The following is a 72089-nucleotide window of genomic DNA, read 5'->3' as shown; positions in this document are numbered from 1 at the left end:
TTTTATTTAAGAACTCATACAAAATATTCCAGATAAATGAATTTTAATCCTTGTCTTCTTCCTCTTGTTCATCCTGGTTAATCTGGAAGTAACACAATTCATAACTCTCTTTGCTGTTAGCAACTGCGTGTAACCAATCATGTAGATGATTCTTCTTCAAATGTTGTTTGGTGAAATATTTCAAATACCTTTTGGAGAGAGGCAGCACAGAGGTTACAGTGATCTTGCTTTTGCTTTCTCAATGGTGACTACTCTTCCACCAAGATGTCCAGCTTTCCCGTGTACCTTGATTCTCTCTTTGAGAAACTGCTTAAAATTGGCAGCTTCCCTGATTCCATCTTCTATATGGGGGTGCAGTCCAGGGTGAACTTCAGAACCTGCTTCTTTTTTGCCCCCTTCACCATGAGCTTTTTCAAGGCAGCAGCAGAGGCAGACAGGCTCTTTAGTCTTCTTACCTCAATGTGCAATACATGTTCATTAGAAGTAAGGAGTAGATAATCTACTAACTGTCTCGTCTCTATCCTTAACACAGTTTCTGCCTCAAGAACCAGAATGCTCAGATTTAAATACCATTGCTAATACTTACTGGTTGTATGGCTTCAGGTAAATTGCTACCTCATTCACTCTAAGCCTCAGCTTTTAGATCTATAAAATGAGGGCTTGGAATACTGTCAGCTTCATAGAGCAGGTGGAGGAATTAGGTTAAAGAATGCATGGGAAGGGACTGGGATTGTAGCTTAGTGATAGAGTGCTTGCCTGGCATGCATGAGGCCCTTGGTTCGAAAAACAACAGTAGAAACAACAGTAAAAATAGACATTCAATAAATCATAAAAAATAAAGTAGAAAAAATTTTAAAAAAAGAATGCATGGGAAACCCTGGTCATAATTCCTGAACCTCAGCTAATGTTCAGAATTGGCTACCATGCTGTGGAAGACCCTGTGGAGTGTGTATGGCTGCTGCTGCTTGCACCTGCTGCTCGCATGGCTGCCTATACAGAGGGGCTGAAATGGTCCCTTTGACCACTCTGGACTTCGCAGTCTTGACCAACATGTTTTGCTGCCAGAATGACTCATTTCTGCCTGATTTTTCTTTTTGGTCCTAAACCTGAAGGCCCCAAAGGTGATCTGGAGATCACTACTCCTGGCTCTGGTCCAGCTGCTCCAGAAGAAAGGGAGCCAAGCAACTGCTATGAGCAGGGCTAGGATCTATATAACTCTGACCCTGGACAGCCCCGTGTCTACAGGCCAGAGAGTTGGCAGGCCAATAAATCGAGTTCTCCTAGAAGCCCCCCAAATCTGATCTTTATACATTTCTCCCCTCTGATCCCCAGCCCCACATTATTCAGTAAGCACTGACCCTGGTCTGGACTGAAGATTTAAGATGTTCATTCCTGAAAGAGGGCATTGTGTGGAATGGTGTTTAAGGAAGGTTTTCTATTATGATTATTTTTCTTTCTTTTTTTTTTTTTATTTTTTTGGGTCCAGTTGTGGGGCCTGAACTCTGGGTCTGGGTGCTGTCCTTCAGCTCTTCAGCTCAAGGCTAGCACTCTACCACTTGAGCCACAGTGCCACTTCTGGCTTTTTTCTTTTTGCTTATGTGGTGCTGAGGAATCGAACCCAGGACCTCATGCATACAAGGCAAGTGCTCTATCACTGAGCCACCTTCCCAGTCCCTATGATTATTTTTCTGATACCAATTCTTTACACAATTAGATTCTATTTGATCTTAAATTCATTTTTAAATAGAAAACGAATATAAATTCACATGGCTGAAAGCTCAAACTCACTAGAATGATTTTTTATTATTTTTATTTATTTATTTTTACTTAGAGGATTTTTATTTCTTTAATTTTTTTCTTTATCCTTATTGTAAAAGTGATGAACATTGTTACCCCTTCCCTCATTTTCTCCTGCTTACCCCTTCCTACTCCTTATCCCCCACAAGTTGTATAGTTCATTCCCAACATAGTGTCAAGTGAGTATCATTGTTTCATTAGTTCATTCTTTTTCCTGCTGTTTCTGTTTTAGTTTTCTGTACTCTTTGTCTTGTATATAAGCTTATCCAATCAGAGGAAGGGAAAGGGAAAGGAAATAACTGCATAGCCAGCAATCTCACTCCTGGGCATTTATTCAAATGAACACAAACAAGGCCATACTAAAGCTACCCGCACAACCATGTTCATTGCAGCATTATTTGCCATAGCTAAGATATGGAACCAACCCAGATGCCCCTCAGTAGATGAATGGATCAAGAAAATGTGGTATATATACACATGGAATTCTGTGCTTTCATCAGAAAGAATGGCATTGCCCCATTTGTAAAGAAATGGAAAGACTTGGGAAAAAATATATTAAGCAAAGTAAGCCAGACCCAAAGAAAAAAAGTAGGTTGCATGGTTTCCCTCATTTGTAATAACTAGAATATGTCTGTGATATTCTTAACAGGGACTCTCAATAGCCCAATTGCTAAGTGCATAGGACCATATATAATGAAGTGTATCAACTTAAAGAATGTTTTTTAAAGCTCCCTTCCAACACTCTCATACATATAGTCTCTCTCTCCCCTGCCTCTGGGAGATGCCTGCACCACAGAAAAATGTCTGCCAAGTATACAATTTATGCAAAATTGTATGTGATAACCCTCTTGAATACATAGATATATCATGCAGATAGCCCTGCTCACTTTGAATGGAGCTTTCTTTCATTTTAACATTTGACCACAGACCAAAAGAGACACAAAAATATTCAAAATACCATTTGCTATCTATGACTCATTCTTCCCAAGGTAATACAATTCTATTATTTCAGTAAAGGTCATTATTTTAAAACCAAAGGAAAACTTTGGTTTCAATAGAAATTTGGTAATATCTGTGCTCAGTAGGCACTTAGTAAGTGCTAGCTATCGTTACAACCTGTTGAGATAGTTGCTGGAACTATCAGCTGCTGCTCTAAGAAGAAGCTTCAATCAGTCAACTGTTGCTCTAGGTCGATGGTGGAGCGGAATGTTTGGCAAAATCCCAGACAGGATATAGCACCTGTTTCCTGGATCTTCTGTATAATCATTCCCTTCCTGTTTATCCTATATCACTGAGACTCAAAGACTGATACTTGTGTCTGAATTTAATGCCTCTCTTTAAAGCTTTTGGGACTAGACCTCCCTCAAAGCACAGACAGTATCAAGTTCCTTTCTTTCTTTCGGCATTAAGGCCTCTGCTACATTTTCTACTTCTTCCCCAACCGTCTGTTTCCTGGATCTGGGAATAGGCTTCAGGTTGACCAGGCCCACATGGATCTGGTGCCACCCTCATGTACCGAACTGGCCCTGATCTGCTGGGTCTGTACATCTGAGCTACTTCCAAAGTCGTGCAATCTCTGTTATAAGATTCTGGTTTTCTTTTTTTTTGGGGGGGGGTCTGGTCATGGGGCTTGAACTCTGGGCCTGGGTGCTGTCCCTCAGCTCTTCAGCTCAAGGCTAGTGCTCTCCCACATGAGCCACAGCACTACTTCCGGCTTTTTTCTTTTTTGCTTATGTGGTGCTGAGGAATCGAACCCAGGGCCTCAGGCATGCAAGGCAAGCGCTCTACCACTGAGCCACCTTCCCAGCCCTATATACTGGTTTTCTTAATGTACTAGCCAATGATAATCAAAGCCAATTATTAGTTAATGATGGTGTGAGTTGAATGAAACACACAGTCTTCATGTTGTAGAAGTAAATCTCTCAGAGTACAATGGAAAAATATGTATTGCAATCCCTGAAGACATTGCTATCTTTTCTCCCAATTTATTTTGAATGCAAATTACTGCATCACATTTTAATTGTTAACAAAAGATCTATCACTATGCTACTATTTCCAGTGTTTTTATGAAAATGTCTCAAATCTGCATAAAGGTTGAAAGTACAATGAACTCCCATGTAACATCCAGTTAGATTCAGCTACTGAACTTTTGCTGTAATTTAAAATGAGCCACCAACCTCATGGCAACTTCCAGTATCTCCTCTGTTAGTGCTGCTTATGACAGCAAAGTCACAGAAAGAATCAAGCACACAGTAGTCAAGGAATTTAGTTAGAGGATAATCGTGCACGCATTAAAATGATGTCCTCATGCCTTTTTACTAATCTTGAAAAATGCATATAGAAGTTTGTTAAATAAATAAAGTGAAAGGCAAATCATAAGATTTCAACCATAAAATATCAATAATTAACAGGATTCTGCCTGGGAGAGCAAAAATAATTTTTACCTTTTTATGTCTTTTATTTTTATCTTTTTTAGCAGAAACAACAACAACAAAAAGCTATTAACATTTTGGTTTTAAAATTCTAGAGCAGTGATTTGCTCATACATACTCCCTAGGAAGTTCATTCCCATGATGCTTTGCCATTTCACAACCTCATGGCTAATACCATGGCTGAGATCAGAGCAGCAGTCTGCAGCAGCTTGAGTGTGGAGAGCTCTGCACTCAGGACTGATTGACTAAGAAATTGAAGGTTGCACAGTCTTTACCAGAAACTTCAGAGGGAGCTCCTACCTGTGTCAATCTAAGATTGCATTCATGAACATTTTCCAGCTCCTAGTGGCCCTGGAAATTGTCCTGAATTCCAACTTGTACCTCCTCTGAACTGCTCAGAATTACTACTCCCTCACCCCTCACCCTTGCAAGACCTACATGAGTTGTAACAGCTCACTTATAATCTTGAGAAGCTCTGCCCAACCTCAGTATCTGATACCAGAAAAAGACAAGGTGTCCCTCCCACCTCCCACCTCCTTGTGTGCTCACCCTCAGGTGAGGAGGATCACCACTAGAAGTTGAAACAGACATGTTGGTTAAATCATACCCTTTTCTTAGAACTTCTTTTAAATGTCTCTAGGACATTCTGTGGCTTGTTGAGTTTCTTAGGTGTATACTGAGTGAAAAGTGCTTGAGGAAGGTGTGGCAGGCCACCAGGTAGGAGCTCAGCATTTCTGACCTGCCTTTGACCACGTGCCATGTTCCTCAGAGACTTGTGAATGACATGGATTCTGTTGTGCTAACACTGGAGCTGAATGTCAGCAGCTTTTCCTCTTTGGGCCTGTGGCCTTGTCTGTAAAATATGATCTCTAGGCTTAAGAACCTGTCAGATCCCTTCACCGTGTGAGTGGGCCGAAGCATCCTAGCCTGAGTTAGGGATGCAGGGATGAGGGAAGAGAACGTTTCTAGATGGTCCAAGCACAGTTACCTCTTGTGTGCTGGTTCCCTGTGTCTCCTGGGTGCAAGCGTATCTCATTGCTGAAATAGTTCAAGTTTCCCATTGCAAGAATGGCACGGGGTGTCTTTCCCATGATACACTGTTCTGTACACACAACTGCTTAAGAAACAGCCTTGGGGATCTGGTGCTCTGTCAGCTGTCAGCTTGTGCGCTTTCTCCTTGACTCCTAAGGCTCATCAACTTCAAGGCAACTCAGTCCCTAGTCACAGGCTTGTTTTGTTTGAGTGGCAGGCAAGTTCAGCATTATTGAATCTTCTTCAAAAATAGAAAATGGACATCAGATTTAAGTCGCCCCACATCTTCCGTGTCTCAGCTGCTTTCCCAGCAACTTCACAAATGAGCAGATGTAAAACTGAACAGTACATTGGGATGCCATTTAGAATGAGCAGATTTACACAAAGATCAGTCATATTTAATCTATTTTGAAACATTGGGGTGGTTGCAGCATTTGAGAGCATGTTGGGTGGGAAGGAGTATATTCTGTGACAAAATAGGAATCATTACTCCAGTAGTATTGTGGAAACCAACCTAGTGACCTGCCCCGCAGAGGCTGTGACTAATGTGAATTGAATTTGAAAAGGCATCATTTTGCAAAACAAAAATAGAAGGCAGGAAAATAAAAATAAAATTGATAAACATTTGCAGAAGGCTTTTTCCCCCCAAATGCTTAATGCAATTTTTCTTTACTGAAATCCAGGGCATGAAGATTCAGAATCTCAACTATTCAGGATTAGCTAGCTATAGTTCATTTTCAACATAGTGTCTAGTGAGTATCACGGCTGCATTTGTTCAATATGCAAATTGTGGCAGGGATAGGAGGGAAACACTGGGAGAAAGTGAGGGGGGGGAGTAACATTGTTCTAAAAGAAATATACTGTTTATCTGACTCATATAACTGTAACCCCTCTGTGTATCACCTTTACAATAACAATATTTAAAACTTAAAAAAAAGAATTAACATCTAGCTCATTCCTGTAACTCTATCTACTTAAAAAGCTGAGATAAAGAGATCCATGATCAGAGACCAACCTAGGCAGAAAAAAAAGTTGCTAGACTCCGCCTCCAAACTAACCAGCAAAAGCAGGACTGGAGGCATGACTCAAGTGGCAGAGCATTAGCCTAACAAACATAAGGCCCTAAGTCCAAATCCCAGTACCACAAAAAAGAATGCAATATCTTAAACTTGAATATAACTAATTTCTGACAGATCAATGAAAAACATTGTTTTCTACTTTAATAAAAAGCAAAATGAAAATGTAATATTAGCACTTTTATTTCAATCTGCTTGTCTGATGGCTTATGGATAGGGACTCACCCTTCAGACCTGGTAAAAACTTGAGGAACCTGGAAGGGGCCAGCCCAATATCATAGACAAAGCTGTGTTCCTAACTGATGCTTTAAAACTGTCTTCCACACTCTGATTCTCCAGAGTCACTGGAAATCAGAGGACGCTTTGCTATGGAAAGTTCTGTTCTTGGAACTATGCCCATGCTTTTCATATGGGGAAAACTGTTTACATCTATGCTTAATAACTCCCAGCACACATCATAAAACTTCCATGAGTTGAGCACTTTAGTCCACCCTCCCACCAATAAATTAATTAATGAAAAACAACCAAGGAGGTTTCTTTCCCATGGTAAGTTGAGAGGAGAGCAATTAGAAGAGCTTGGAATTCCTGGGGCAAGATGGAAGTTTAAACCCTGCTCAAAATCCATGGATGCTCAGGTTTCTTATGGGAAATTGAAAAGGTTTTTCATCTAGCTGGCACACATATGTCTTAAACTTTAAACCATTTCTAGATTGTTTATGATGCCCAGTACAATGTAAATGCTGTTGAAAGAGGCATTGGTGACTGTCTTGGTTAACTCCATTTTATCCTTCTCTGCTATTTTAATGTGTCATTTTCCTCTGAGTCTCTCTCTTTCTTGTAACCACTTTGAGTTCCAGGAAGGACAAAACTGATAAATAGCATAGCTATGATAAGGGGCTGAAACTGTCCTTAAAGAACAACAGAGCCTTGCAAGACAGACCACCCTCTAAAATGAGGACAATTAGCTTACAGTGATGAGGCTGCACCTTGGGGCAGGAATAAGCATGTCATAAGAGCCAGATTGCTTGGGCTGGGAAGGTGGCTCAGTGGTAGAATGATTGCCTTGCATGCTTGAAGCAGTGGGTTCCATTCCTCGGCACCACATAAGCAGAAAAATGCTGGAAGTGGTACTGTGGCTCAAGTGGTAGAGTGCTAGCCTTGAGCTGAAGGGCTGAGGGACAGCGCCCAGGCCCAGAGTTCAGGCCCCACGACTAACACACACACACACACAAAAAAGAACCAGATTGCTTCCCTAAAGTGATCACAGTGACAACTTCTTCCTGGAGCCCCATCTTCTCAGGAAGCCATCACCATGCTCCATCAGAGAATAGGAGAGAGGCCAGGAAGGGCAAGAGTTCAGGGACTATCCGTCTTGCTGTCAGCTCTTCCAGGCAGACTTTTTCCTCCTTTTGCTATGCAATAAACTCTTTTGTTTTGTGGGATTTGTTTATTTTTCTTTCTTTTCTGCTCCTAGCTTTATTTCTATTCTGTTACTGAGAACAAGGACCCACCTGTTGGGACTTGAAAACATCAAAAAAGAAATTTAAGTTACAAATGTTAATGAAAATGAAGAGAACCTACAACCATGGACCTTTAGACAGTCCCTCCTTCCATACAGGCCTCTGATGCTGCAGGGAGCCTTACATCAACCCTTTCAGCAGGAAGTAGCCAGAAAAACCACCACACCCCTTCTCCTAATAGCAGTTAGGGCGGCCATTGAGAAGGGACTTGATGGAAAAAGTCTAGTCAGTGGCCTGACAGCAGTTGTGACACTCTTCCCCAGTGCCTGGAGGCTCACCTGTCCTAACCCAATCAGCCTTCTTAGAAGCTGTGGGAGGCTCCTGATTAGTTACTCCAGCCTCCTGATTAGTTAATTGTCCATTTCCAATGGACCAATAGGCTTTTTGCCTGTGGGTGGGCCCAATACTAGTTCAAACTAACCAGTAGATCTTGGGGATAGAACTCTGACTTGGGAAAGATGGAATAAAAGGAAATACCCTGAGCTGCCAAAATGGATTAAAGATTTCTGGGTCCTGCTGTCTACCCTCTTTTGCTGTGGAGGGGGTAGGAAGAACAGGAATTCAAACCAGTTTCAAACTGTCTTTGGATCCATTCTGTGGAGACTGTGAGGATGATCTGTTTCATCTTGTGTAGAGGAGTAGATGAAGGGCTACTTATTCTCAATAAAAGTCTGGGGGTTGGGGAGGGGAAACAGCATCTCTCTCTCTCTCTCTCTCTCTCTCTCTCTCTCTCTCTCTCTCTCTCTCTCTCTCTCTCTCTCTCTCTTCTACCTTTTAAGATATAAACAGTGATAAGTGATCTGTGGTAGACAGGGCTTGGGCTCCAGAGTCAGACCTTGTTAGTGTCCTGACTGGCAAGTTGTGTCACATTGGTCAGATTATTTAACCTCCCTGAACCTTGGTTTGTTCACACATAGATACTTATCTGGCAGAATTGTTCTTTAGAATAAATGAGACAAAGTACATATATACTAAAGGACTAACCTCATATGTATATCCTTACAAAGTCTATTTTGGGGTCTGTTAGAGACTTTCCACAAGTCACGCTGTAGTGACTCCTTTGCTCTCAGCCTCATCTGATTCCAAGATAGGTTGCTACAGCAGACTCTGAGACCAGCCCTGTGTGGCTATTGTGAGCTTCACACAGATATCACGTGACAGTGACCTACCTCTTCTTTTTTTTTTTCCTGGTCCTGGGGCTTGAACTCAGGGCGTTGTCCCTGAGGCTCATTGTGCTCAACCACTTGAGTCACAGCACCACTTCTGGCTTTTTCTGAGTACTTTATTAGAGATAAGACTCTCACAGACTTTCTTGCTTCAAACTGAGATCTTCAGATCTCGGCCTCCTGAGTAGCTAGGATTATAGGCGTGAGCCACCAGTGCTTACCTCCCACCTCTTCTTGTATCTGAATCCTCACCCTTCCCTATTTTCTAAAGTTGTGCTCAGTGCCCACCTTGAGCATTCCAGAATGTGGAGGTTACATCTGTACAGCAAACATTGACCACTAGGAGTCTGGGGAATGTGGATTAGGTCTTCCTTTTACCTCTCCTGTCACAAGCAGTGTTTAATTATGAAGCCATTCTAAGGATCATCCAGTAAGATGAAGCCCTTGGTCTCACTGCCATTAAAATAAGTGCCACAGTGGATGGCTTAGACGTGGACATTTACCCCTCGGGTGTTATGAAGTTCGTTTCCTCTGTGGCAGGTCAGAGCCACACAGAGAAAGGGCACCTGCTGCAGCAATGGAGGAGGCAAGGTCTTTGGATGCAGACAAAAGCCAGGCCGACTTTGCATATGTGACTTCTTTGGGGGAAATAAGATCACTCTTCTTTGCTCTTCCAGACACATGGGTCTGAGCCTGCAATATCAACGTAATCATCATCAGGATGCCATTATTATAATCATTACTATAAGTACCACTTCTGGTCTTCAGTACTCTGTTCCTCAGGCTTTATTTGTGATAACTGTCTTCTGAGCCACCAGACCAATACTTATTATTTGAGCATCTCCTGCAACTGAAAAAGGGAAGTGATTGGAAATACATGTGCTGGAACCAAGTCTATGATCAGTGTCTGGACCTCTAACTGACCATATAGCAGGACTAGCACCAGCTGTAGGTTGAGTGGAACAAATGACTCCTTCTTGTAGTCCGCCAGGTGGCTACAAACAGCAGAATGGTAAAAGGTTTGGGGAGTTTGGAGGTCAGGCCAACCAAAGTTGAACTCAGCTCTCTCTTTTATTAGCTATATAATCTGGATGTCTTTTTAAATGTTATTTTTATTTGAAAAAGCTAGATACAGAGGGGTTACAGTTACATAAGTCAGGTAGAGTACATTTTCTTTTGGACAATGTCACCCCTTCCCTTGCTCTCTCCCTGATTTCCTCTACCATCCCACCAACAAGTTATATAGTTCATTTTCACACAGGGTCCAGTGAGTACCACTGCTGCATTTGTTTACCCTTTGTCCTGCCTTTCTGTGCTTCCCCTTATATTCCTAAAGACAAATATGAACAAATAAGACAGAAAGAAAACAAAACAAAAAAGAAAAAAAACTTTGTGTCCATATCCTGGAGTTCAGTTAGATATTATTTCGTATGATCAGGTGCACATAGACTTTGTACCTTTCTGTTCCTCTCCTAAGAGTATCTTCCTTTGGACAGTCTTCCTGGGTGACTTTATGAACTTTTTTGGTTTCTACTTCTTTGGATAAAAATGAAGACACTACTGGAAGAGAATGAGGGGGGTGACATAGTCTAAACAGAAATATATTCTTTACCTGACTTATGAAACCACTCTGCGCATCGCCCTTATAACAATTTAAAATTTTTTAAGTGGAAAGTTAATGCCATCCTTCCAGCTTTCATAAAGTTGTTGTGAAGATTTAAAAATCAATGTGTCAGGTAAGAAACATGGAAAAGACTTTGGGCACACTGGCTGGTAGGTACCAAGTTCTCCAAGGGGGTTAGTTATTATTCTTGTGTATTTTCCAGCCATTCCTTTAAATCGCATTTGATACGCACTACTAAGCTGTCCATTTAGTAACTACTCTCTGTAGAACAATACATTCCTGCACTTCACATACTGGGCACATCATAACATATCTCTGACAAGTTCCTGGAACTTCCTCCCCTAATCATGGCCTATGAACAAGAAAAATAAATATTCAGTCAGAAATAAGCACCAAAATCTTCCCATAGCTTAGGGAATGAATTCATCAACTGAATTAGGCTGCTAATTGATCAAATAAGGAGCTCTTGAGAGAAAAAACTAAGGATTCCACAAAAACAGAGCTCTCTATTATTGTGATGTTCTTCCTTGTGATGTTGGTGCTAAGGAACTACTCGGAGTCTAGGACAAAAGCAGCTCACGTTCTTAGATAAGCAGAACACATGTCTTCATTGCCCTCAGCAAAACATAATTGTTACTAGGGTTGAAGTAATATTGTTCTAGAATCTCTGAGTGAAATACTATCATAAAATAGTACTTAAAGGCACAGCAAAGGACATTGCATTGTCCTCCCTTAGTCTCCCAGCCTGTCATCACTGAGGCCATTTTTCTAGAAGCCAGCAGTAGGAACTTCTTGTGAATCTTTTCAGACACAGTATATATGTAAGAACAAAAAACATTGACCCACCCACACCCTTTTCATACAAACAATAGGGTAGCAAACGTGTTGCTCTGTATAGTGATTTCATCTAACAATGTATGTTGGTAATCACTGTAAAATAAACTGTGAATGAATTCTTATTTTTAATGGTTTCAGAATGTTCAATCATATGCATACTACCATGATTTCATAAACCACCTTATTGATGGGCATTGAGGTTGATCTCAGCTTTTGACTATTATAAAGAAGGATGCAATAAGTAACTTTATATACATCACATTTCTTACCTAAAGAGATTGCATTTTTTTAAAAAATGTGTATCAGTGTTTCTTGATTTTTGGTTTTTTGGTGCCAGTCCTGGGGCTTGAAGAACGGGACTTGGCACTGTCCCTGAGCTGCTAGTGCTCTACCACTTGAGCCACAGCTCTACTTCTGCTTTTCTGGTGGTGGTTAATTGGAGAAAAGAATCTCATGGACTTTTCCGTCTGGGCTGGCTTTGAACTGTGATCCTCAGATCTTAGCCTCCTGAATAGCTAGGATTACAGGTGTAAGCCCCTGATACCTTGTTTGTTTCTTGATCTTTTAGGAAGTGGGAGTCATATATATAATACAGAGAATATCTTTTAGAAATGATGCCCTGAGGCAGGTGCCGCGAGTACCTTGTTCAAGCCCCCTTTATCAAGTAAGAGCCCTCATTGTCCTTCTAATATAAGTATGGGGTGGTGGTGCTATATAATGGCTCACAGCTGCCCCCTTCTTCAGTGTTACCCTGATGGTACTGGCCATCCCAGCAACCCTGATTGACACAGGAGTACAATCGAGGATCAACAGTGTGCTATAAATCTCACTTCATAATGCCTAAGAGATCAGTGGAGACCATGCTATCCTCTGGCTCATTCCCCAACTCCTGTTGCCTTCTGCCTCTTCTTTGTCCTGTCATGGCTCCCTCATGCCCCAAACCTGTTTTAGGCTCTGCTTGAAGAATGTGACCTGAATAGCTTTGTCCTCAGAAAAATGTATATTTGAACTCTGTGTGGAATAACCCACAACTATATTGCCTAAACCATTTCTGGTCTTCACAGAAATGCTACCTCACATGTGAGATTGCATTATATACCAACTATTTTTTTTCTTTTCTTTCTTTCTTTTTTTTTTTTTTTGGGTCCAGTCGTGGGGCCTGAACTCTGGGCCTGGGCGCTGTCCCTCAGCTCTTCAGCTCAAGGCTAGCGCTCTACCACTTGAGCCACAGCACCACTTCCAGCTTCTTTTTTCTGCTTATGTGGTGCTGAGGAATCGAACCCAGGACCTCATGCATGCGAGGCAAGCGCTCTACCACTGAGCCACCTTTCCAGCCCCACCAACTATTTTTTCTATGCTTCAGTTCACTCTTTCTTTTTCAGTGGAAGATATCAAATTGATGAATTCTCGTTAGAGATTTCAAGTATTTTAGTCAATAGTTGGATTCTTCACAATCCATGGATAAGAAGTGGAAATGTTTACTCTGAAATGGACTCCCATTCTTAGATGTAGTTAGTTCTACAGGTACAGTGTTTTTAAAATAAGGAGACTGGATCTAGGTAATATTGCCTTGTTCTCATAGCCACCCTGGTACCTAGCTGGGTGGAGGGGTTTTTCCATCTGCTCTGAAAAGCCTAGAGGTGAAAGAGGCCATTCATTGAATTACAGATATCATACTGTTTAGTCTTAGGAGAACTTTTGCTACAGAAAATGCTCAACCTTGATTATCTCCCTAAATGGTTTGATTCACTTGCCTCTGAGTATTTCCCTATCCCCCTACCCCCCATATGGAAAGTTCAAGCTGACCCTTAAGGTACTTCCCCAGATGGAAAGTTCTGTTAGTACCTGAACTACCGCCCTATCGGGTCTGCTTTGGTTGGCTTTAGTGTCCACTCAAACAAGTGGTCTGTGTCTTTAAAAGTTTTGTGCAAGCTCTGTTCTGGTCTGCAGGTCTGTGAACCAAGAGTCCACTAGCAGTCACCCGCTCTCCAATAAAGACTCCCAGTTTGACCTCTCAAAATGCGGCTTCTCTGTTTCTTGCTGATCAAGCTCCCAAACAACATTTTTAGCTCTGAAAAGATGATGGAAATGACCAGTCTTTCCAAATTGCTTCATTATCCTGATGGCCTGTTAAGGAGAAATGGAAATATTTTTCTTTTTTGGGGAGCCAGCTGCCCCAATTTCTTTTGAAGTTCTTAGAATTCTGGTGTAAATATTCTGCTGGAACTTGCTGGAACTTCATTTCTGAAAGGATCAATGAAAGGATCCACCACCTCCATGCCAGGGACCATGCAGAGGAGGCAGACACAGGAGAAAGATTATTACAAGGTTTATTAGAGGAGACTATTTCCCCCCAGAGAGAGAGCACATGGCAGCCTCAACTATAGGTAGCAGCAGGGTCTGAGGGTCAGAAATTAGGTAGATGGAGTTCAGGTGGGTCTGGGCAGAGAGAGGGATGGGCCAACTATATGGCAGGAATTCCAGGGCAGGGAGGAGCTCAGGTCTGGGTGGAGCTGAGGGCCAGAGGTAGGCATAATGCTTACAATTTTCCAATTTTCTCCTTTTCCTCCTGTCCTTCCTGTTCCCCTTCACCACCTTGTCTTCCTCCTCCTCTTGGAAATTAAACCCAGAGCCTTGTACATGAGAGGTTAAGTGCTCTACCACAGAGCCCCTGCGGAGGCTGCCAGTCCCTGTGGCCTGCCATCTGATAGGAATCTGCTTTGTTCTCTTAAGTCAGTTTTGCTCCCTTGGCTCAGCCAAGGAAGATCTTGCCCAGGGGATCTTCTGGAAATTCTTCAGCTGAGTCTCTGGCACAGAATCTTAATCTAAGTGTAAAATTCCACTTCCTCCAGCCTCACCCCACCAGGTGATAAATGCCTGAAAGCAATGGGGCCGCAGACTTAATCACTAAGTTCCTGGACCTGCCAGACCTCCAACATAAACTCACCAAACTCTCTGAATCCTCAGCTACCTGTGACCCTACCCCCCACCCTTTGAACCCTCAAGCTTCCTGACCTTGCCCCTTAACCATTACCCTACTTCAGCCCTCCACCCTTGCTGCCTTTACCCTATGTCTGGAGTCCCCTGACTCTCCTCAGGTCACCATGGCGTCCCTCTTCAACTCTCCACTAATGTCGATCTGGTCTGTTGAGTTCGCTTTCTGCTCTTTCTTTATTCTAATACTCCCAAATGACTCAGTTTCCTAACACTGTTGTACGGGAATTTGATCGTCAAGATACAGAGAAGCCACCTCTTGAGAGGCCGAATTCACTTCATTAGAAAACTGACGACTGAGCCGGGCGCTGGTGGCTCACGCCTGTAATCCTAGCTACTCAGGAGGCTGAGATCTGAGGATTGCGGTTCAAAGCCAGCCCGGGCAGGAGAGACCCTGAGACCCTTATCTCCAATAAACCACCAGAAAACTGGAAGTGATGCTGTAGCTCAAGTGGTAGAGCGCTAGCCTTGAGCTGAAGAGCTGAGGGACAGCGCCCAGGCCCAGAGTTCAAGCCCCATGACCGACCAAAAAAAAAAAAAAGAAACCTGGCGACTGCATGGGACTCCTGTCCCAAAGACCTGCAGCCCAGAATGGAGTTTTTAAAGACAAAACCCACATCTTTGGGGTGGAGACCCCAACAAAAGCAGGCTGTATAGGAAAATGCTTGGATACAAGCCCAACTTTCCATATAGGGAAGTAGCTCAGGTACCAGCAGAACTTTCCACATAGGGGGATATTCACTCAGAGGCCAGCAAATCAAGGAGGGAAACAGTCAGAGGTGAATGTTCTCTGTTCCCAAGCTGTATTGCGACTGAACAGCATGACATCTGCAATTCAATGAATGGCATCTCTCACCTCTACCCCTTTTGGAGCCCCTACCACCAGCAATGCGGCAGGATGGCTGTGAAGACAAGAGCATTATACTTAGACCCAGTCTCCTCACTGCAATACCATCCTTTTTATGGCCTCCTCACTGCTGAGCAGACAGTTCCAGACATCAAAGGGACCCAAGGTCTGCTTTCTAGGCACATTCTCTGTACAATGTGAGCTTTCTGGTGTTGAAAGTCTCTATGAGAAGCTTCTCTTTCAAGTACATCTTTGAGCAGTTCTTGGAAAAATATCTGTATCCCTAAAGGGCTGTTGCCCCAAATTTTGCTTTAATTTTGATTTTGGGAAACATGATATTTTGAAGACATATTAAACCAGAGGTTGGCCAATTACATCCCAGGAGCCACTATTGTGGCTTCCCCCCTTAAAAATGTATCCTAAGACTGGGCACTAGTAGCTCACACCTGTAATCCTAGCTACTCAGGAGGTTGAGATCTGAAAATTGCCATCCAAAGCCAGCCCCAGGGAGGAAAATTCATGAGACTTATTTCAAGTTAACCAGCAAAAAGCCTGAAGTAGAGCTGTGGCTCAGGTGGTAAAGAGATAGTTTTGAGCAAAAAAAAAAAAAGTTCAGGAACAGTGCATAGGCCCTGAGTTCAAACTGAGGAGGGGCACAAAAATAACAACCACAACCACATATTGTAGTTGGGAAGGAAGAAGCGGAGATGCTGATGTGTGACGCTCCCCACCCTCACCCTGTCTGTAGATATAGCTCTCCTGGTCCTGGGCTTTAGGTTACCTTGGCTTCAGAGCTCATGGTGTTACCTGAGCTTTGCTCCCAATCTCTCTGTATCCTCTCTGTCCCCCTTGTTCCTCCTCCAGTTCTTACTATAGGCTCAAAAGGTAATGGTGTCAAAGACAGATCAACAAGAGGAATTTACACCTCGGCTTGCATCTGACTTCTTGTTACCCATGGTTTGGGATTGCTACTTAGTTACTGGAAGAGTCTGGCTTAGGCTTCACTGAAGTTAGTTTGACACTAAAAAATCTTAAAAGTGCCAGATGTAATTCAATGTTTAGACAAGCTCGGCATATGAGGGATCCCAGAGGTGGAAAACAGCACAAGCATAAACCCGCTCCAAGCCCTTAGACCTCTGCATTGCTGCTTTCCCCAATGCTTCTGTTTTCTGCCCGGGGTCATTTCATTGCTATGGATGGGCAACAAATTTGTGTTCTGCCAAACATCTTTCTACCAGTCACAGATGATTAATCATGTCTTTCCCAGTGGCACTTCTGCATTTCTATAAAACTTAGAACTCTAAAAAGAAAAAAGAAAAAAACAAAAACGAAAAACAAAACACGTGGGCTATGCCCAGGAAAAGAAGAAGGGGAGGAGGAGAGCTCAAGTGAGCATTTGACATGTGAACATGGATTTATTTGCACAGCTTCCCGATAAGCTCCTCAGATGGAAGTTGGATCTAGCGAGCTTGGAATGGGTCCCTAGAGTTTGTGTTCCTACAGGATCCCAGCTGATGTGGATGCTGCTGTCTGAGAATGCCACTGGGGTATCAGTGCAGTGATTCATTCAGCCCTGGCTGCACATTTAAAACACCTGTGAGCCAGGTGCTGCTGGTTCACATCTGTAGTCCTAGCTACTCAGGAGGCTGGGATCTGAGGATCATGGTTCAAAGCCAGCCTGGGCAGCAAAGTCTCTTATCTCCAATAAACTACTCAGAAAGGCCAGAAGTGGCGCTGTGCTCCAGTGGTACAGCACTAGCCTTGAGCCAAAGAATCACAGGGACAGCACCTATGCCTTGAGTTCAAGTCCCAGGACTGGCACAAAAAAGAAAAAGAAACAAGAAACAAGAAACACACACGTGTGTGTGTGTGTGTGTGTGTGTGTGTGTGTGTGTGTGTGTGTGTGTGTGTGTCTAGCACTGGGATTTGAATTCAGGGCTCTACGTTTGTTAGGCAGGAATTCTACCATTTGAGTGTGTCCTTTTTTGTTGTAGTTTCTGTATTTGCTTTATTTTTGACGCAGGGTCTACGTTCTTTGTTTGTTTTTGTTTTGCCCAGAGTCCACCTCAGACTGTAGTCCACTTATCTATGCCTCCTGCAGGCAGAGTTGGGGTTATCGGTGAGTATTAGGCCCAACTTACTGACTGGTCTCAAAGTCCTCCCAATCCCTGACTACCCAGGATTTCAGATAAGAACCACCACTCCCAGCTCCACACAGATTTAAATGTCTTGGTGTTCTGTGTAAATCTGGGCTTCCCAAAGGAAAGTGTGCTTATGGGGAAAATGTCTGAAATCAGGTTTAAGTCTTTACAGCTCATTTTATATTTGAGAAAAGTCAGCCCAAGGAGATGGGACTTTTCTAGCAAGGTTATTGAGTTTCTTCCTCACAAAAGAAACCTCATGTTTTCCACAAAGCAGTTTATACAGAAAAAGGAGAAAGTTGCAATTCCTTCTAGAACAATGTGTATAGTGACTACGGGTCCGTGGCCCACACCTCATGCCCCTTGGGCACCTCTGCAACTGGCTGTCTTTCTTTGGAGATAGATTAGGTGGACAGTGTGTCACTGGTAAGATTTAATGCTATGATTTCAAGGCTATATATAAAATAGAACACTCTGGTCTCAATCATCCTGCCTGCCAGGCTGTTTCAAGGCCTTTGTCTGGGATGTCTGTATTCCACAGGCAAAATGTGAACTGGGATGGAGATGTTGTTCTTTTTAAGACTCTGGGGCAGTTTGTTCAAGATAAGGAGATGAAAAATAGGCTGAATTTGGAGTTCTTAAAGGAAAGATTGAAAAAGTAATTGTGCAGTCTATACCTGTACTGGCTCAGATGACATCATCTCTGTGGAGGGGGTGGAGTGCAGGGAAGACTGTCTCCAGACAGCCTGGTAGCTGACATTTTGAAGGGAAATGGCCCTTAGCTTGTTTTCCTTCTTCTGGTAGCCATGTCTCTAAGTGGCTAATCTTTCCCCCAGGCAGCTGTGGGATTAGAAAGTGGAGTGAGAGTCAGAAGGGAAGAGTATTTGGTTAAGGAGCCAAACTCTGCATCAAAAGTCACCTCCATCTCTTACTAACATTAGGGGCTTAAGCCCCATTTTCTTATTTTCCCATGGATTACAACACCTACCTCGTATCACAATTATGCTGATTAAAGAAGATGGTATCACATTTCAGAAAAGAGTTATCGGGAGTCTTGTCTCACTAGTTGCCTCAGCCTTCTTCCACTGTTTCTTTTTAACCCAAACCTTCTCCCAGATGGCTTTGCCTTTGTCTAGATAACCCGCCATCTGTGCATATGGCAAACCCTGGAGGTGGTCTGTCTGTGATTATCTTGCTTGGCGTATGTACAGAGCTCAGTAAGACTGCCTTTTCCTCCTTCTGGGACCCCCTTCCTCTCTTGGCCTTTATGACAGCACCTTGTCCTCCTCCTATGCTCTCCTTCTCAGCCACCTTTGATGGTCCTATTGCGCTTCCCTCAGGGCTGGGAACATCTTTCCTCCCTCAGAATGATTCCATCTGGCCTCAGGCTTTCTGATGCTACCTGAAAGCCTATGGTGCTGACGTATTGATTGCCAGCCTTGGCCTCCTCTAGGAATTCCCCTATGAGACGCCCAGTTTCCTGTGGACATTGCTACCCAATGGTCCTTCCAGGCTTCATCCATTCAAACCAAAACTCTTACTTCTTGCTATTCCACACAAGAACTTGCTCCTAGGAGTTCTTTTTGATTGGTCTGTCTTTTGCGACACTCTTCTCACCTGCCACCAGCATCTATCTACTCTACCAGCCTGTCCTGTCACCATCATCTCAAACACCCGAAACACAACCCCACTCTCCATCTGTACTCTCACTGTTCTTATCCAAGCCTTTTATCTTGTTCTTGGGCTACTGCCATCCTCTTCTTACTGATCCTCCTTCTTCTGCTCCTACTCCTGCCTTATAGCCACACTCTTTACCTAGGAAGGATACGGCCCTTGTGCATTCTCTCCCCATATTGATCCTCTGTTTCTTACACATGCTAAACTCATTCCCATTTTAGAGTACTTTCTTAGATGTTGACACTCCTCAGGAAGTCCACATCAGGAGATCCAACTTCCTGCCGGGTTAACTCACTTTTTGTTCTGCCAGGCTAATTAGCACCACCAGCAGAAACCACCCTGATTGGCCTTGATTGAACCATTTATATGACATGTGGGATGAAAAAGCGAGAGCAAGTCCTGACCTCCATGCAGTCGTCATCTCAAGAGCAGGGGAGATCTGCTACTGTAAGGAGGGAAAGAAGGAGGGGACGATAAAACAAAAGATGTTCCCCCTGATTATTGGAATATGTCTCTGGAGCTGCTTTGGAGATTTCCAGAAGAAGTAATTTCATATTCAACCAGCCTTCCTAAGTCACCTAGAGGTGATCTTGAATCCTCATCCCCTATGAGAGTGGGTATAATCTCTGGCATGGAAGCACCTTTCCTGTTAATCCAGTGCTGTGTTCTGAACTGGAGGAGTTCTCTGAGGTACATGGTCTGTGAGTCACGGTGACTCACAGCACACTATGAATCAAGCACAAATCCCTTCCTGATGCTGTGGGAGATTTCCGAGGGTAACTCAATCAACCAGGCCACATCACCATGTCACCATCAAGTCACTTCTTACTAAGTCTCAGCTCAGGCTCTTAACTTTAATATAGACCTTGTATGGAAAAGAATGTCAAGGTGAGAAGCCCTAAAATACAATTCTTTTCTCTGAAATGAGACACAGGAAACAGCACACAATGGTTTTTAACACTTGTTCTGTCCAATGGGTCTCAATCTATACTTTGTGACCAGTAGTGATGGGTAAAGCCAACAGGGCTACAAATGCCCTGGTTACCATTGACATCTTTGCTGCCCATCACTGGCTTTCAAAGCTCCTTCTCAATGGATCCTGGAATACAAGTTTGCTCCAGGTTGAGTTGCCAGCAACTAGGAGCATGCTCATTGAGTTGAGCATTTTCAGATAGCTGATGTCTGCCCTGGAAAATAAAGAGATAATGTCAAAGGCCAAGCCTAGCAAGCCATGTGGCCAGCACAAGGCCAGCCTCAGGAGGATCAGAAACCAACAAAGAATGGACACAGCCGGAGTGCTTTGGTTGAAGGCATGTGATTTTCCCAGATTAGTGCAGGCATTCTGAAAATGCCCATTGATTCATAGTTGAGCTTGTCTTATTTACCATACACCACCTGGCTCTACTTTGTTGACCATAGAGAAGAAGACAGAATCTGTGCTTTGGTGGAAAATAACAGTTCTCCCAAGCAGTATCTTCTAGGAGTAATCTCAAGTTCTAGAAGGTCCCCATGAATGGTTTTAACTTGAGCAGAACACATGGGCTCATGCTATCAGCACAGGTACAAATCAGAATTGTATATCCTGTATGGAGCCATCACATATAGAATTTTAAGTTTTGTTTTGAATTTTTCTGAAGAGCAAAAGCAATTCAGAAAGAGATGGGTGAAAAAAGATGGATTCCCATGAGATTTTACATCTTCTACCTTTGTAATCTCCTCTTGGCACCACAGGGCCCACACCTGTTATGTCATGGCATGTTAGATTTGAGAAATGAGGATGGGTGGGAGACAATTCAAGTCCATCCACCTCCCCAGCATCTCATCAGTCCTGTCCTCTCAACGGAAACCTCCTCCAATTCCACCTCGCGAAGACCCCTCCAACTGACACTTCCTCATCCCCAGGCTCTCTTTTCATCCATTGTCAAATGAGAAAGCTACTTGTTGATAGTTTTTAACAGGCTTGGCATGGCACAGAGCTATATACATGCTACAAGTATTCCTTGACATACAATGGAAAGCTATTCTGACAAATACATGAAGAGAGGGGAAGAACCAGAAGTTTAAAACCTACTAGCAGGCCTCACCCCCCTTAAAGGTTCACGGAACATATAACGTAATCACCCAAACCAGCAAAATCACCAAAAACAACTACAGTGGTTTGAATATGAACTGTGGCCCCAACAGGCTCGTGGATTGAAGTCTTGGTCTCCATATGGTGGTGCTGTTGAGAGGGTGGTTGATACCATGATGGACTTCTATGATGTGGGCTTGCTTGGAGGAAGTAGGCCACTGGGAACATTCCTGGATCGATGTATCTTGTCCCTGCTCCTCCTACTTCGCTCTGCTTCTCGGTTGCCGTGAAACAGACAGCTTTGTTCTGCCACATACTCTCTGCTCTGATAGTCTCCTTTATCACAGCCAAAAACAAGACACATGACCATTGGCTGAAATCTCTGAAACCATAAGCCAGAATAAATCTTACCTCCCTTAAGTTGTCTTGCTAAAGCAACAAAAGAAGAATTAACATACCTGGCTTAAAATAAAGTGTTGAAATCAGACCTGCTGGCTCACATTTACAATCCTAGCTACTCAGGAGGCTGAGATCTGAGGATCATGGTTCAAAACCAGCTCTTGGAGAAGAGGCCATAAGATTCTATGAACTAGCAGAAAAATGGCAGACTGCAGGTATGGCTCAAGTAGCAGACTACCAGCCTGAAGTAAAAGGGTTGAGCAAGAACACAGGTCCTGAGTTTAAGCCCCAGTACTGGCACTTGCTTTTGTACATACATCATCATCATCATCACCATCATCATCATCATAGAGTTTAATATCTCAATCATTTATTGAATACCATATGGAAAGTGAAAAACATGGTAATATGGGTATACTCTGCCACCTTCATAGGTCAGAAACATTGAAGCTGAGCCATCCTATGTCAGGGACCATCTGTTGTATAAATTCATTCATCTAAAGGTTGGTTTTCAAATTATCCCACTGAGATGAGTGTTGTTACCCTCTCAGTGATGCAAAAACAGGCACATTCATGGAGCAAAGCTGTTCTATCGCTGTCTCACAACTACTGTGGATTCTGCACTCCTCACATTCCCTGGGCGTGGCACAGGGAAAATATGCTTGGGATTTCTGGTAGGCATTTTCTCCTTCATGGAAGGGAATATTCCAAAGCTAGGAGAAGCTCGTGGTGGACACGTGTGAGACAGTGTCAAGTCTGATGGCACAGACCTGGGGCTTTATGCCCCCGAGTTTCACCTCACAGCGCTGAGGAGCCCCTGAAGCTCACCTTGATGGCTTTGGGATCCCTCTGGAGTCTGTTCCCATGTTGCTCCTCTCCTGCCTAGCTTCCCCTTGGTAGAGCAGTCACATTCCCATTCCCATTTGTATTTCATTCACAGTAGTCTGTGCTGTTCCAGCCTACTGTCTCCATGCATATTAATTTATTTACCTTCTGGTTTTCCACTGTTTAAAATTCTCTGTAACAAGAGAATGTGTCATAGAAAAGTCACAATGTCCAATCAGGGGCAGGTGCAGGGTGATGACAGGTCATAAGCTGGTGCAGACCAGTTGAACTCCAACGCTACCTCCACCACTCAGTTGATGACCTTGGGCCAGACGCCAGACTTCTCAGCTCACTGTCCTTGTCTGTAAAGTGAGGCATTAATACTCTGATGATGACATTGGTAAACGTTTAGTCCTGTGCTCAGTAAACACTGCATCATCATCGCTATTGTCAAGGGGGGTAGGCATGAGAAGAAGCAGTACTTTGCATAATGGTCTCAAGGGAAAACACGACTGCACTGATAAAATGAATTAGCTGTGACAGCTTACTACAAGCACATCACTAATTATTTTACAAAGCATTTCATAGAAGCTCTGCAGCACCACTCCATGCTCCTCTGAAGGTTAAGCTGATGGAGTCCCTCTCACCCTGTTGCCCAGCTCTGCTCCTTCAGCCATATTCCTGGCCTTTGCTGGTATTCTTAGATCGGGAAGGTCTAGCAATGGGGAACACAGAGCCTCTGAATCAGCCCTTCCATTTACTCCCATCTTCATGTAGCCCCCATGTTTGGTCCTTGGGCCCTGGAGTCTGGTGAACTCACCCCCCGGGAGCCAAGGAACTGGTAAGTTTGCTGGGAAAAGCATTGGCCAAAGGAGGAAGCTCAGCCTCAGCAGGAGGAAAAACAGTTGTGGTCTCATCTGAGTGAGTGACAAGGCAAATTAAGGGCATTGTGAAATCTCCTGGGACCCTCAGCTGAAGAGCTAGGGGAGGGGCCCTGAGTATGAGTGTGGCCTGGTGGTCCCCATCTCTGTCATCTGCACTGCAAACCCACCAGCATGGGCGGCCTGGCCATATCCCACAGAAGAGCCAGAGCTGTGTCACTTCCTACGTCCAGGGATCTCGAGACACCTAAGGGTATCTGTCCTTTCCAGGCCATCAGCCCTTTCCAGATTCATTGAGAATGGCTCTGACAGCATTCCTCTTTGGAAAGAATGGAGTCTGAAGAATCAGTTTACTTACTGTGTCTTTTCTTAAAGCCCTGTTAAATCTGAAAAGCCTTTGGTCAATCTCTTGAAGCTCTGTCAATATCAAGAAAGCCAGCATCATCAGGCATCTGGAAATCTAACCATGAAGAAGTAAAGGGAAATGCAGCTCTGGGGCACAGGGGAGAAATGATTGCACCTCCACATTGAAGCATTTGAAAGGTACTAAAGATACTGAATGTCATACTGCTAGGACCAGCCAGGCAGAATTTAACTGTATTTTGCCTTCCTACACACAGATGTGTGAAGTAAATGGATTGTTGAGGACCACAGGAAATATTTGTCAGAAATTTCCAGCTATTTTTGTTTTGTTTTGTTTTGTTTTGTTTTGGGTCCAGTTGTGAGGCCTTGAACTCTGGGCCTGGGCACTGTCCCTCAGTTCTTCAGCTCAAGGCTAGCGCTCTACCATTTGAGCCACAGCGCCACTTCCGGCTTTTTTGCTTATGTGGTGCTGAGGAATGGAACCCAGGGCCTCAGGCATGCAAGGCAAGCGCTCTACCACTGAACCACCTTCCCAGCCCCCCAGCTATTTTTAACTAACAAAGCAAAGTAAAAAAGATGTCTGGATTCAACAATGATAGGAGAAATGAGACAGGGCCAGCAGGTCCTCCCCACCTCATTAGCAACCCCACAGGTCCAGTGAGTTCTTTAGCAGGATGTCAGGCTTGGATGATTAAGCAAGGTTGAGATCTGAGCCAAAGCAGACACCGAAGGCTGAGGTCGGCACGTTCTAACTCTGTCTCTGCCATTAACTCCCTACAGGCTCTGTGCATTATCTCACAGGAAAACTTGAAGAAGGGTTTAACTCAGCTGATTACAAGGTGGTTTTAGATAACAAAGTCATGGAAACATGATATGCACACATACACACACACATGCATATTGAGGGATTTTTATACATATAATTATTCAACAGACTTTTTAGTCCTCTTGTTTAGCAGATGAAATGGAGACACAGAAATGTCAAATAATTTGCCCAAATTCACCCCAGGGAATTAGTGCTGGATTGGAGAATAGAAAATAGTTCTCCTGACACTATCCTAAGGTGCTTTCTCTAGTCCATGCAATGTAGAAGGCTCAACAACGTCACCTATTGAGTCTGAAATGCAAAACAGATATGGCTGAAGAATGATTATTTTTGTATATTCTTATGAGAAATAGAGGCAGTTTTTTGTTTAATTTTCTCTCTTTGATAAAGTTCAAAAGGCAAGGAAATTAGTATCAATTTAAAGACTGATAGTAAAACATTATAATAGGCATGAAATACCATGTTAGTAAAAATAGTCATTGATAAGCTATACAACTATTAGGTGCTGACATTGCTCCTATGACATCATTTATCTGCATGACATCCCAGTGAGATTGAGACTATTTATCACCTTGTCGGCAAAGAGAAAACTAAGTTTGTTTAATTTTCCAATTAAAGGGCCCACATGGGGTGGATGGTTAGAGGAATTTGATTTTGTTGCCTTTCTCAATGGCCACCAGCAGGTAGATGCTATTCCAAGGACAGAAGCCAAGGGACCCAATACGTGTGTGTGTGTGTGTGTGTGTGTGTGTGTGTGTGTGTGTGTGTGTGTGTGTGTGTATGTGAGAGAGAGAGAGAGAGAGAGAGAGAGAGAGAGACAGACAGACAGACAGACAGACAGACAGACAGACAGACAGACAGACAGACAGAGACAGAGGACAGAGACAGAGACAGAGACAGGGAGAAAGGACCCCTCTCATATTCAGTCCTCCCAGAAACTGTAAGACCTAGTAGATAAGGTTTTGTTAGCTCCCTTTTCTAGATGTGAAAACTGTACAGCAAGAGATCAACTTGATGGGGATAGAGCCACAATCCAGCCCAAGTTCTGCTCACTTGGGCCATTCATCCCTCAACTTGCTTGTCTGTGAAATGGGGATAGGTTTATCCTGCACAATGCCAGGTAAATCAAGTCATTTAATAGACAATTAGGTACTTTTTATTTTTTAGTGTCCCTTCATACAAGACAAAAGAAAATAAGCTTTGTTTGAACCACAGAATTTTAAATGTTTTAAAATTTCTTTTAAAAAAGATACTAAAATTCTAGATGCCTTCCGACAATTCTCTTTCTGCATGCATTTCTAAAATGCACATGGGGCTCCGAGATGCAGACTCAGCTTTCTTATATACCATCAGCAGTGAAAGCACATTGTAAGATTAATGAAGAGCAGGGTTAAACATCGGAATAACAAGTTGGCTCCTAATGGGTTCTTCCTGTTGACCTTGAGATTCTGAGAGAAAATCAAACAAGGTCTGTGTTAAGGTTCCCACCACAATTTATGGACAGAAACTTAAATATCTCCGGCATTCCACCTCTGTTTAATTGGTCCGTTGTCAGTGAGCTCCACAATGGAAAATGTGAGTCGGAGGCGGCTGGAGGGCTGAGGTCTCCAGCAGCTGGAAGACAGGCAAAGAAGCAGGGAGCCTAGTCTTGCAGATGCACTTAGATACACAGCAGTGGCTCATGCATTGTATCCAGTGACCTTGCGACTCAGGAGCTGAATTACAAGGTCAAGATGGGAGAAGAGACCTGAGGATTTACGGGCATTTAAAAAAATGTATGTCTCTATGCACATCACTTTAAATGAGTAATTTTTGCCTTAGTCCTTTCCCACTAACATATATATGTACATAGATACATGTGTATGTACACACACATACACCACACACACACACACACACACACACACTCATGCACACATGTTTAACTTTCTCAAAATAGAACAGTTTTCCAAAAGAGAACTTTGGAACATTTGTCTAAAACAGCATTGTATTTCTTAGATCACTAATCAAAGCCAGATTTAATGTCTTAAAACTGCCACAGTGGAATCCAAATCCATGGAACATACCCACAGTGGAAAACAGAAAGCATGCAGCTCCAACCCACATCCTCACAGTGCAGGTGGTACCTTTCACTCAGAGAATTCATCTTAACTTGCTTAGTGTCCAGTCCTTTTCATTTTGTTTCTATTTTTCTATTTTTAAAAAAAATTGTTAAAGACAATGTTTACATAGCAACAAATACAAACCAACCAGCTGCACAGCTGAAAGACTTCTCAGAAGTGAACACACAGATAAGAGTGCAGGAGGCTGAGGCTGGTGGTACATATCTGTAATGTCAGCACTAAGAAGGCATAGATCCTAAGTTTGACGCCAACCTGGGTTACGTATAAGACCCTGCCTCAAAAAAGGGGGTGGGGTGCATAAAAACATTGTTTGCTTCTGCCTTTCAAACAGTTTCACAGAAGTGCTTACATCTACGAACAGCATCCCCTGGTACTCATGGGAAATTAGTAACAGGATGTCCAACAAGTAAGATATCCAACTCTGCAGACACTCAAGTCACTTATACAAACTGTTTTAGTCTTTCATCAGCTTTGGCCATGTAATATGTATTTAGCTACTGACCTTAAGTCCTGGCACAAATCTTTAGTTTAGAAGAGGTTATTAGTCAAGTGTAGGTAACTCATTCCTATAATCCTAGGTACTCAGGAGGCTCAGATCAAGAGGATCAAAGTTAAAATCGAGCCAGGCAGAAAAGTCCATGAAACTCAATTTATTTATTTTTTTTATATTTTATTTTATTTTATTTGAGAACATACTCCTCAGTAGATGAATGGATCAAGAAAATGTGGTATATATACACAATGGAATTCTATGCCTCCATCAGAAAGAATGACATTTCCCCATTTGTTAGGAAATGGAAAGGCTTGGAAAAAATTACATTAAGTGAAGTAAGCCAGGCCCAAAGAAACATAGGTCCCATGGTTTCCCTTATTTGCAATATCTAGTACAGGTATGAGTCAAGCAGAAAAGGTCAGATAATGTGATGTTAGGAAAACTCAATTTAAAATAACTAGGAAAAAGCAAGTCTGGTGGCATGGCTCAAGTGGTAGTGTGTCAGTGTAGCAAGTAAACTAAGAGAGGATGTGCCAATCGGGCCTCAAAAAAACATTGGTAGAAGCACTTTCTAGCAACAGGTGGATCATCAGCAATTTTGCTCCTAGATTCATCTTCAAATGAATTACACTAGGGACTCAATCACAGACCTATATGCAATGTTTGTAAAACCACTATTCACATCAGTCAAAAGATGGAAATAGCCGAATGTTCGTAACTGCTAAGTGGATAGGTAAAAATGTATATCTATAGAATAAAATATTACTCAGCTTAAAAAGGAATGACCTTCTGATACATGCTGCAACGTAGATGCTTCATGAATGAAACTAGACACCAAAAGTCACCTATTGTATAATAGGTAAACATGAAGAGACAGAAGTAAGCTAGTGGTTGCCAGATGCTGGCAGAGGGTCGGGGATTGACTGTCTTGGAACATATGATTTCCTTTCAGAGTGATGAGCATGTCTGGGAACTAGGTAGAGGTATTAGTGGCACAACCTTGTGAACGTACTCATGATATACTTTAACATAACATTTTGTGTTAGGTGAATTTTACGTCAATTAAAAAGAAGGAAGAGATGATAGCCAGGAAATGAGATGAGGACGCAAACTTTCCAGTTACTATCTCCTTTGTGTCTCTAGACCCAGGGCTTTCGCTGCCACTCCTCACTCAGCAAAGGTCTCGCTTACGTGGGTTGCTATGGGAACATCATGCTGCCTGGAAGTTGAAAAATCTCTATCCACGTCACTCACCCACTTGTCCAGCCCCACATCAGCTTTGACTCTCTCTTCATGTCTGTGGACCGTTAGGCCTTTGCTGTAAGCCTCAGTGAATCTTACCTTACTCACTGAGACTTACTGTGCCTCCAGATCAGTGAACAAGGCCACAAGATCCTTGTCATCCAGAAGCTCACAGTCTCCTGGGAAGAGACAGACAATACAACCTGTGAAAACACAGAGAGAAAATAGCATATAGAAATAAGTGCAGGAAGTGATGCTCTAACCATCAGTAAAGGTCTAACTGTTCCAGTTACCTTGAAAGACAGGTGGGTGGTGGCACATCAGTTCCTGTGTCTGTCACAAATCCACTTCAGTGGCTTAGTCAGAGGCAATTGCTTTTTAGGTGTAACATTTAAAAACCTCATCGTGATTCATATAAATATGTGACACACACTAACACCATTTAGGCAAAATGTGAGATTTATTCTTAATTCATTTCTCTCCTTTAGTATCTCCTGAACACACACACACACACACACACACACACACACACACACACACATTTGTGCATAATTGATATCAACTCTACTTTCTGCAGTTTCTGAAGTCCCTTCCTCTCTCCAGAGGGGAGCTGGTGGTTCATACCCATAATTCTCACTACTCAGGAGGCTGAGATCCAAGGATTGCAGTTCAGAACAGGAAAGTCTGTTGGACTCTTATCCCCAATTAACCAGTGAAAACTGAAAATGGAGGTGTGGCTCAAGTGGTAGAGCACATTTGTGAGTGAAAAAGCCAAGCAAGAGTTCAGGTCCTGAGTTCAAGTCCCAGCACAAACAAACAGACAAACAAATAAACACAGGTCCTTTTTATTCTTTCAGCAGGCATAGTATAGTCCAGGGCTTCACCTTTTCTGTCCTTGTGGACTGTCCAGATACTGCTTTGGTCCACAGCCTCATTTTCTGCTGTTCAGGTTTTTCCCTGTAGAAAGTCCTGCCCTTGGGGCTGGGAAGGTGACTCAGTGGTAGAGCGCTTGCCTTGCATGCCTGAGGCCCTGGGTTCGATTCCTCAGCACCACATAAGCAAAAAGAAAAAAGCCAGAAGTGGCGCTATGGCTCAAGTGGTAGAGCGCTAGCCTTGAGCTGAAGAGCTGAGGGACAGCGCCCAGGCCCAGAGTTCAGGCCCCACGACCGGATCCCCCCCCCAAAAAAGAAAGAAAGTCCTGCCCTCCCAGTGACTGGACAGAACAATACTCATCCTGATTTCCCAGCTCTCACCCCCCCCATTGCCTTGACTTTTTCATGCATCCTGGGTACCAGACCCTACTTAATTCCCATCACCCTAGTTCAAACACGTCAAATTTACTGCTCTAAAAATGTATTCCAAACCAAATAGTGGCTGGGTGCTGGTCGCTCATGCCCGTAATCCCAGCTACTAAGGAGGCTGAGATCTGAAGATCATAATTCAAAGCCAGCCTAGGCAGGCAAGGCTGTGAGATTCTTATCTCCAACGAATAAACAGAAAACTAGCAGTGAAGCTGTGGCTCAAAGTGGTACAACACTAGTCTTGATCAAAAAGAGCTCAAGGACAATGCCCATGCCCTGAGTTCAAACCCCAAGGCTGACCAAAAAAAAAAAAAAAAAAAAAAGAGTATTTCAAATGTGGGCTAAACAAAACACAATGTGAACTAATTAACTTTTTGCAAATAGATGTTGAATGCAGTCTTACATATATTTAAAATAAAATAAATATACCTATGTAACCATCAATCCAGTAAAAATACAGAGCATTTCCATGACTCAAATATGATTTTTTTTCTTTCTTTTTTTCTGTCGGTCTGGGGCTTGAACTCTGGGCTTGGGTGCTGTCCCTGTGCTCTTCAGCTCAAGGCGAGCACTCTACCGCTTGAGCCACAGCGCCACTTTCAGTTTTCTAGCGTCTCATGGAGTTTCTAAGAGTTTCATGGAGTTTTCTGCCCAGGCTGGCTTTGAACCATGATCCACAGATCTCAGCCTCCTGAGTAGTTAGAATTACAGGCATGAGCCACCGTTTCCTGGCTCCAATATGATTCTTTATTTCCTTCTTTGTCCAGATCCATTCCAACAGCATCAGTAGTGTGAGTCCTGTTTCTATAGCTTACTGTTGTCCATTCCAGATTTTATACAAACAGAATAATAGACTATATATTCTTTCATGACTAGATTTTTTATTCAATGCATATTTTGAGATTCATACATCTTATTATACACACCTGTAGTTTTTCTTTTTCTATAGCTAATATTCCATTGCATATATATCACGATTTGTTTAGCCATCCTTCTGTTGATGAGTATTTTGGATTGTTTTCAGTTTGGAGCTACTGTAAATAAAGCTGCTGTAAACAAGTAGTTTTATAGACTTAACACCATTGATCTTGAGTAAATACCTTGATGTTGAATTTCTGTATCACCGGAAAGTGTTTAATGTTACAAAAAAATTAGCAAATATTTTTTCCAAGGTGGGTGTGCAGTTTTCCATGAAATCCGTTTTCTAAGAGGTTTTTAAGAAATATGGGGGCAGGCATGTGAGAGGTAGCGTGCCATGTCAAATGGAGATGATCAGCTTTGGGTTCAGACAGTCTAGTTCAAACTCCAGGCTCCATCACATCATCATCTCTAAGGCAAGACATTGCACAATCCACGCAACTCTTCCTAGGCTCCTTAGAATTGTTAAAGTATTGCCCGGAACTCCACTATGTGGTCATGGTGACTATTTTAATGCCATGATACACAGGGAAGATGTGCTGGAGTAGGCAATTCCTTAGCTGGGCCTTGAAGGATGTCGAAGGTTGTTCTAAGTCAAATGAAGGAAGAACATGTCAGGTGAAGACTGGGAAGAACAAAGACATGCAAACATAAGTCAACATGGGATGGACAGGAATATTGCTTAAATTTAAAATGGAAGAAGCGAGTGGCTAAAGAGATGGGATTGGGCTAGGTCACCCAGGGAGAGCTTTATCAGTCTTGCTCAGGAGTGCTGCAGATTTTCTAGTCAGTCCAGCTGAGACAACCAGACGCCAGGGCAGCAACCTCCTCTTAGACCTAGACTCTAGGCAACCCCTGAGTGCTGCATTTAACAATAGCCCCACCTACAGGTCTTCATGTGAAGTTCATCTTGAGAACCAGGTGGTGCTCATAGAGCCTTGAACAGATCAACCTGGGATGAGGCACTCTATTGCAAAGCCTCAGGCACCTTACCTTGTATGGTGAGAGCCCTGAATGCCCAGATGAAGCCTGACCCTCCTTCTGCCCAACAGCACAGATCCTTTAAGGGCAGAGCTCTGGGATTCAGCATGAAATAAACCCAAACACAGATACGGTAGAACAAACATGGAGCCTTAATTCCTAGTCTCACAAGCAAGAAGGGGTTCTGGCAAATCATCTATTCATTCCTTTATCTGATCAGGATCAAAGCCCATCTCCAAAATGAGATCACAGTGGAAAAGACAGAGAACCATTTAAGGCAGTACGGGACCACACAACTCTCGCTGGCCAGGAATGAAACAGCATTCTGCTCTTGAGACTGCTTTGCTGAATTTGTAAAGCCAGCTCCCAAATAGGGCCGCTCTTGCCCATCTCACCATCTGTTTCTGTGAGTCTGTCTGTACACCTTGAATTCTGGGTGGCAGATTTCAGTCCGTGTTCCACTGTTTGGATAGCTTTCCAGCTGCCCTGCTGTTGGTGTTGGAAAGCTAGAGAGTGTATGCAGTGGGTTGTTCTTTAAACATTTTCAGTGTGATGAGATATTTACAAGCTGAAAGCTCTGCGAAGGTCCAGTGCTTCAGGACTGATGCGTACAGCCTGACATTCGTAAGGGGGTATATCCTTGTTTGCAGCTGCTCCTGCTTTTGGCTGAGGTCACTAGTTTTCCTATGAGTTTAACTGTGAGTCAAGAGCCATGAACCTCAGACCATTTAAGAGCCAAACTGGGAAGTTCATTCAGATTGATAAACCCTGTGAAATCAATTCCAGACCTGTTCAGAAGGAGTTTTGTGGAAAGCATTCAAAGGCAAAAGTTTTGCAAAAAACTTTTTTGCAAAACTTTTTGATGTGGTAGAAAAGACTCATACTTAGTATTTCCTAGCATTACACATACTTGCATAATAGCAAAAATTAAAAATAGGAAAATAAGCAGAGACATAGAAATATAGCTGACAAAATGCAATGCCTTTAATCATTATTCATTTACTTCCCAGTTCTCTCTGTCTTCCTTCCTTCCTTCCTTCTTTCCTTCCTTCCTTCCTTCCTTCCTTCCTTCCTTCTTTCCTTCCTTCCTTCCTTCCCTCCCTCCCTTCCTCTTTCCCTCTCTCCTTCCCTCCCTCTTCCTTCTTTCCTTCCTCCCCCCCCACACACATATACACAAATACACGCACACAGTATAAACAAGTACACTGTTATGCAGTATATGCTTACAAAGTCGGGAATAAAATAATGCCTTTTAAGTGCTGGTAAAGAGAGGTACAAGAAATTGAAGGAACTCAGTGATATTTGCCTGATGAACAGAATAGGAAGTTCTTACAGAATGTGTTGACAAAGGAGCTGGCACATAGAAGGACTAATAAGTGGTGGCTCAGTAGTGACAAAAGAGACATCGAAAATATTAAGTAAAAACTCACAAGACAGCCAGGCTCCAGGGACCAAAACTTGTAATCTTAACTACTCAGGGGGCTGAGATTTTAGGATTGTGGTTCAAAGCCAGCCTGGGTAGAAAAATCAGTGAGACCCCCCCCAATTAAGTACCAAAAATCTGGAATTCGACTTGTGGCTCAAGTGGTAGAGCACTAGCCTTGAGCAAATAAAGCTCAGAGACAGCACCTATTTTGAGTTCAAGCTCTAGGACCAGCAAACACATGCATGCATACATGCGCGCACGCGCGCGCGCGCGCGCACACACACACACACACACACATACAAAGCTGAAAAGAAAATTTTACAGGACTGTTCAGAAAAGCAATGGGGTTGTAGTTTTTGACTATCTGCAGCTTTTAGTAAGTCAATTAAGAAAATTGAAAATTCAGCTCTAGGCATGTGCAGACTAGAGACCAAATTGATACTTTCTGTGTAGTACCAGAACTCTAAGTGAGAAATTAAATAAAAATCAGTATAGCAACATGAAACTCTGACTTTGGCAGCTATAAATATCAAATTGCCCTGTAGAGACAATTCACAATCAACAGGTTCCAGAACCTCCTGGGAAGGAGGAGAAAATATTTTTCTCAGAATGTTCTCATAAGCAAAGAATTGCAAGTTTATATTAAGAAACCTGATAGGAGAATTAGAAGACATTAAGTGTTGGAAATGGGAGAATGTTAGAAATATAACAGGGGATTTGTACATGATACAAATATGTTTATAAATTTTACCTGTTCAGGAAGTGGCGCTGTAGCTCAAGTGGTAGATCGCTCGCCTTAAGCTGAAGAGCTGAGGAACAGCGCTCAGGCCCAGAGTTCAAGCCTCACGACCGACAAAAAAAAAAAAAAATTTACCTGTTCAATAAACATAATTGAAAACTATTAAAATGATAAAACCTAATATGCATTTTTTGCATGTTACATATAGGCTCTATCCCAAGCTACCACCTTTAGCCTAGATCGACAAACTCTTAATAGCAGCTTCAGTGTTTTGATCTTGATTTGTGAACTAACTTGTTGAACTATAACTTGATATAATGTGGCCAAAATCTAGTTAATCTGGTCCAATACAGTTCTTCTACAATTTTTTTTTTTCCAGGGCTGAGGACCGAACCCAGGGCCTTGTGCGCGCCGGGCGGGAGCCCTTCTGCTGGGCTAAACCCCCAGCCCCTACCATTTTTTAATTGGAAAAAAAAGAGAAATGAAAAATGCCAAAGCAGTTCAGTTAAAACAGACTTCTCATTTTGCCTAGTTAATTAAACCAACTGTGAAATTTTTGTTTATAACAACTCTACTTGTATTTTAGCTGGTTTGTCTCATTGCATTTTGTTTACCCATTTAATTTACACAATCCCAACAAAAACTCTAAAAAGTTGGATCTCTCAATAGAACAACATTCCAAAGAAAGCTTTGTTCTGTTAATTTTTATCTATGGAATGCTAAGCTTTTGCTATGATCACTAAGCTCTAACAGGTTAAAATAGGGCCTTGAAGTAAGGGCTAAATTCCTGTGTATGCATCTGCAACTCTCTTAGGGGGAATAGTCCCTGAAATTGAAGGTTAGGGGATGAACAAACTTAAAAAAACAAAAAAAGAAAATGTGTTATTGGAATTATTTAGAGTTGTCATCTCATTATTTGCTAGATGAGATTCACAATAAATATTTCCTGTTGACATCGTGTGTGTGTGTGTGTGTGTGTGTGTGTGTGTGTGTGTGTGTGTGTGTGTGTGTGTGTGTGTGTGTGTGTGTGTGTGTGTGTGTGCTGGTCCTGCACTGCGCTGTCCTTAAGCTTTTTTGCTCCAGGCTGAGCCACAGCTCTACTCTTGGCTTTTTGGTGGTTTATTTGAGATAAGAGTCACATGGACTTTTCTGCCCAGGCTGGCTGTGAACCATGAACCTCAAATCTCAGCCTCCTGAGTAGCTGAGATTACAACATACATGAGTTACTGGCGCCCAGTCATAATCTCATTTTTTTTTTATTGTAAAGATACTATACAGAGGGTTACAGTTACATGAGTGAGGTAATGAGTACACTTCCTCTTGAACATTGTTACCCTCTCCATTGTTTTCCCCCTACCATCCCCTCCCTCCCTCCCTTCCCCAAGGTTCCTTTTTTTTTTTTTTTTGATTGTGATTAAGTGATTACTTAATTTCTGGTAATTCACAGTGTGGAATAATGATGCTCATTTAAAGTCACAAGTTCATTCTAGCTTTCCTGGAGCAAATCATAATCTCATTTTTAAAGAAATATTTTGACACAAAAATTGTAAGAAAAGACAATCTCAGAAAAAAAAGATTGTTCTCTAATTTACATATAAGTACCAAAAAAATAGAGCACCCTAGTTTTCTGCATTTTGCTATGAACTAGTATAGCATTGATTGTGCTTTCTGATTCAGTGTTCTCCAATGGTGAGTGGAAAGCAAAGTATCATCTTCACTGTGATTTCACAGCAGGGGTTGCAAATTTTAGCATCTACATTCAGATAAAAACGCAGCTTACCCTGGACTGACTATACCTTCAGACTCACCACTGTAACTAGACCAACTACAACACTACTGGAATTTTGAGACGTCTTTGTGATTTCCATATGTATTTTCTCATTCCATATTGTGAGAAAAACTGTCTTTTCTATCAAAATACATCGTTTCAAAGTTCCTGCTTTGGCACAGTAGCTTGGCTCTTGTTAAGGAAAAGAGGCACTGCTTTGGGATAAGGAAGGAATTTTTTTTGGGTGGGGGAGGTCCGGTCGTGGGCCTGGGCCTGGGCCCTGTCCCTCAGCTCTTCAGCTCAAGGCTAGCACTCTACCACTTGAGCCACAGCGCCACTTCTGGCTTTTTTTTCTGCTTATGTGGTGCTGAGGAATCGAACCCAGGGCCTCATGCATGCAAGGCAAGCACTCTACCACTGAGCCACCTTCCCAGCCCCAAGGAAGGAATTTTGAAGTGTAAGGTTTTGTCTTAAATCGGTTTCTTTTCAAGATGGAATTAAGCCCCACCCCAGACTACTCAAAGAATTACAGGGGGTTATGTGTACCGTTGATCCTATATCTAAGTCACCTCACATAAATAAGGTTTACCCTATTCAAACTAGCCTGTCAGAACCAGATTGGGAACCTGAGCTCAACCAATCTGAGCAGAGGGGCGGGGCCTGCTGCACTAGGGATAAATAGGGGAGCTATTTGTGGTTGCTTGCCAGATTTTTGGCTGATGGTGTGTGCCTTTCTGCCAAAGTAAATTTTGCCTTGTGAAGACAATATTTTTGTGACTATCATTGCAATTCCAAGGGTTCTTGTAGGCATATTTATTATATATATATCAATCAATCAATTAGTAAATCCCACTGCAAGTAGATTTCACCTTAATGAAATTGAGTAGGCACACTCTCCAGATAGCCCAAACCTGCAGCTGTCATCCTCAAAGATGCTTTGTACAAATGAAACAACCAACAAATATTTATTGAATAAAAATCAAAAAGGTTATTTAACTGTAGAACTAGACTCTTTGCACCTCTGGGATTGTTATCATTATCATATTATTAAATTTAAATGACAATTAAACTGATTAAAATTAAGGTTGCTAATCATAACATTGCCTCTGGGGAGAGAGAGATCCATGATCCAAGCTTAGGTTCTGTCAACTGTTGTAACCAATATTTTCCTTATGTTTTTCTACTTAGTTTGTTTCCAAAGAGAATAAAAGCTTATCAGTATGGGAAATCCAGGAAGATTCATTTGCAGAAAAGTATTCTCTCAAACAGCTCTACTGAAAGAAAGAAAAAAAAACATCAACTCTCAATCTTGGATGAACGCTGTCTTTAATTGCTTGTCCATCCTCTGCTAATTCTTGTTGTCTTTCCATATTGAATAATAGATATAAAAATAATAGGTACACTGAATTCTGATTCCAAGACCCACACAGAGAAAGCTGACCCCATTTCCACCTTCCAGAGAAAGCAACAGCAGCTCTTTGTAGGAAGGGTATCTGGAAGATGCAGACATCTATGATATAGACTATGTATCCTCAGGAGTCTTCCAGGGCCAACTGAAATTATGAACAGAGGCAGCTAGTGTCAGATCGCTCATACTGCACCCTGGGATCAGACATTGCTGTAGCCTGCGTGGGAAAGAGATGCCAGAGGTAGAAGAAGGTGTAGAAGGGTGGGTGAAAGGGTTGCAGAACTGACCCTGACCTTCCTTGCCCCAGAAGATAAGACAGCCCCAGTGCTGCAAAGATTTATTTGCACTAACAAGCTCCTATTTCAAAATGCAATTACCCATGGGATAATTAAGCCTACAGTACTGGAGACTGCATTAAACTCAATTAAATTTTCTGTAATCAGAGTCATTATTTGGGGGCAGAGAGAAAAAAAGTATGGGCATTCCACTTAAAGAAGGATGTAAAATAAAATTATCTTGGACAGCATTTCCCAAATCTGCTGCCTAAGGATCTTCAAGGACCTTGTGAAAAGCAGATTCCCTGCTTCCGTCTCCCAAATTTCATTCCCATGCTGATGCTGGAAGGAAGGCAGTAGAGGCCAGGAATCAATGTCCCCCCTCCCCCAAACTTCCTGAGTCATGCAGTGTGGCCAGCGCAGGAGTGACCTCTGAGGGAGCAGTCTTGAGGCTTAGCTTACTGACCTTGATGTAGCTTCACAGTCTGATCCTCATCCGACAAACACTAAACTTGATCTTACAACAGGGCTGATCAGGGCTAACCTGCTTATGAAGTTTGCAACAGACTTATGTATACATTAGAATGCCAGCTCTCCAACTGAAAGAAGAGGTATTTCTTCTCAGAGACCACACATGCTCCTGTGGCCCATGCAGGACATCTATACTGTTACATTTTTAATAGGTGGTTGCCTACTATCCATCTGTGAAATCAGGTCAAAGGGCTGCTCCCAAAGAATCTCAAAATACCCCCATTCAGGCTACAGGGAAGTGTGGTAACTAATCTTTGGACTCTGTGCCCTACATGGGATTTCCTTACCCTTGGCCAGAGCTAGAGAAACATTGCTAAATTCTTGCCCTCAGGCATTTTTTCTAGGTTCTATAAAGACAATCACTTTTATTTTTTAAGTATATATATATATATATATATATATGTATGTATGTATGTATATGTATATTCCCTTCAAATAAGATACAATACATTCGATTAAAATTTCTTTTTCTTAATTGAAATCACATTTCATGTATGTGTTTCTGGCCTTTTATACTGTTCCCAGTGTGCCCACATCCTCACCAATAGCCAGAGTGATTTCTTAGATGGTTCAACATATTTTCTGTCCCTCTATTCTGGTTTGATGCTCAACCTCATGGAGTTTACATTCCAGCAGAGAGTAGCTACATAATAAATAAATCTTAAGTAATAGAACAAAAGAGTGTAAGAGAATTAAGAAATTAATCTAGAGGCCGTTACCAGTAGTGCATGCCTATAATCCTGGCTATTCAAAAGGCTAAGATACAAGGATCCTCGTTCAAAGCCCACTCAGGCAGAACAATTGAAGAAACTCTAATCTGAGTTAGTTATCCAGCAAAAAAATAAAAGAGGATGTGTGTTTCAAGTGGTAGGGCATCAGCTTTGAGCAAAAAAAAAATCTAAGCAAGAACTCAAGGAAGGCCCTAAATTCAAGCCCCAGTACTAGCACGCGCGCGCGCGCGCACGCGCACACACACACACACACACACACACACACACACACACACACGAACAAAGAAATAATGAATAAAGATATCAAATTAGAAGAAGAGGTTGGACAGTTAGTATCTTATAATCGTTCTGAAAATATTTACTTCCAAGGCCATCCAGGGCCTTAAATTCCATCATATATACTGACATTGTTAACCACAGGAGTCACAGATGTCTTTGTAAGTTTTTTGGGGGGTCCGGTCGTGGGGCCTAAACTCTGGGCCTGGGCGCTGTCCCTCAGCTCTTCAGCTCAAGGCTAGCGCTTTACCACTTGAGCCACAGCGCCACTTTCGGCTTTTTTCTTTTTGCTTATGTGGTGCTGAGGAATCAAACCCAGGACCTCATGCATGCAAGGCAAGTGCTCTACCACTGAGGCACCTTCCCAGCCCCATATCTTTGTAAGTTTTGTTATAAATAGTTATTGGATAAAATACTCATCTAGATAATTTGAAATCTCTTCTACTACTAAACACAAGCAATACAGGATAAACGAGGCTGATATTGAAATATATACTATTTTTTAAATGAGATAGTGTTTTTAAATGAAAAAGGTAACACAATAAAGTCAGAAAAATCCCCGAGGCAGCAAGAATAATGAGGGGAATGAAAACCAGGGAGAAGGACTGGAGAGCTGAAATTTCCTGGGGCAGAACGGGGTAGGATGAGTGTAGGGGTGGGAAGGAGGGAGTGGGTGGGGCGTGGGGGACAGGCAGAGGATTGGCTGCTAATCCCTGCATGGAAACAGGAGATAAAGCCTTAAGCCCTAGGGATAGGAAATTGGAACTGAAACCACAACAAGAAGCCAGATTGAAGCAGTGCAGAATTAAAACACATGAAAAAACATCAAAAAACAACAACAAAAACACCCATCTGCTTTAGGGAAAGGATGAAACATATTCTGGGAATATTTATAGCCTTGAAACTGTGTGGTGTCTATATGCATGCCCAGGGCATAGTCTAGGAAACTTTTTAACCTGAGATAGCATAAACTATGGCACTCCCGTAGCTCAGGAGGCAAATCAAACCTCTCTCGCACAACTCCCCTAGTGTGGCCCCTCAGGGATTTCCAAAGATTACAGCCCAGCAAAGCTGATCATGGCAAATTCTAAAACACAGGAAACAATACGATGAAAGAGAGTCAACAGACAGTCCCGCAAGCAGACAGATGAAAGCAGAAAGATGTTTAAATACAGTTCAAATTCTTAAAGTAGAACTATATTTTAGAAAAGATTTAAGGAATTTAGTATAGAATAGAAAGACCTAAGGGAACAAAAAATATGAAAGTCTCTGGGGGAGGAAAAAAAGATCAGGCAAACTTTGAAAATAGAACCAAGTAGAAATTTTTAGAAATCAACACTTAATGAAAGCTAAAAATCAAATGGAGAAAGAATTTGGAAATTATCTCTCTGACAAGGGACTGGTATGACTCCATGAAAAGACTGCAGCAGACATTTTCCCAAAGACGGAAGGACGGCAAATAAGCAAACAAAAAGAACCTCAGCATCACTCATGTTAGAGAAGTAAAACAAAACAAAACAACACTGTCAGAAACTGACAGATACTCATTAGAATAGCTAAATAAAGCAACAGAGAAGATGTTAGTGTTGACGAGGATACTGGGATAACTAGATCTCTCACAGAATGTTGTTAAATCTCTTTGCTAATTTCTTTTTTAACAAATTAAACACACAATTGCCATACAGCCCAGCAGTCATACTCCTGATACTCCTGGAAATAAATGCCACATAAATGAAAACTTCTGTTTATAAGAAAATTTGAATATATATGTATGTATATATATATCTATATATATCTATATATATCTATATACAATAGCTAAAGCTAGAAGTGATTTATAAAATCCATTAGAGGGCAAATGAGTAAATGATCTCTATTACATGCAAATAATAGAATAATGGTTAGCAATGAAAATATATAGGCCATTGATAAACACACCAGCTAGAGTGAGTCTTAAAAACAGCATGAGAGTGGGGGGAGGCGATTCCATTTTTAAGGGTTATATGCATTGTATAGTTCCACTTATATAAAAGTTTCAAATTTACAGCATTTTGGAGATGGAGAAAAGAACAGGTCAGTGATTATCCAGAAAAAAAAATCAAAAAACAAAAAATCTGACCATATAAAAGAGGCAGAATGAGGAAGTTTTTCAGTGGTGATAAAATGATTCTGTCTTTCTATCTGTTAATGGTAGTGAGCCTAAAATCATGATAAATTATCACAAATACACATTGACATTACAAACACAAGTAAATTCAAACACTTGTGAAACCTCTAATCTAGTGCATGGTATCAAGGCAGGTTAGCTATAGGGAAAGAATGCTGAAACCAACTCCTTTCCTAGCCGTGCTCTAATAGATACCCCTGAGTTCCATCTCCTCCCTAGTACTTCCCATAGCCACTCCTCCTTGGGAGTAATCTGTGGTCAGTTTGAGGTTGGTTAGGACTCCTCCCTAGGGTTAGAAACACTTCAGGCTAATTCTAAACAAACAGAGGCCCTTCACAGTGAAACCATCTGCACCCTTTGTCTGACCTATGTACCACATATTCCTACTTATGGCTTCATCCATTTGCATCGCATCTCAATACATCTACTTCAAAGTATGGGAGGCAAGGCTCAGATCCTTTCCAAAAATCTTCCAGGTCATGATTCCTCATGTCATGTCCCTAAGATCAACCCCTTGTCATTAGCACGAACTTCTCTTACATTCCCTGAACGCTAGAAAACTGAAAATTTTGATAATGTGTTTACTCGTGAACCTAGCTCAGACCCAGCATTTCTACTTCTATTCTTTCTCTCTCCTCTCTCCTCTCTCCCTCTCTCTTTCTCCCTCTTCCCCACTCTCTTTCTCTCTCAAGCTCCTTGATTTATCACTTTACTTTTGTGTGTGCGTGTGCCTTTTTTCAGTTCTTTGTTGGAACTGCCAAGAATCTAGGATCTTTACCTCTGTGAACGCTCCCTGGCAAGAGTATTGTCCTAATCAATTGTCTGGCTTCAAAAGTGCATTGCGGTGAATGAGCAGGTCACCACTGGGAAAGCTTGATTATGACTGCATGAGATTCCTGTACTATTTTTTGATCCTGAAATAATTTTTGAAAGATATTTCAAAACTTAAAATACATGCATGCTCAACATACATGAGAATATAAGTATATACATGTACACACACACACACACACACTCAGTGAACAGGTTAATAGCCAATATGTCACAGGTAAACCAAAAAAGAACTTGTGAATTAGAATGTTGCCTTGAAGAATTTATCCAAAGTTATCCCAGAAAAGGAAGAGAAGAAATGCATAAACATTACAGGGCCTGGAAGACAAAACACATTAAGATTTTCAAGAAGAAAAAAACAGAGAAAATGGAGGAAAGACAATATGTTAACATGGTTGAATATTTTAATGGTTGATAAATGTATAAAACTGACTTAAAAAATATGAACCTGAAGATTTCAGAATGACAACAGCTTTCAAACAGAGGAGAAATAAAAGTAGACCCACTCAGAGATGCATTGCAATAAGTAAAGAATATCAAAGAAAAGGAAAGCTTAAGTGAAAAGCTAGTCCAAGCCAGGTATGTGGTACATGCTTATAATTCCAGCCCTTGGGAGTCAGCAGCAGGAGGAACTTGTCTTAATAATAATAACAACAACAACAACAAAACAAAAAGTCTAGTATGACTAGTTTCATTTGCTGCTGATCATAATTCATAATTTTTTTCTTCAATGAAAAAAGTAGTTGCCTGTGGTTTCTCCCATACTAACTCCTAAAGTCTGCCATCCAAATGCATTGGTATCTATGGTGTCTACTGTTTATTACTTTGGGGAATTTTTTTAATGGCCTTTACTGTCAAAGCTTTGGTGCAGTGTCACTAGTAAGAGCTGAAAAATTATGACAGATACATGATTCTAGCTGGGCAAGATTCCACAAATAAACTACAAGTCTGCTTTAGTTTCATTCAACTTATTTCTGCTGCTATGAACAGTGAATAAAGCAATTTCCAAAGTTCTGGTACCAGCCTGGTACTAGCTCTCCCCCATGACAGCTCCATGCAAAGACCCTTCAGTTAATGTGCTGAGTGCCAAAGGAAACATGTTAGCCCTTACGGCCCTCCCACTAGGGCTGCTGGGCACAGTTTTAAATGGGAAAAACTGAACTAATGAAGTGTCTTTTCCTTCCTCTGTCCCTCCGTCCCTCCCTCCCTCCCTTCCTTCCTTCCTTCCTTCCTTCCTCCCTCCCTCCCTCCCTCCCTCCCTCCCTCTCTCCCTCCCTCCCTCCCTCCCTCTCTCCCTCCCTCCCTTCCTCCCTCCCTCCCTCCCTCCCTCTTTTCCTCCCTCCCTTCCTTCCTCCCTCCCTTTCTTCCTTCCTCCCTTCCTTCCTTCCTTCCTTCCTTCCTTCCTTCCTTCCTTCCTTCCTTCCTTCCTTCCTTCCTTCCTTCCTTCCTTCCTTCCTCTTTCTCTTTCTTTATTTCTTATACCTAGTAGACTTACTAATAAATATGTTCAAACAAAATGTCAGTCTCAGAGTGATTTATAGTGTAGGGTTTAGGTAAGGGATGGGAAATTCTTTGTATGATTCTTCTTTAATCTCTGAGTTTTATTGTTATCCAACTCTAAAATAGTCTAAAACAGAATCCCAGCACATTAATCTCAGAAGAGACACTGTGTTAGTAGTCTTACATTTCACATCTGTATATGTTTTATCACTCGGTCTCCCAGCCTAAGCTATAGGTAGGATGGAAATCATTTTTTTCTATGATCATTTATTGAGAGTCACTATTTGTCAAATTAAATTATAAAAAGGTAGCTCTTGAGGACTGATTGGGATGATGTGGATGGATATTGAAACTGCTGATCTGAATTCTGAGTAAATAAGTATGTCTGGTGCAGGGCCATTCCCTTAAGAGTTATAAAAAAGCAGAAACACACACACACAGAGCAAGATCAGAGAGAAAAAGGAGTGTGCAACAAATCTACTTTGATGCATATCACACCTGGGATTTCATTGACTTTCCCCACGGGAAGCCATCTCCATACTTCATATTGCCTGTGGTTCTGACTGTAGCAAAAGTGTATAAATAAGCAGCCATTAGAAAGGGGACTGTGCTCCACTCTGAGGACCTGCAGAAATGGCCCTTCAAGGTCATACAGAGATAAATCAGCCTCTGACCAGGGGTCTTTTTTCCTTTTCTTTTTGTAGTATGTGAGATCAAACCTAGGGCCTCAAATATGCTAGGTAAAATTTCTGCCATTGAGCTACATTTACAGCCTGCCAGTCGCCATCTTGATCCTTAGGTGAATGTTTAATGAGAAAAGGATTTTCCTGACACCCAAAGTAGAGACATAGGCAAGATTTTCACTTCCTTACACTGACTGCCCACGTTAGTTTCACTGTTTTCATCTCTTATTGCCTCTCTCCCTCCCTCTCATTCTTTATTCTCTGTCTCTGTCTCTGTCTTCCACACATTTCCTCAAAGTGTTGCGAAATCCTTTCAAAAGTTACTTCTAAATGAAAACAATGAGGAACTGGAAAGTCACTACGTAGTCTCAAACATGACTGGAAATTTCATTGTATATATATTACCATCACTGAACATCATACCAGCAAACTACAGCTGGCTAAGCTCACAGCTACTTTTGAAAGGCAAACATTATGACAACAAATGTTGTGAAATGAGACGGAATTGTTTTCATTCCCCAAATTTCCTATACAGATAATATTCACAGAACTGATACTCTGCTTGTCCTGATAATAAAATTATTCCACCAGGTTACATCCCTCATTTGCACAAACCTCCCAACTCTGTTTGTTTTACTTTTTCCCCCACAGCTGTTAGTTAGGTTTTTTCCCACATAATTACTGTTTATTCAGAAATCTCTCACTTGTTAGAGGAGCTCTCCATATTCAACATGGAGAACATGATGATTCTTAGGTTTTGTTCTTTGTGCTAAATGTTGGAGGCAGTTTCTAGGCTTGACTCATATATTTGTAGGATACTAATTACATTTCTATGGACCATCAAAATAAAGGCTCTAGAGAATAAATGAAAAATGTGCATCACACTTTGTCATTGCTGTTTCAAGTGATTTTGAACAAAGCATTGCAAGATTGGAGGAGGTACACAACCAGGCCCCCCCTGCCTGGAATGATTAGAATAAACACAGCCAATGAGTATGAAGAGTACAGAGTGCTCATGGTGGTCCAGGCCTGCCCTGAAAGCCTTCTACCTCTAATCCAAACAACACTGTGCTGTAGGTAATCCCAGCAGCCCAATTTCCAGATGAAAAAAAATAAGGGGATTAAGAGTGCAGTTGTTTGTCCAAGGCCTCACAGCTAGGATATAATAAAGCTTAGCTTTAAACCCAGAGATTCTGGCTCCAGGGCCTGCATTTGAACCACTGCATCACATTCTTATGAAAGCTATTTTCCACATTGGCTATTTAGGAAGCTTGACTTCCTCTGCCTTAGATAAGAGAAGGAATAAGAAGGCAGAAACAGGTGGATGTTGGTGGCTGGCACTTGTAATCCTAGTGACTCAGGAGGCTGAGATCTAGGATTGCGATTCAACACCAGACCAGGCAAAAAAGTTCCTGAGACTCTTATCTCTAATTAATCACCAGAAACTCAGAAGTGGAGCTGTGGCTCAAGTGGTAAAGCACTAGCTTTGAGCACAAAAGCTTAGGGATAGCACCCAGGCCCTGAGTTCAAGCCTCACAACTGACAAGAGAGAGGGGGTGCTGGAGGGAGGGAAGGAAAGGGAAGGGAAGGGAAGGGAAGGGAAGGGAAGGGAAGGGAAGGGAAGGCAGGTAGGCAGAAGTCAGGTGACAGTGCCCAAAAAAATGTATTCTTTACCTGACTGATATAACTGCAGCCACTCTGTACATCACCTTTATCATAACAATTTAAAAAAAGTTTTTAAAGAAAGGCAGAAGCCTTCTTCCCCTTCCCTGATGCTCATCCCCTTCCAACTCCTGACCCAACTTCCTTCAACACTGGAAACCGGTGAGCATGCCACAACTGCTTTTCCTACTTGCTATGATTAAGAAGTTCTTGTTTTCTAGATTATATTCCAAAACACAAAATAATAAAAGCAAAATACATGGGCACGAGAGGAAAACACAGAAAATAAATACGCCATGACAAGTATAACAATCAATCATTGAAAGCTGAGATGTGTAGCTGATGGTATCTGAACGCAAGTCCAGAGACAAGTTCAACAGAGTACCAGCTCCTTGTGGACACAGCTGTGGCATGGCAGTCCATGTGCAGAATGTTTGTGTAGAAATAACTCATGGTTTTACATATGCACCTCTTTGCTTCTTTCCAGGTAATTTCACTGGTGCTTCCCACTTCCTCTTTCCTTCCCTTTTTGCTTTATGTCTGCCTTCATCCCTTTGTCTTATCTTAAAAGACCACCCTGTTCCAGGCACTCTGGGGGCTTCTGACAAGCACAGTCCTCATCTCTAGGAGGTCTCCACATGATTGGCTTCTAAAAATGCAAATCAGATCCCAGCATCCAATGGCTTTCCATTGCTTTTAGTATAAAGACCAACCCTAGCAGCCACCCTAAATCCCTGTGTGGATAGCCCTTCCTTCTCTTCTCAGAATCTCATGCATAACCTGTTGATGTTTCTCCAGCCTATTGTAAGTTCCCAGAATGTGCCAGACTAGACCCTTAGTTTTCCATTCTGATGGCATCCTCCTTTTTCCTTCTGAGCCCATATCCTAATTCCTAGCTGCACACATCGGTGTTGATGATCAGTTTGGGTCTCTCTACCTGGATGGTAAATTACATGAGTTTAGGAAGATTAGGGAACTCCTCAGAGAGAAGACAGCAATGTTAGCCAAAGACAGATTGTGGTCAACAGCTGACATCCCAGGTGGACTGGCCCTTTGAGAGTCACCGATGGTTTCTGAACAGAAGTGAGGTGATCAATGCTGTGTCTTAAGATAACAGTGAGTCTACAAATGATAAGATAGAAGGCATGGAGAAGGGCAGGGTAGAGTTTCTTCTCCATGGCTGTAGTCTAGGTAAGAGGCATGAGAGACTGCACCAAGATGATGCGAAAGACGAAAAGAAGAAATATTCAGATCTGGCAGATTCTGGCCAGATCATGTAGAATAGAGGTATGTGGAAAGTCCCAAGAGATTCCAAGTTTTGTAGTCAGAATATCTTAGCGCTTTGGTGGCTAAATGGATTGAAATAGGAAAAAGTAAGAAGTGGAGGCCCTTTGAAGAACAGATGGTAGAATCAGTCGATAGACTTGTTCTTCGGAAGGGCCCAGTGGAGAATGCTTGTCTGGGTGCTGGATAGAGGGTGAAAGAGAGGTCTTAGTTGGGACAGGAGATAGAAGTGACAGGTACACCAACATGGCACTCAGAAAGAGGGTGACAGGGAAGGCAGAGGAAGAAAAAGAGCAGCAAGAGAAGCTGGAAAGCAAGAATGTCCAGATAGGAGAATGAGGCCTCCCTTTAAGTAAGAGAATCTGAAAATGAGAACTAGGAAAACCAACTGAGATTATGAGACAGAGGAGGGCTGAGAGAGTGGGTTCAGTGGTAAGGGTTTGGAGGGAAAGGTCAAAACTTGGGTATTCTAAAACTCCAGAGGTCACCAGGGAGTCTGCTGCCCAAAGCTGCTGGATTTGATTTAATCAAACAGGGTAAATCAGTATTTATTGGCTGATGAAGCCCCAGCCAGGTGCTTCATGCTGTCTTAGTCACTGTCATCACAGTCTTATGAACATTTATCTTCATTTATTTATAGTTAAAAAATTAAGCTCAGGTCTGGGCATGGTGGTAGACACCCGTAATCCTACTCAGTACTCACGACACTTTCATGAGTTGAAAGTCAGTTGGGATCACAGCAAGACCTAAGAAAGAAGAAAGCAAATAGGAAGGAAAGAAGGAAGGAAAGAAGGAAGGAAGGAAGGAAGGAAGGAAGGAAGGAAGGAAGGAAGGAAGGAAGGAAGGAAAGAAGGAAGGGAGGGAGGGAAGGAGGAAGGAAGGAGAAGGAAGGAAGGAAGGAAGGAAGGAAGGAAAGAAGGAAGGGAGGGAGGGAAGGAGGAAGGAAGGAGAAGGAAGGAAGGAAGGAAGGTAGGAAGGAAGGAAGGAAAGAAGGAAGGAAAGAAGGAAGGAAAGAAGGAAGGAAAGAAGGAAGGGAGGAAGGGAAGGAAGAAGGAAGAAGAAGGAAGGAAGGAAAGAAGGAAGGAAGGAAGGAAGGAAGGAGAGAGAGAGAGAGAGAAACAAAGAAAAAAGAAATAAAGAGTAAGGGAGAGAGGAAGTCAGGAAATGGAAGAGAAGAAAGGGAAGAAGAGGAAAAGAAAAGGAAAACAGGGATAGCTCAGGGAAGTACTATAACTTTGCTAAAATATAAAAATCACCAGACAGGCAGGAACCAGAGTTTTGTTCACTGTTTCCCATGTCACAGTGTTGGGCAAATAGGATGCTTTGGATGGACAATGAAATGAATAAATGAAATCCAGTATTCAAATCAATTTACGTGAACTTTAAACCTGTAATCTTCCCACATATACATCGCTGGTTGTCAAACAGTCTTGTTCCAATGGAAGAGATTGTTTTATTCCCAATTGCTTTCAATATTTCTTCAGAAATAGAGTTAAGAAGTTGACTTCATGAAAGATGTTATTTTGGGGGAAAAAAACAGAAAATTGTTACCGCACTTTGCACATTGCCTATGTCTGATAAACCAATCAAATAATCAAGTCAATCAAAGATGAATTCTTCTTTAAGGCAATTTTGCTTTCTAGATCATATGCATGTCAAAACTCACAAGAAAGGAAATGTGCATGAAATTTCAGAAACTTTTTAGGAAGAAAGTGCCCCTCACATACCCTGAGGGTCAGTCTTTGGCCAAATTGCTTCCAATTATGGGAAGCAACTTCTTATATATTTTTTTCTAGAAGTCTTTTTTTTCTGGAGAAGACTATTTTCATATACATGTGTCAGAAAACAAACTCATGGGAAGTTATAAGGCCATATTGAAGCAAATTATTAGAATCTGAGCTGCTGGGTACTAGTGGCTCGTAGCTATAATCCTAGTTACTCAAGAGGCTGAGATCTGAGGATCACAGTCGGAAGCCAGCTTAGGCAGAAAAGTCCATGAGACTCTTTCTCCAATTAAGCACTAAAAAAGCTGGAAATGGAGCTGTGATTCAAGTGGTAGAGCACTATCCTTTATGGAAAAAAAAAAGCTCAGTGCCAGCATTCAGGTGAAAACATCAGGAATTGGCATTTTCCTAACAAATTTAATTGGAGCCACAACAAGCTATTTGCGTCTAACTATGGGCTGGCATTATACTGTCAGCTTATTCCATTCAACTGTCAACTGTGAGGCCAAATAGTGCACCAAAGAGTGCTTCTCAGTTCTGCCACCAACTAAACTCAAGGTTGGATAATGAACTAGACCCTCAAAATATCAGCTTTCCCCTCTGTAAAATGGGACTGAAAGTGCCTGATTACCTAATTTACAGGGTTGTTTTGAAGATGAAAGTAGAGAATATACATATTAAATTGGTGACAATCAAAAGCACAGATATGCTCAATATCACCACTACCTGTTGCCTAGAAGATACATCAAATTCATTCCATCCAAGTAAGCAGAAAGATCTCAAGTAACCATAGCTGATGTTGGGTTTTCTTTCTCTCATCATCCTAAGGAAATACAGAATGGAGTAGCTATTCAAGATTCTTCCAAGGCTGACCTGAAGCACCCTGGGAGGAAAATTGCCATCACTCATCTTGTAAATCTTTAGAACTGCCCATGTCTGCCTCTCAGGGGCTTCCAGAATTACTTATCCCCTATAGATTTGTGCGTATGGCTCTCCAAGCCTGAGGTCCCAAGTCCACATTATCATCTTCCTCTAAGTAAAAGTTCAGGAAATCATAGTCAAAATTAGCTACTCTCTGGGCACCACCCTGGACTCGAGGCTAGAAAAAGGAAATGGATGGATCGCAGGGAGCCAAGGATCTTTTCTACTGGTTTGAGTATCAGCCTGCCACCTTTCCTGCTAGAAGCCCAATCTCCAGCCTCGGGCTAATGTGATCAAGTCTTCCCTAGTTAAGACATCCCTTCAATGCTGGCCTTCTGCACGGAAGTGTAGCTGTTTAGACACATAGAAGACAAGGCGGAGCACACCACGAAGTCCCACCTTTGAGGTTCATATTTCAGGATTACCTGGAGGAATGGCAGGCTCTGACAATGTTTACCAACAGAAATAATAGTTGTCACCCTTCATCTGCAGAGGAGATGGTTGGAGATTCCTGGTGGGTGCTTGAAGCCCCAGGTAGTGCTGAGTTCCTTGTATACTGTATTTCATTCTTACCACAGACCTTAGTAACCCCAGCATGTAATTGTTTTCTTTGTCCTTAGTATGTCAATAATGTTCACCTTTGCATGTGAAGGAAGCACATTATAGCTTTTCTCAGGCATATCTGAATCGCAGCATCAGCATTCATGCAGTCTGGAGTCATTAATAAATTCAATAAAGGCTGCATGGGCAACCTCACACTGAGGTGGTGTGACAGTCTGTCTGATAGTTCGTGGGTAGGTAGCATATATATGGTAGATATGTTGGAAGAAAGGATGGTTCACAATCTGGGTAGGAGGGAGTGGGGCTGGTGTGTGATTTCATCATGTTACTCAGAATAGCACATGTTACTCAGAATAGCACAGAGTTTAATTGTCGGAATGTGGTTGACCATGGGTAGCTGAAACCACAAAAAGCGAATGCAGGAGTAAAGGATGGTTTCTGGACTTATTCGGTGCTCTTGTGTGTCAGGAACTTTGAATACTTCCTTTACTCTCCCTAATAGTTATCTCTTAGGTACGTATTTTGGTTGGATCCTTTTTACAGGTGAGTCAAGTGAGACCTAGAGTCCTGTTTACATGAACTATTTACTGAGCACCTGTTACCTTCCCCATACCGGGACTGTAGTGATGAGTGAACACAGTCATTGCTATTGAAAGACTTGTGGCTAATAGGAAGTCAAATAACTTTCACAAGAGGGTCACTGATAATACTTCACAGCCAACTTTGAGTATAGATCTGTTCAGCTCTAAGTCTTGGTCTTTCTCCATTCACTTGGTCATTTACACAGCCAACAGTAAAGCATGGAGCATTGACTATGTGCAGAGCACTTTGCCAGAGAACAAAATGATGAGTCAGACCCAGTGTAATTGGTTCTTGCTTTCCTGAACCTTAAACCTTCTTTAGCAACCCCCCCCACGCCAAGAATAGTAACTAACCTTTCCCTCAAAGCCATAGCCCCATCTCCAGTTGTAGGCTGATTCTCTTAAGGTTCCTGTTCATTTATCAGAAGCCACAGTGGAGAACATTTCTGGTTGAATTTTCTTTCCATTTATGGGCTCTTTTTTTTTTTCTTTGTTAGAGAAAATAACAGTTCTGGAGAGATGTACCCACTTATAAATGGAATCGATGTAAGAAGAAAAAAATGAATTAAAGGGTCCAATTTCCTGTGTCTTCTGATATAGGTACCCCTTAAGAGCTAGCCGCTGGTCCTCCAAAACACATGGGGTCGTGGGTTGAAGGTTGGATGGGGCTGAGTCAGAGCCTCTCTGATCCATACCCACCACAACGCCGTCACCATGCGTCATTCTGACGCTGCTTAGGCTGAGGACGTATTCTCTGACCTTGTTCACAGGTGGTGGAAGGCGTGTGTAGATTTCATTAGCTTGTAGCTGACGGCATTGTTTCTTGCTGCGAGGAGGAAGCCGAGTGCTCAGCCCAGCAGCCTTGCTCTCTTCCGAGATCCAAGGGGTTAGCAGCCCCCCAGCTCCACCTGTTGACTGCTTTAGGTAACTGGAATCTAATCTCCCAGAGTCCTATTCTGGAGCCTGAGGCTCTGATGCCTTTTGTTGTTGTTGTTCTATATTCCTTTAGCTTTTTTACTCCAAAATTAATTTCAGGACTAAATTATGTATGACTGACCCTTGTTTTGGAGATGATGTGATTTCATTTTTTTTTGTCCTCCACTTTCAGAGAAGCAACCGTGGATGCCATTACTTCCTAGGAAAAGCATTACAATTGGTCCTTCCTTTTCTGGCTGTCTCTTTTCCAGTCTGTTGCTGCCTTCCCTCCAGGCTTTACCTCATGTTTCTGGAAAGCTCCTTCATCTCCCATCCCCCATAGTGGTAGCTATCTCCTTGTTCGCTGCCTGGCACAAGTCATGGCTCTGAACTCTTCCCTTTCCTGTTTCCTCAGCTCTTTTTTTTTTTTCCCCTGTTATTTTCTCAGAGTACTATGCTCAGTCTCCCTCTGCATGGCACACCTGAAGCCATCAAGTATTTTAATGCATCCTTCCATGACAGGTACCAGTGATAAAGATGGAATTTGTCTTAAATTGCTTTCAGGTCAAATTTAACTGATAGACTGGGTTGCCAGGTTTTCGTTTGGTATCATAAAAAGAAGTTGTTACTCTAGTTCTGGATAACAACATTTAATAAGTGCTATTTCCTTCCCTCCTTGGGAGAAGTCATTGAACCTGCACTCTTTGAAAGCATCAGTCTCAGATATAGGTGAGCCCGCACTGAAGATGAGAGGCTTCGAAGTTCTGTTCATACACTTTTCGAACTTTACACAGAACAATTTAGGCAAATTATAAGCTAATCGAATCTCCTGGTGACTCTTAGAGATTATCTCTATTGACTCAGGCAATCTGACAGGCTTTAAATACATGAGTAAATGTTGAAATAAGCAGACAAAATAATGGTACCTGCCAGAACACTCCATCCCGGCTTTAAACAAAAATATACAGTTTCCAGATTGTAGGCAGACTATACTGGTTCACTGCACTACCCCTTCCCAGGAAAATTCACCTTCCCTGGGGTCATCAGTTTTGATATATATGTTGCTTTAAAAACATACCATGTGTGGAAAAATAACAATGATATCTCCCACTTCATCACTAGGGCAGGCTAATAAAAATAATAAAAGCATAGCCACTGACAACATCTAAATACAGTTATACCTGAAAAGAGGTGGTTTGACCTGGGGGTTTAACCTGGTGTTAGGGGCACATGGATTTGAATTCTGAGGCACTTTCCATGTGGGCTCTTTTTTTGGGTAGTCAGTAATTTCTTTGACCCTTGCTTTGCTCATCTGCCAAAATGGGAAAATGAAGAGCAATTGCTGGGGGGGGGGGGGGCAGTTGCAAGGAAAGTTAAATGATCTCAAGTACATAAAATGCCTAACACTTAGTAAGCACCCATTACCCATTGATATATCTTGTTGCTTATTTGAATACTGTGTCAAATTCAAAAGATGTGTTTTGCCACTGAGAATGGGAAACAATTTGGGACAGATTTTGCTAGTCACACTCAAATTATACTCCCCCCCTCCCAGGATAAATCTATCATCACATGCTATAAATGTTTCCAAGTAAATAAAGCAGGCAAAAGAATAGCATTTTTCTTTTGTCTTAAATAATTGATTTCCATTTTTACAGTGTAATTTGATACATCTTGCCTCGCTTTGTACTGTATCTCTACAATATTTTATTTTATTTATTTTATTTATTTATTTATTTTTGGGTCCGGTCATGGAACCTGAACTCTGGGCCTGGGCGCTGTCCCTCAGCTCTTCAGCTCAAGGCTAGCGCTCTACCACTTGAGCCACAGCACCATTTCCGGCCTTTTTCTTTTTGCTTATGTAGTGCTGAGGAATCAAACCCAGGGCCTCGAGCATACAAGGCAAGCGCTCTACCACTGAGCCACCTTCCCAGCCCCTCTACAATATTTTAATCCTTTAATTTGGTACTTAGATTTGAATGCTTACTATGTTCCTCATTGGGCATTTCACATACATTTTCCTCATGTAAGACATGATTATTTTCCAGGGAGAGGCATGATTACTTCAATACTGCAGATGATGCTCCGTGATTTGAGAAGGTATTAGAGGATGTGAATGCTTGTGTGGATCTCTGAAAGAAGACATTTTTATATAAATACCACTGATTCATGATAAATGAGACCTTTTTCATGACATAGTAAGAGATTCTGAACAAGTATTTCTTGGACATTTGAATTTCCTCTTTCATCAGACCTTAGTCAGTAATCAGCAGTATGCCCTTGTGGTGATAGGTAGCAAGGGAAATGAAATGGAATATTTTCCTTATGGACAAACATCTTACTTTCCTTTGTGTGAACTACAAGGTCAGATGATATCTAGAAATCCTTTTAATACGCAATAGGTATCCCGTATGTTCTTTTTCTACCTCTGAATTTTGTCTAGTCTGGCCTTGTTCTCTAGCCCCTTGCACTTCTAGTCTTGAAGGAACCATGCTTCTCCAGCCTTGTGTTTTTCACATGCTACTCATCTGCCTGCAACACCAGCCCCTCCCCAAATAACTAAATTCTGCAGACTTTCCAGGCCTTAACTTAAACAGAACTTCCTTTAGAACATCTCCCTAGCCCTCTATTTTGTTATTTATTGTTCCTCGAACATCATTCAACTACATGTCTCCAAACCACCACTATTCATTTGCTTCTGATCATCGTTGGAATTGGACTCAGCTGGGGACAGCTCATGTCTGCCTCACTCAACATTAAATCATAAGCTCTTTTTTTTAAATTGCCAGTCATGGGGCTTAAACTCAGAACTCAGTGGGGGCACTGTCCCAAGCTTCTTTTGCTCAAGGCTAGCACTACTCTACCACTTGAGCCACAGTGCCATTTCTGGCTTTATCTGGTTATGTGGTACTGAGGAGTTGAACCCAGGGCTTCATGCATGCTAGTTGAACACTAGTGCCTTGATTCCAACAGAAAGCGGAATCCCTCTATTTTCCTATGAAATGTCTCCAGCTTCGTTATGGGATGTTTGGCTTCCAAGAGGGTGAAAATAGAAGCTGTAAGACACTTAAGGGATGATGCTCACAAGTCACAAGTTGTCCTTCTTCTCACATTCTACTTCTCCAGTTATTAGTACTTACTAATGCCTGTGATTTTCCACCTCTCACACTAGCGAATATGAGCTAGAATAAAGAATCCTGTCTTTGTTCATTACTATTCATACATATGAAATGAGCAAATGAAAAAAAATGAATAATAGATGACTGTTCTATACTCCAAGCACACAATACAAAGAAATCAACACATGTGTAATGCATATAACTTTCCTTTCTTGGTGATCATAAGCTTGACATTTAAAGCCATACGAATCTTCCTCTCCTCTGGAAATATTGAGGAATGAAAATATCATTGAGGGTTGAAACTTAATAATCTCTAAGGGCACAGAGAGCTTTAACCGTCCATAAAAGTGCTTGGAAAATTCTGACTCCTCAGCAAGAATGGACACCATTGTCATGCAGTCTATCTGAAAGCTATTGTAACTTGCCTTGATCTCTGGTGCCCAGAAAGACATTGCTGCAATAGAAGAATTATTTGCCCTGCTGGTGTTTGTCTATAAGTGGCTGTTTTGGAAAAACTGGAAAATCTCTTCCCGTCTCCATGTGTGTCTTTAAATTTTTTTTTTAACAAAAATCAGAAAGGGATTTTTTTTGAACTGCAAATAAAAACGTAGCTATGGTACCCTCATGGGAGCTTGTTTTACAGGCTCACATTTCTAATGCTAAATGAACTACAGGCTTATGAGAATGAGAGACAGAAGAAAAATAAAGGAAAAAGAAAAAGTCAGAGAAGTTGATCGATGTGCATTCCTTTTGATGTTCTTTTCCATGAAAACAGAACAGGATGTGAGGCATAGGGAAATTGGTTCTTTTCAGCCAGAAGTAGGATTTGAAATATCTGGTTCTGACCTATGAGTCATTTGAGGCCTGAATGCCAAATGTGCAGCTGGTGTGGTGCTACTTGCTGCTCAGCTCCTGGTTCTTCATCTGCTTGACCTTCTCAGGGCCAAGGAGGATGACAAGCAGAAACGGGATCAAGGGCCATCCTTGCTGGTGTCTTCTATATTCCTCTCCGTAATGATCATGCTGCGTGCCATAAGTGCTGGCAAGCATTCCAAAGATAAAATGAATGCTGTGGCAATAAATAATTGTTGATTGTGATTTTTTTAAAAAAAGTGAATAGCTTAGTAAAGAACAACTCTGATTGCTTTGACTCCCCTGCAAAATAAGACATATGCACATATATTCCTGTGTGTATGTGTGTGTCAGGGGTGGGGGGTGTACTTTTCTTTTCATCAGGTTGAAAAACCTGTTGAACTAACAGAATACAGGCAGCATGGTCTCCAAGGCTTGGAGACAGAACACTTAGCATCTCAGAGCTGAGAATGGCATGCTTTTTATTTGGATTTCTAGGCCTAAGTTCAGTATTTATTTCTTTATCAATACATGTAAACAATGTCTCTAGGCAACCATCTTTAACCAAAGCTACAAGTTCTGAAAACAGAATAATGACTTCCTTTTTAGTCTTGGCCACTTAGAAAATCTCTCCCCCTCTAAAACCACTCCCCCTGTCATACAATAATAGTTTGTAGGGTGGGGGGAAGGTTCACCATCGAAGAGGGGGAAAATGTCTTGAGCCCCAATGTATTAAATCTTAGAGACAAAGGCCTTTACAAAATTTCATCACATAACACTCTAGATCGGCCTAGTCTTTTCATTTAAAGCACATATTAAAGAAAGGGGAGTTTTCATTGCCTTCTAGCATCATTGTCTCAGTACAGGTAGCCTTTATTGCTGCATGGTTGCCTAGCAACCTGCCACCAGCCAACCTCACTCCTTCCTCCTCATTTCCTCTACCAGTCTCTAAGATGTTTTTGGTTCTGTTTTTTGCCTCTTTGCACAACCGTAGCAGGATCTGAACACTCAACCCCTGCATGGGTGGCTTGGAAGTGGTCTGGGTCAAGATCATGAGGGCCCTGAGTGCCAGGCTGTGGAATCTGTGCCTAATGTGATCAGCAGCCAGTGTCACCAAACAAGGTAGCAACAAGATCAGATGTGGATCCTGCTTAGGAGGTTATGAAATAATGCCTCACTGTGATGTGATGACGTTGGAATAGGACAGAAGATGGACACAGTACATGGTTGCAGGAAAGCAGGGTCAGGCTGTGAGGGCCCTAGGGACACCAAAGTGCCAACATGCTTCAGGCCTACGGTGGAGTCACCTGCAGAAACAGTATGTCTGGAAGTAGATAGATGGTTAAAAACGGTGTGTACTATACTGGGTATGCTTAGTCTGTGGTGCCACAGGAACCAAAAGGGCAAGAGACCTATCTTCTCCCCAGCATCCCCAAGAAACCTCTCCCTACAGATACTGTATTAAGTATGGATCATTTACTATTTGGCTTCCTTTTAACTACAAAAAATGGGTAGGGAAAGGGGCACATTGGTGTGGCTTCTAATTTTACCCAAAGGCCTACTACTGTAGGAGGTGCCACCACCCACCTACCACCCACTGTGAACCAGCTCAGCATCTCTTCTCACCATCCCATGATTGGGCTAGCTGGGCCAAGGAATCCCAGTCATTCCCTGGTGATCTCCACATAAACATTCCCCATCAATGAATGCAGCCCATCTTCAATCTGGCTGATGGTGGTGCGACTTGGTTACAACATAAGCTAATAGAGTCCCCTTTGTGCATTAATCAGATTCAAGATGGACTTCTATCCCTTGCTATTTAAGGAGCCCTGCTTTGTGCGGTGTTGCTGTGTTGGTTATAAAGACAGAGAAACTGGGGCTTAGAGATTGACTAAATCTTCTTTCACTGAAAAAATGTATGTTAACACTGGGTTGTAAAAGACATATGATAAATTATACAGGTCTTTAGACATTCACACAGTGAAACCAAAGGAGGATATTATTAGGAGAGGATCACAAAGCCTCAATAGCTATGTTCACATGATCATATAAAATGCTATTTATAAAACTGAACTCCGAGAAATGGGAACAAGAGAGTTTTCCTCCTTCTTGCTGTTTTTGTTTTTTGTGCTTTTGTACTTACTGTTTGTAAGTTTATCTGTTTGGGGGAGGGTAATAGAGAACACTGAAATGGTGGGACAATGGCTAAACAAATGCAGCAGTGATACTGACTAGAAACTGTGTTGAAAATGAACTATAAACTTGTGGGGAGGGTGTGAGAGGGAAAACCTGGGAGAAAGTAAAGGAATGGGGTGACACTGTTCAAAAGAATGTGCTCATTGCCATACTTATGTAACCATAACCCCTTTGTATAGCACCTTTACAAAATGATAAAAAAAAAATGTATGCTAAGGTTGCCAGGTTTTAACCTGGGTTTATCAGGACTCCAGAGCCCATAGATAGATAGATAGATAGATAGATAGATAGATAGATAGATAGATAGATAGATAGATAGATAGATAGATAGATAGATAGATAGATAGATAGATGGATGGATGGATGGATAGGTCGTTTTGCCCTCCAACTCAACCCACAATTGTTGCTTTCAAGAGAAGAGACAAAAGTGATGCATTTGGATCTCTGTGCATTGCCCACAGTCCTCCAGTGAAGCCATCTGTGACATTATCTAATGTCCAATGCTGTGAAAAACAGGAGACCTGCTCATTTTACAAATGTTCTCCATCCTCTCCAGATGGCAACTCTTCTGCCTGCTCCAGTTTTACAATCAAAGCACCTACTTTCAGCTTGAAAAGAATAATAGGGTAGCTATTTTCACCAGCCACTTAAAAGGAGGGGTGGAGAACTCTAGGTTTTGAGGCACAAATCCCTGTTAAGAGCAAAGGAGTGGGGGACTGCCCTAAGGTGGAGGGCGGGGTGTCAAACATTCACCCTCTAGATCTCTAAGAAACACAAGCTGACTCAGAAGTTGAAGAAAGCATGGATGGGATGCCACTGTTGCACAGGCTTCCCAAGACTTCTTTCTAGAATGTTCCAAGAATAATCACTCAGCTTCAGCAACAGACAAATGTTGAGATATTTATTCTAAATTTCTGATTCATAGGGGACCCATACTGCTTGATACAGCACAAATCAATGGTCAGCTCTGAATTAACCCTAGGGTAGACTACAGTCACATCAATCAACTAGGTATATAAGGGCAGGTGAGGGTGGGTGGAGATGAGTCGAGCAGTTCCTCCCAGTGATGTCCATGGCTTCAAGATGATAGGTTCTGGAAGCAGTGACAAGTTGTGTCATACATTCTATAGGAAGGGCCAGAGAGATAATGGGATAGAGATATCATGGGATGTTCCTCATTGGTGAGCAAATGTGAGACACAGCCTGGAGTCCTGGGGGGATGTATCACAAATGGGTAGCAGTCATCGTCACTCTGCTTGCATGGAAATAGCCTGTCTTAAGCTCTTGCCTTGCACTCAGTGACTCAATCTAATCCTACCTCCCTGCTACACAGGAGGCTTTATTATATCACACAAGTGAGTGCAGCAGAGAGCTTGAGCAAGTTTACATGGAGGGGAAATCTAGGTCTCAGCTTTGAGTCCAGAGGAATTGTGCTTACCTGAAATTTACTCGGCAACAGGGGTAAATAGACAGGGTTATTACTCTTCTGTGGCCCCATCTACACAGATGACAGTCAGGACTACCTTCTAGGACCATTTCATTTATGATGCTGCTCGTTGTATTCATCACTTGACAAACCAAACTGAAGTGGTTTAAACAGAATGACTGAAAAGTCCTTTGTTTTTAGGGATCCACATATGTCCTTGCACAGAACTGCCATATTCTTATGACTGGAATGGCCTTTCTCTATTATAACCCTTTCCTGATAGTACTGAATATATGCCATAACATGCACACAACCTGTTCTCTATATGGGTCCTAACTGTGACTTGGGCCAAGGAGCTTATTCAAAGGCCACCAGAGCCTGGACATGAATATTTATACCACAACCTGTCCTTTCTAGAAGGTGGCCTGATGTACAGGAATTGAGGTTTCGTGATTATTCAGAAATTGCTGTTATTGTTTTGTGTTCTTCCTTTGACATTCTCCTAATCAGGCCACATGGCATTTATTTGAGCCAGACAGTTAAATCACCCTCATATATATCTGCCAGTGCATTTCTAAAGCCAAGAAGAATGGATTTGTACATACACATCCAGACATGGGAACGTGGTATCATAAAGAAGCAGCTAATACAAAGCAGGTTTCAAATCAGATCAACCACTAGAGTGAGCTGTAGAGGAATGTTTAGAGAATGGAGGAATTCCTTGTGTTAAGTAGATGCCAATAAATGAGGTCTTTACTCAGGAAGGAATACAATCTGGGGCCACATTTCTGTCATGAAGAAGATTTACCATCTACTTTCTACATGCTTGGCTAATTATATTTTCTCAGCTCCCCTTAATTATACAGACCAGATGCTTTATGGCTAGACATAACCACGAGAAAAGAAAGAGCATCCCAGGCAAAGTGTCTATGACAAAGAGTCATAAATAGAAAGAGACTAACAAATTAGGTAGTCTAGTCACAATCACACTCCAGTTCCTGCAATGCGCCTCTCAGCCCAGTTAGTTTTGGTTTTCTGTATTACTATATTTCTTCTGTCTTACTATATTTTGTTCTTTATTTATTTATTTTAGCAGAACTGGGGATGGAACCCAGGACCTCATACATCCTTGACAAGTATTCTTCTACCATTGAGCTATAGCTCTGCCCTGGGTTCAATTAAGTTTTAGTGCTATATGCAATGGTAAGTCTCTTTTTGAAAAATTTTATTTTCTTTAGGTAGTTGAACAAAGGAGTTGACATTCAACAGAGCAGTTTATGAATATAGTGCCTCTTGATCAATGTCACCCACTTTAAAAAAAAAACAAACATTTTCCACATATTTTTCCCCCACAAGTCTTTTATTTTTAAAGAAAGATTTTCTTGCTTCTTCTTCTTTTCTCTCTTTGTGGAATAAACCATAAAGGAACCATTGACATTAATTTCTATATCCTTTCCTGGAAAAGTTCATCAACTGGAATATGTGATGCAGAAGAGTCCCAGGGTGGCATTCATTTATAAATTAATCTTAATTATACAAGTGATAAATGAAAACATTCCCTTATAAAGAAAAGGAGTAACAGTATGGTTTAAATTCCCTTTGAACATTCCCTCAGTCCCCTCTGTACATTTATCTCCCCAGGAATAATCATGACTTCCTCCATGTGTTTCCTCCAGATTATTCTCTAATTATTCATACAGGTAGTGATACTCCATTTGAAGGACAGATTTCCCTTATGCTCTTCAGATAGCCAGGTTTATGGTGGGCCATATAAGATGGTAGGAAGAACACTGGTAAGTCTGTGAGTCCTAGTTTTACTGTCATTTACCTGGTTCATGTACATTCAATGCAAATGAAGTCAGTCAAACCTACCTCAGACATTTGATTGCTCATTGATTCTACAAATATTCACTGATTTCCTTCTAAATACTAGGAATGTGGGCCAAGTCCTGGTCTAGGGAAGCTTGCAAAGATGTAAACACTACAGTGCGCATAGGTGCACCTCATAGAAGTGCCAGCACTCTGGGATCACAGAACCCAACGTCAAGAAGACCTCTTGGAGAAACTTCTGCCTAAACTTCACTCTAAGGGAAAAGAAGGAATTAGTCAGTCAGAGAAGGGTATGATCCAATGTAAAGATGTAGAATGGGGTTATATAGAAGCCATTTTCCAAGCAGTGAAAATATGCCCAATGGTTCATTGGCTAAAAAGAATAAAACACAGTATAGTAATCTGTTAAAAGTTCACAAAGATAAAATGTAGTTGAAACAGAATCTGCACAGGGCATAAGTAGAGATAAGATGGAAGAACTTTGTGTTAGGACCAGGTTAAATTAAGCAGATAAGATATTAATTAGACTGGGGAAGAAGGAAACTTAAGTGGAATCATTAAGTCCCAGGACCTAAAAATAATAAGTACAAACTAAACTGTGGCTTGACATTTGCCGAGAATTGCAAAGAGAGTAAAAATAGGGCGGGCCAGTCTGCAAGGCTAACCACCAATGTCCCAGTGTCTGTTTTTAATTGTGACTTATTACTTGCTCAGCAAATATACTAAAACATGGAACTTGACCCTTTGCAGTAAGCTTTTAGTGATTAATAAGAATGAGGCCAAACTTGAAAGGTGGGATCTCCCTTTACAAGAACAAAGGGAAGATCAAGGATGAGAACTTTGTCTTGATTGATTATTGGAATTGGAATTGACATTTATGATGGTTCTGCTAGTTCTGCTTTTGTAACTTGCTTTCTTGCTGACAGTGAAATTACCACTGACCACCTGCAAGTGGCCTCTGTGGTTTTTGCCTTTATATTCCCTGAGCTATTTGAATTTGGGGCCACTCTTTGTCCCCTGAATGATGGAGAGTGGTCCCTGCACAGGGAAATAAAACATACTAGTTTGATTGACTGTGTGTCTGAATCTCATTATGGTATTTGGGAAATTTTCTGGATAAAACACTTGGAAAGGACCATAAGCTGCCATGAAAAGCGTGGAAAACAGGGTGTGGTGGACAGTGGGGAGTGCTCCATCTAACAGGCGCATGCTCAGATTTGCCCCAGAAATGACTGCTAATAGTATGAGCTACTACAAACACATTGGTGCCTTCCTTCCTTCCTTCCTTCCTTCCTTCCTTCCTTCCTTCCTTCCTTCCTTCCTTCCTTCCTTCCTTCCTTCCTTCCTTCCTTCTTGGCTTTTTCTGCTTATGGGGTGCTGAGGAATCAAACCCAGGGCCTCATGCATGCAAGGTAAGAACTCTACCACTAAGCCACCTTCCCAGCCCCCACATTATGTTTCTTTAGCCAACACAATCAGCACCATGAACACAGGGATTTCTTAGAACCATTTTTTAAGCACAGAAGAGAAAGAAGGCCGGCTGGGTGGCAGGATGACAGTGGTCAATAATGGTGCAGAATCAGTATTCTCTCACTCTGAACCTTAGACAATAGTACCACTGTAGTATGACTCTCCTCTTTTTTGCTTTCCCCAGTCAGAGGCTTGAGTGAGGAGTAAAAGGGACAAGATGGGAAAACTTCAGGAATGAAGGATCCAGAGACCCCAAAGCCCTATGTTCTCACTAGGCCTGTCCTGTTATGTGAATTTATGCTGCTTAGCTAAGCCTTCGGCAGACACACAAATGGAAACATCCAGCTGGAGAAGCTGGGCTACATCCAGCTTCCTCTGTGAAATGCCTGGAGCCTTGCTGGATATGCCACAGGAGCAGGAAATTAGAAGTGAGCCAGGGGGCTGTGATATATGCTGTGTTTGTGGTAAGGCCATTCTTCATCTCCTCATATCAAGTCTTCATCAATAAACTGATGTCAGTGGGGGAAGGTATGGACAACAAACAAGAAGATGGAGTTATCATCTTTCCCAGCTCAAACACTCAAGGATTTTGATTCTCGTGTTTAGTGAACCTGCCTAAAAGCAGCTCAGGAAGAACCAATGTCTCTTGGATTTCATCCTGGGGGAAAACAACAACAACAACAAAAAAAAACATTGCAATCACCAGAGTTGGACAGTACACTGCATCAGGTCAGAGGCTGGCCAGGAGACAAAACTACAAAATCAACTAACAAAAAGTCTGAAGTAAAGTCAAGGGGACCTTTTTGAAATGGTAATAGATGTATTTTCCCTTCTCATTAAAACCAAACCAGACTTCATTGTGATCAGGGTGAAAAAAAACATAACACAAAGCCCCATGAGATTAGTTAGCTTTGAGTCTCAAGAGTCTTGAGTCTTCATGGCCTTCATGAAACAGTAGCATGGAAGTTGGGGAGTAGTAGGTTTCTTTAGATGCTTAAATTTCTGCTGCAAAATCTTCAGGGCTTAGAGAAGAGTTTGGCAAACATTTGTCATGGCTGTTGTTTTCTAAAGGGTCTAACAGTAAAGATTTGGAGCTCTGAAAATCATATGGTTCTTGCTGCAGTCCTCAATTATCCAGGCAGGTCCTAGACAAGTGAATTAATGGGCAAGAAAGACTGTGTTCCAATAAGACTTAATTTATAAAAGCATGCCCTAGGCAGACTTGGCATACAAACTATAGTTTGCCAATCATGTCCTAGAGTATAGTTCAGAAACCAGAGAGCAAGGAAGAATAAAACCTATTTGTGTATCTGAGGAAAAGTCTTGAAGAGAATCAGAAAAGGAAAAGGAAAGCCAGAATGTTGAAATGCTGGCCTTGCGTTCATCACTGTCTGTACTTCAATGTTGAAACTTGGTGTAAGAAGTCATTGATAATAAAATTCCTGCATAGGCTTTGGAAATGGGGGGGGGGGGCTGTACCTGCAACCCTAAGAGAGAAAAAAGGGTCACCCAAAGCATTTACTAACATAGTTAGCTTCTAAACAAGACTTAACATCTCAGGGGCAGCGGTGGGGGAGATCTGGGTGCACATGACAAACACATTTAATTGTATAGTTTCCTGTTGTTGGTGAGGTAAGGCATCATCCAGCATCAGACCCAGTACTCATGTAGAGTAATGTAAATTAATTAATTACTTAATGAATACCTCTGCCATTTCCTCCTGCTTCAGTTACATGCTCATCGCATCATCTTCCCAGAGCAATTCTGCCGTGTGGTAATTATTTGTGGAGCTGTTTGTGTCTTCTGGTGCACTCAAGAGCAGGGCCTGAAGATGCCTTCTGTACTTTCACAGATGCAAATTTATGCAACTAGATAGCATATAAAAATGAATTTTGAAGGAGCTTATCCTTGTTTCCTGAGAGCCCAGGAGCCCTGGGAAACGAAGTGGTTGCTTGTCTTCTCTTGCCACGTTGTGCTGGGTGTCCCCTACTTCATGTCACAAGCCTGTTTCAATTCCCAGGTATCCTCCATGAGCTAGAAGGAATACTTATAAGATTTAAACATAATTTTGTGTCTTCATTCTCTCTCAGTTTAGTTCTCCAGAGGGACTCTCAAAATTTATGCTGTGATTAATAGTGAATTTCACATAGAACATGCACAACTGACATGAAGTGTTTGGGATTCTAAATGGCCCTCTCCACCACCAGCAAAGGAAGAAGATACTACAGATTCTGTGAAAGCCAAGAGGTTTGCCACACCACGACAGGAAGCCTGTGTTAAATGAAATAGAATAGAGCAGCAAAGTGGACATAGAAAAAGACAAAGCCTAGCCTCCACTATAACTTACGTTATTGTTGAGAGCACTGCAGAGACCTAAGCCTTAAAGTCATGGCATCTGCCTCCCATCAGAAGCTCCAGTTTGTTTCTTTGCGCTTTGCAGCTGCACCTCTTGGCTCAAGGCCCTTCCATCCAATCTGATTCTGTCATCAGCATCTTCTTCTCTGACTCTTCCGTCTCACCTGCCTTTTCCATGGACCCTTGTGAGTACATTGGGGCCATCTGAATGATGTAGGACAATCTCCCCCACTTAACTTATCATTAACTTAAGCACAACAGCAAATGCCCTTTGCTATGTGTGGGTAATGTATCAAAATTCCCCAGGAATTGATATATGGGTATATAGCCTGGATACTCAAAGTCTAGACTCTGGATCAACTAAAGAATGGGCAGGCAGAGCACTTTCTCTCTCCTCTGCCCCACCTTGTTCTACACAAAGTCAGAGAATATCAAAACGCAATTAAAATCTGAGCAAGGTGGTGCATACTTTTAATCCACACATTTGGATTAAAGTGAGGGAGGTTGGATTCTGCATCTGAGGATAGCCTGCCTGATCTGCAGAAGGAGTTCAAGGCTAGCTTAGGACACATAGTGAGAAGCTGTCCTGCAACAACAAGAAGAACACAATTAGAAAAGCAGTGAGACTAATATTTGTACGGAAGCCTAAACTGTGAGCAGAGGAGGAACAAATCCCTGGCCATTGTGCTATTGCTTTCCACGTAAGTTTAAAATTGTGCCATTACTATGCAATTAAAAAGCACAACTAAAAAGAAAGAAAGAAAAGCAGTGAGATTGGGACTGAAGGACTGGCAAGAGGCACATCATAAGGGATATTTGGTTCCTATAAATGGAGTGCTATAGGTAGGACCAATGACCAGAAGAATCCTGAAGAAGTGCATGCTGAGAATTGTCATCCATCATGTTTGGCTCCGTCAGAGTATCGAAGATTCAAGTAATGTTGATAGGGATACAGCCTGACTTGCTTAAAGGCTGCTCCAGGTAAAGGACAGGACATGGGCTATTGTGCATGCTCCCTGTCCTCTGCCCTGAAAGGGGGCTTTGTCTCTTCTTTAGCCTGGGAGAACTTTGATATCTGAACTACACCCCAAGAGCAAACTCCAAATTCTATACTTTAGCCTTCTTTACATAGAAACCCTGAAGGGTCACAGCCTCAGAATAAGAGGAGCTGAAAGAAAACATCACAGTGGCTTTGTTCTACTACATCTAGTGGCTGAAGAAACTGCACACTTGAACTTAGATGAATGGAGTCCTGCACAGATCATTCTGTAGTCCTCAGTTGCCCATAGTTTTGCTTTCTGCAGGAGTGTGCTAAAATCTCATGCCATCCCGCTCTACCCCTCTCCATCCCAACAGAAAGTGGATTATCACTTTGTCCTGTGTCTCCATCACCTACCTCCCTGGTTTATTAGTCACTTGGTAGTGGTCATGGTTATCCAGTTGACTGTGTCTGAGGAGGCGGCGTTGCCTCATGCCACATACCAGTCAGAGAATCCCAGAGTTGATACAGCCCAAATGTCTTCACTGATGAAATGCAAGGCTGTTAGCCAGATAGGAGAGAATGAATTCTAACCTGGACAAGTCTCATATACAGAGGTTGGCAGAGAGCTAGGGGGTGGGGCAGAGACAGAGACAGAGACAGAGTGGAAGAGACTGGGACTGAGAACGAGAGAGAATAACTACATCCCCACTTCCCCTGACCTAGAAACAGGTTCTGTATGTCTGGAGCACAGACAAGGACGATGAGGTGGTTCTAAGACCACCAGAACAGGTGGATCTGGGGCATCAAGAACCTCTTGAGCCATAAGGAGGTTGAGGCCTTCCTTACTCTGTGGGTTATGGAGGCCATTAAAAAGTTTTCAGCAGGTCAGCAATAGGATGAGACTCACATGTCAGAAGAAGAAGTGTTCTGGGTAGTACCTTGAGCGTTGACTGGAGTGGGGAGAATGGCTGGAGAGCCATTAGGAGGTATCATAACTCATCCAAGTGAGAGATGAGGGTGACCTGAAGTAGTTAAAGACACGTTTGAAATGAAAAGAATTTCAAAGACAAGCACTCTCAAATTCAAACTGTTTTTATGCACAGTTGTTAGTGCTTTCATCACTAGATAATAAACATTTAAAATAATGTAGCATGCATAGCTGTTCCCCCTCCCAGGAGAGATGCAGGCAATATCATATTTTATTAATCAAATTAATTAAAGCTGATTTGTATCCTGACCACATTGCAAACTGGTGGGAAATTGTAGACTCCTTTCTTGACTTCTAATCACTAAAGGAGTGAGTCCCTCATGGTTCCCTCAAGAGTGAGGATAAAATCTGCATGCACATGCATGTGATGAAATCTCTTGCTCTTCCACATTAGGCAGCTCCAAAAGGAAAATGCTTGCATTTATCCTCAACCAGAAGAGAATGTGTGGTTTCTTTCAGCTGATGCATTTTCTATAGTTGCACATCAGAAACGTTGTCAGCCTAGATCTTCTCCTCTTGTTCTCCCTGATGTCCTAAAACCTGATGTCCACAACACCAAGGTCCTTTACAGAAGGGCAGCATCATGAGCAAAACCACTTCCTCCATGGGAAGCAACTTCCCCTAAGAGCCCAGGATGGCTGTGATTGGTACCTGAATCTACCTGCTACCTAGAACTGCTTTGCTCTTAGTACTTTGAGGACAAGAGCCCAGGCCAGCCTGAGCTACAGAGTAAGACTTTGTCCAAAGGGGGTGGGGAAAATCTGACCTGCCTCTCTTCTGGCTCTTTACTTTGGTTCTTTCCCCTGGAGGTATGCTTTAAATACGGTAGTTAGGGGTCCTTCAAAAGTCCCAATTTTCATTCTCTACCTATAAGCCTAAAACCTAGGAGGAAGGAATGGAAGAAACATTATGGGTTCCCCAAAGTCTACCACCAGCCCTATACAGTTATTCAGAAAGTGTCCTCGCAAGACTCCTTGTCGGGCCCCTCTCTGGATAATGAGTTTTGTTACTTTCTTTTTTTTTAATTTTTATTTATTTTTTATTGTGAAAATACTGGACAGAGGGGTTACAGTTACATGGGCAAGATAATGAGTACGTTTTGTATCAAGCATTGTAGCCTCCTCCTTGAGTTTTGTTACTTTCATGAAGCTTTCTTTTCCTTCCAAATAAGCTTACTCTGTTTACCTTTAAAAAAGAAAGAAGAGGGCTGGGAAGTTGGCTCAGTGGTAGAGCACTTGCCTTGCATGCATAAGGCCCTGGGTTTGATTCCTCAGCACCACATAAACAAAAAGAAAAAAGCCAGAAGTGGTGCTGTGGCTCAAGTGGTAGAGCGCTAGCCTTGAGCTGAAGAGCTGAGGGACAGTGCCCAGGTCCAGAGTTCAGGTCCCATGACCGGACCCCCCCCAAAAAAAAAAAGGAAAGAAAGAAGAAGGAAAGGTAGAAGAAAGAAAGAAAGGGAGAAAGGAAGGAAGGAAGGAAGGAAGGAAGGAAGGAAGGAAGGAAGGAAGGAAGGAAGGAAGGAAGGAAGGAAGGAAGGAAGGAAGGAAGGAAGGAAGGAAGAATGGAGGCAAGGGAGGGATGGGGCAGAGAAGGGAAGGGAAGAGAAAGCCTTCTCCCCAGTGGGTTGGTCTCTCTGAGAATACAACAGCATTTGCCATAGGAGGGAATCTGCCACATCGAAGGGAAGGGAAGAGAAAGCCTTCTCCCCAGTGGGTTGGTCTCTGAGAATACAACAGCATTTGACATAGGAGGGAATCTGCCACATCGGGGCAGTATAACTACATCCAGCTGCAATCGCCAGCCATCTGCGCTCCCACAAGGCTGAGCCCCAAATCCTTAGAGAGAAGCCCTAGAGGGCCAATAGGGCAGACAAAGAGGGAGAGTCCAGGGGAGAGCAGAGGACAAATTTGGGACACCGTGTTCTCTGGCCTAAGACTAAAATTGAGCTTAAACATTTGCTAGATGCATGTAATGAGAAAGGATTAGGAGGCTGTTCAAGGAACAGTGGAGAGAACTGGTGTGGTTTTCCCTCAGGGATTTCAGCATGACTCCTTCTCCTGGAGGAGTTGGCGGGTAAACATCTGACTCTGTGGGGGGTTGGAAGTAATCTGAATGGAGTCTTCTTTTCTTAGCAATTGTTTTTTCTTTTCCTATTCAATAAAAGAAAGAACTCAATGAACAGACCTGAGCCAAAGGTCATTTCCTGAAGTGTGCTATAAGGCCAATATACAGAAGGTAGAATGGATTTTCACACTGAACCAAAGAGATGTCTAAGAATTAGGTTCTCATGTGCAAATCAATATGAACTTGGAGTTTATTGAGAAATTAAAAATGCTATTTTTCAATTAATGTAATTAGAAAATAACAGCATCCTAAGAATAAGAACAGTTATAGGATAACTAAGCAAACAAATAATGTAGTGAACTAAATATTAGCTTGTAAGAGATGAAATCAGTTTGGATTTGTCATGATCTGCCATGGCTGGGAGTGGGGGTTATGGAGGGGTAAGTGCAGGGATGAGAGAAACAAAAGTTTCTATCTTTTCTTTCTGGTGAACTTAGGACCTTGCACTTACTTGGCTGGCACACTGTCACTTCAGCCATTCTTCCAGTCCCATCATTTGCTGAGTATCTTGGAGATGGAATCAAGTGGACTTTACTGTCCAGGATGGCTTTGGTCCTCTACATCTCAGCCTCCTGAGTACCTGAGATGACAGGTGTGAGCCACGGGCACGCTGCCAAAAGTCTCTTTATAGTGGATGGAGAAGGAAGAGGACATGAAACAGAAGATCTTAGTGAGACTATTCTTTGTAGAACTTGACTGGGGAAAAAAGAGAATACTGTCACAATAGCAGGAAGATTCAGGAACAAAGAGTTCAAGCTGCTGTGACTATGCTTTTTAGCTGCTAAAAAGTAACCAGGACAGAAAAAAGAGGCAGAAATGCCTCTTTATGGAGGGGCATAATCAGTGCACCTGTGTGCTCTTGTGGCAAACAATGCTGGTGACGCTCTGCCTCCCTTCTTCAGGAAGAGAACCTCGACTTTAATCTGATTATCAATCCACTAGCTAAATAATGACATTCTCCAGTTTCCAGTGCAGGGAGATGTAGCCTTATAACTAGGTTCATTCCAATAAGGCATAAATAGAAACTGTAAGTGAGGATATTTATCTAGGAGAAAGACCTTTTGTCTTTCCTACTGTTGAAACCCGGGATTTTTTTTTAAATCTACTTTCTATCATTATCTGCGTACATACCAAAGTGCACTGAATTCATTAATCAGAAGAGTCAGTAAGAAGACCAAGTTTGTCCAGTTAAAAGCAAAACAACACAGTAGCAACAATAAAACAAGCCTAAAATAGTAATGCTGTTACATAAGAAAGAGGCACATGTGCTTCAAAGCAATGAGGGTTTCTTTTCTGAGAAAAGTTCATTTGCATCTGGTAGCTTTTCCTAAGTTAACAACTAACTTGAGTGTCTCTTCAGTAGTAATTGAAGAATGTCATCTCATGGATGACCCTTGGGAGGACCTGGACAAAGCCATAATCTGATGTTGGCAGGACATACAGTCATTCTCTTGCTTTATTTCCATGTTTGGGATGCTTTTTCTGAACACCACCTTTCCTCTTCCTGCTGACAGGAATAGGGATGTGGTAGCTGTTGCTATAGCAGCCACAGGATGAAAGCCATGAAGGAGGACAAGGGGACAGAAAAGGAAAAAGAAGCTTGACTCCCTGATGAGCCACCCAAACAGCCTTGTACCCACTTACTGAGAGAGATAGAGAGGGGGGGAAGGGAGGGAGAGGAGAGGGGGGAGAGGAGAGAGAGGTAGAGAGAAGAGAGAGGAGAGAGAGAAAGGAGAAGCTTAGGAGAAAGAACAGAACCTTCTTACTTAAGCTACTGCTACTCTGGATTTTTCTTCTGTTCAATCAGATTGAATTTTCTAAGAGTCAGAGTGAGACAGAGAAAGAAAGAGGTATGTCTATTTAAATAATGCTGGAAATTCATTGGGTCATGGTACCCAATGAAGTTGGCCTGCAGGTAGAGATTCAGGTAGGAAGGCACCTGTACAATTTCCTATAGGAAGTATGGCTGAACAAAGTCAATGCATTGTTCATTGAGTAATGGTTTTATTGAAATCTTGAAAAAGAAGCTGAAGAATTAACCAACATCTGCTGAGAAATGGAGTTATCTACAAAAAGTTGGATGATGACACCAAATGGGAAATCAGAATATTTATAAATTTAAATGTTCCAAGAAGTTTCCTTTCTCAATGTAACCTCTTTGAAATTGCATTTTATAAAGTACCGTAGCTACCTTATATCGTATATACTTGATACAGTATGTTTCTATCTGCTTTTTCCCTTTTTTACCCTTCATTCCTTCCTTCCTCCCTTCTTTCCCTTCTTCCTTCCTTTTTCTTCTTCTTTCTTTTACTCATTTGAGATGGTTTGCACTGGTAGTTCAGGCCAGCCTCAAATTTGTGATTCTCCTGTCTCAACCTTCAGAGTGCTGAGATTATAGGAATGTACCACCACACTAAGCTGTTATTGTCTACTTCATACACTCAAAACTGTTACTTTTTAGGATTGTATTTCCAAAATAATATTTGACCTATTGTTCTGAGTGACTTAAGAAATCTTCTACTTGGCGCTGGTGGCTCATGCCTGTAATCCTAGCTACTCAGGAGGTTGAGATCTGAAGATCACAGTTCAAAGCCAGCCCAGACAGCAAAGTCTGTGAGACTTTTATCTTCAATAAACCACCAGAAAACTGGAAGTGGAACTGTGGCTCAAAGAGAAGAAAGGGAAGGGGGAAAGAGGAGAGAAAGAGGGGAACAAAGTGAAAGATGAAGGGAGAGAGGTAGGGAGGGAGGGAGGGAGGGGGGAAGAAAGGAAGAGAAGAAAGAAAAACAAGTCTGAGCCTCATAGGTCCAGTTCCAAATTGGCATGTTCTCCTCGTCTCCTTTATCTCAGTCTTGCCAAGAGAGGGAGAAGATCAAGGAGTCATCTGGAAGGCCTGGACTATTCAGAGTAAAGAGAGTCTAAGAGCCAAAGTTTTTTAGTCACTTATCAAACCTTATTTTAAAATTAAATTGTATTCTTTGTGCATAGTAAGTGCTTAAATGCTGGCTGTTTAGTCTAATACGTGTGACTGTATTTTATAGCTGTCCAAGCTCTGCAGAAGCCATTGTTTGGAAGAGAAATGTGGCAAGAAATAAGCCCTTAAATGACTGTGACTTCACCAGTTCCTACATGAGTCTGTCTGTGATTGTCTGTCTGTGATGTTTCTTTCTAAATCAGAAAGAACCAGGGAAAGGAGTC

The sequence above is a fragment of the Dipodomys merriami genome, unplaced genomic scaffold, assembly GCF_024711535.1.
Source record: "Dipodomys merriami isolate MVZ:Mamm:240054 unplaced genomic scaffold, mDipMer1.0.p SCAF_4, whole genome shotgun sequence".
NCBI classification, from domain to species: Eukaryota; Metazoa; Chordata; class Mammalia; order Rodentia; family Heteromyidae; genus Dipodomys; species Dipodomys merriami.
Note: the sequence above shows the minus strand (reverse complement) of the source record.